Genomic DNA, 72,089 nt, shown 5'->3' with positions numbered 1-72,089 from the left:
TAACTGCTGACTGGAATGCCAGTTGAGAACATATAAGAACATAAGATGTAGGAGCAGGAGTAGGTCATTTGGCCCCTCGAGTCTGCTCCGCCATTCAATAAGATCATGGCTGATCTGATTTTGGTCTCAACTCCACTTCCCTGCCCCTTCCCTATAACCCTTTACTCCCTTACCATTCAAAAATCTGACTATCTCCACCTTAAATATATTCAATGACCCAGCTTCCACAGCTCTCTGGGGAAGAGAATTCCAAAGATTCACAACCCTCTGAGAGAAGAAATTCCTCATTTCCATTTTAAATGGGTGCCCCCTTATTCTGAAATGATGCCCCCTAGTTCTAGACTCCCCCACGAGGGGAACCATCCTCTCTGCATCTACCCTGTCAAGCCCCTTTAGAACCTTATATGTTTCAATAAGATCCCCTCTCATTCTTCTAAACTCCAATGAGTATAGGCCCAACCTGCTCAACCTTTCTTCATAAGACAACCCCTTCATCTTCGGAATCAACCTCCGGAGTCCTTCCTCAGCTGTCAAGCCAGAAGATTGGTACCTCACATCAGAATGTTGACATCAGAAGGCTGCTATCTGAGCACCAGTGCTTTATATAGTAAAGTTGAGAATATGCAAAGCACCCTGCAAGGTCTGACAGCAACTGCGGAGGAATCTCTGCAGGGCCACTTAGCAAGAACTGCAGTCCATCATAGAGTGCAGGCAATTCCAAATGCACCTGCAGGGGAGACCCATGACAGAAGAGCCTTACCCCAGTTATGGGTCCCAACTTGAATCCTCTGGCTTGAGACTCTGGCTCCCAATGTACAGAGGTCTCTCTTGTCCGAATGCAAATACTAGGAGACCAGCTTGAGAGAACCTTGATGCAAGGCTTCACATACCCAATTTCTGGCTAGCAGTGTGTTCCCGTGCAGATCATTGAACATGCTGAGGGAGTACCTGGCAGCAGGTGAATGGCAGGAGTATGCACAAAGGGGGCAGCTGTCTCTCGGTGATGCCACATCGCTACCACCCAGCCACGTCAAGCAAATGACAAAAGAAATGGTGGCGGAAAGCAGCCAGCAGCAGTGAGTCCACTTTTTGTCACTTTCTGTGGCATTGGACAACAGTTGCAGGACTAGTTCATGGCCTGGCAGAAGGAGGTACAGGGTCACCTCCATTCGAGAATCCACCCATTGACATTCAGCAGTCAGACATCTTACCCTTCCACTGGGGAAACACCTAGAAGGAGCAGTAGAATAGGTTCAAGAAGACATATACCATACACAAGGAGAAGCACTGGGGAAAATATTGTTAATGCCACAAACACTGCTCACTTGTAGGGAAAGAAAATGGTTATATTTTAATTCAACTTTGTTCAGAGAGTTAATTTCTAATGGGACAAAATAAGGTAACAGTAGCTGATAGGATGGGGATGCATGGTAGTTGAGATCTTCTTATCATGTCCACGGACAGTCTATACATAGCCCAGCCAGAACTGGACACATTTTTGCGCCTTGTTGTTGAATTCGGCAAGATCTGCAACAGTGCAGGGTTCCTCTAACGATGGGCATTGCAGGAGATGTTGCATAGTCTGTGCCTCAGTTCCACATTCACAAGTTGTTGGGCTGGTTGAATATCCCCATTTGCTTAGTGACACCTTTGAGCAACCTACACCGGTCCTAAGTCTGTTAAGGCACTTCCAGGTTGCCCAGTTGCAATTAGCTCCTGGGGGAAGGCTTTCATCAAGTTAAATTTCCATCGCTGGGGGTTGTTCAAGACTGGCGAGCCGGTCTTTCCACAAGGCGATGCGGGCTACAGATGAGGTTGATTGTAATGGAACAACACTTCATGAAGCTCTTTCTTGACTTTAGGCGGCTGGGTGTAGGTGTATGACAATGCAGAGGGTGTCTCTCATCTGATGTTTGACGGAGTCGCTCTTTCTTGCTGGCTACCGTTCTTCTTATATCAGGGGGAGCGATACCCGCCAGGATATATAGGTTGTTGGTGTTTGTTGGTTTTAAGCAACCTGTGATAAATCGGCAGCTTGCATTCAGAACGGCATCCATCTTCTTGGCATGAGTAGACCTTTCCCATGCAGGGCAGGCGTATTCGGCAGTGGAATAGCAAAGAGCAAGTGCACTGGTTTGCAATGTTTTCGGGCTTGCTCCCCATCTTGTGTTAGTGAGCTTATTCAGGATGTTGTTTCGTACGCTTACTTTTGCCTTTGTCTTCTCGATGTGGTTCTTGAAGGTGAGGCATCGGTCAAGGGTGACTCCTAAGTAGATAGGGTGCTCGCAATGCGTCAGTGTTGCTCCACACCAGGTTACTTTCAGCTGGCGTTTGGCTTCACGGTTTCTGAGGTGGAATGCACAAACTTGCGTCTTTGATGGGTTTGCGCGAAGGTGGTTTTCTTCATAGTAGAATTTTAGTCCCTCCAAGGCCTCAGAAAGTGTTTTCTCCATGGTGTTAAAATCAGTGCTTTGGGCAGTGACACATAAGTCATCAGCATATATAAAATGGCGTGTAACACCGCCTATAGGTAGTTGAGATAAGGTAGGGGATAGTGATGGGCTGGTGGCCATTTTGCCGCTGTTTTGTGCACATGTGGAAAGGATTGGTTAGGATTGGGCAGCTAAGCTAAAAGTGCTGACATTTAGAACCTGGAGCATTACATTTCCTGGTTGCAACTAGAGTTGACTAGTGATTTCTCCCACCTTGCTCTCTATGGCTGCTGCTGCTAATGATTGAGGCTGGGCTTCTTTGTCCACCTGCTGCATGTTAACTCCTTTCTGAATTGCAAAGCTGTGAAGCATACAAAAGACCACGCTGATCTTGGAGACCACATCAGAGCTGTACCGCAGAAAACCCCAGATCAGTTCGACCTTCTGAACCTCTAGTTTAACGTATCAGTAGTATATTCAACAAGGATCCTGGTGAAGACATGTGCTTCATTATATTGGCATTCTTCTCTTGTTCATGGTTGTCTCAAGCAGATCACTGGCCAGGACTGTCGAGAATATCCTTGGTTTCCAAGGGCTCATTGACATATTCTCCTTCCTCTTTCAAATAACAGTGGGTTAATAGATTGGTGTAAAATGAAAGCATTGTGATTACCACCAAGGTGGTGCGTATTTACATAGGAACAGGAGTAGGCCAATCAGCCCCTCAAGCCTGTTCCTCCATTCAATTAGATCCTGGGTGATCTGTACCTCAATTCCATTTACCTATCTTTGATCCTTATCCTTTGATACCCTTACCTAATAAAAAATCTGTCAATCTCAATCTTGAAAATTTCAATTAACCCTGCATCCACAACCTTTTAGGGGAGAGAATTCCAGATTTCCACTGCCCTTTGTGTGAAAAAGTGCTTCCTGATTACGCTCTTAAATGGCCTAGCTGTAATCTTAAGATTGTGCACCCGTGTTTTGGATTCCCCTACCAGCAGAAATAACTTGTCTGTATCTACTCTATCAAATCCTTTTAGCATTCTAAATATCTTCGTTAGATCAATCCTCAACCCTCTAAACTCAAAGGAATATAAGCCAAGTTTATGCAACCGGGTCTCATCATTTAACACTTTAAGCCCTGGTATCATTCTGGTGAATCTGCACTGAACCCATTCTTCCTGAGGTGCGGTTCCCAAAACTGAACATCACACCCCAGATGGGATCTGACCAAGGCTCTGTACAACAGAAGCATTACTTCCTCCATTTTGTATTCCAATCTTCTGGAGATAAAGGTTAAAATTCCATTTGCCTTTTTGATGACTTTTTGTACCTGTGCACTAGCTTTTAGTGATTTGTGTACCTGGACACCCAAATCCCTTTGCTCATTCACAGTTCCCAGTCTCTCGCCATTAAGAAAATATTCTGATTTGTCTTTCTTGGATTCCTCACACTTCCCCACATTAAACTCCAACTGCCACAATTTTGCCCACTCTCCTTTCTATTCTGTTGTTTCCCCACCTTGGACATCCTCCTGCTCTATGGTTCCTTGGTTAGCATTCTGGCCATCCTCTCCGCAGCCCAATGTTCCCTGTATGCAGCGCAGCTGTGCAGCGCTCTAGGGAACCTATGCGGCCGCCTTGCTGGCTTCTCAATACAAAGCCCACACAGCGCCTTAAAGGGGCTGCGCAGGGTCAAACAAAATTGGAGGGAACATTGCCGCAGCCGCCTTCTTTATCCCCAAAGGTAGCAAGTACGTCGTACCTGTTTGACAGGACCAGTTTCTGTGATTCCTCCTTCCCAGCCTCCACTAGGTTCCCCCTACCCTACTGACTGTCAGCCCCACACTCCTCTTCCTGTACCTGTATCTTTCTATGTGGTGTGACTGTGTTCTGGAGTAAACGATCGAGATATTTCTCCCCCTCCCTTAAATGTCGGAGTGTCTCTGACTCGAGCTCCAGCTAAATGACTCAAGAGGTAAACATTTCCCACAGGTGTGATCACCCAGGACAATCTCACTGTCCACAAATTCCCACATTCTGCAATCCAACACACTTCCAGTGCTGCCCTTATCTATTCCGTATTTATTTTACAGTAGTTTTTATTTATCGAGTGCTGATTGCCCTTTTGTGCTAAATTACGATTCAGCTGGATTTGGTTTGGTGTCTATTAGTTATTTCTACTTCTCAGTTTAGTATATTTGGCCTATTGCATCCATTTACTTAAAGTTTAAAGTTTGGTTTTTGCCCTTGCCCCTTCTGCATTCGTTTTTTAAAGTTAAGTTGTCCCTTAATCTACTATAGTTAAATATTAAAGTGTGAATAAAAAAATGGAACACTTTTATTCCTCAGGCTCTGCCACTCATCCCTCTGTGTTAGCTTTGACGTCACTTTTCAGATCCTTCACTGTTTGTTTCAGCATGTCTCTGCTCGGACTCACCCATTTTTAGTTGACTGGGTCACTTTCTTTGTTTTAGTGGTGTCCTCTGCCTGGGAGTAGTGCACTTAAAGTGATAGTTGTTCTGGTGGCATTGGGCTCATGCCCAATATAGGCCCAGGTAAAAGTGGTTACAAAGTTCACCCTTGCATCCCACCAGGATAACTGAAACAGACTTGCCCAACCTAGAGTTCCTTTTTACGTTGGAAAAAGCAGCAGCAGTAGTTTGTACTTTAACTATTTGACGAAACTGAAAACCTTAGCATTGCCCAACATGAAAAGGTTTCACACAAGTGACAAAAGGTTCTAGGGACGTTTTTAGTAAGGAAGAAGGATTTTGACATTTGCAGGTAGACTACTGCACCAAAAACTAATTTAAACAGGTCAAAAGTTCACTGCCTTTACCAAGTACCTCCCTTTAAATAATGGATGACTAAAATTTTAATTCAAATCACACAAGCAAGCCCCTCACTGCATCTTAAATGGTTCACAAGCAGAATTGTAGATGGAATGGAAGATAACTAATTTGTTCTTTTTGTGGCTCAAATGTTAGACACTTCAAAAATCTCCTATGACCTCAAGGACATTGTACTCAGGCACCTGTACACTTCTATGGGTGCAGATCAAATTTCAACTTCCACATACATAAATTTACAGCACAGAGACAACTCATTCACCCCAACCTATTCCGATGTTTACGTTCTGTAGTGTATGTAACCGTTCTACCTTTAAGAGAACTATTGTATGTAACCGTCCACCTTTAAGAGAACTATTTTAGGTGTTGCACTACTTTATCTTGGCTGCGGTATACTGTAATACCGGTTGTGACCACACCGGTATATAAGTGCTGTGTAATGAGTGATTGGGCAGATTCGCCCTGACCTTCGAATAGTAAAGTCCTGTTAAAGTTTACTCTTGTAGTCTGTGTAATAATTTGCAATATAACACACAGATTTTACAGTGGCGACGAGTTCGATCTTACCCTGCGGCAGCGATACATCCGAAGCAGTTAACGAGCGTCGAGAAGAGGCATCCGCCCTCGTCGTTCTGCTGAGAGAAGACTCGAGTCTGCAGAGCAAGGAAGAAGGAAGAATTCAGACACGAAGCCTTCCATCAGCAACAGGCAGTGATCGTCCCTTCTGTCACGGTGGTGAGTGAGCCGATCAGCCACGAGAAGCAAGTCGGCCACGTTGACTGTGAGTAGGGGGAAAATAAAAAGAAACGGAGGATAAGGGCGGTGAACTCGACCACGGTCGGGGGGAAAGGAGCCGGACAGAAGTCGGGGCCAGAGATGCTGAGACTGGGGCAGCGTAGGGCACGGAAGCCGCGGTACAAGCGGGAACGCAGCCGGTGTGAGAGACCGGGCTACAAGCGGGAATGCAGCCGGTGTGAGAGACCGGGCTACAAGCGGGCTGGGAGACGCAACAGCGTCGTGAGACAGCTCGACCGCGACCTGCGAAAAAGGCCGGGCAGCTACCGAGGCCGCGAGGCGCTGCGACCGGGATCGTAAGGCGTGGGAAGAAATAAAAAAAATTTAAAAAAAAATAAAACCGCGGAGAACTCAGCCGCAGCCGGGGGAGGAAAGGACCGGACTGCGAGAGGGCTGGGAGGCGTGATTGGAAGCCACTGAGGGAGAGACAGAGCCCGAGCGAGCGGGAGAGACAGAGCCCGAGCGAGGGGGAACGGGACCGAGCGAGGGAGACCGAGCGAGATTCCGCCCAGTGGCTGGAACTGTTCGCCGCCAACGGGTTGTCCCCAGCGCCGGTTGCCCTGCTGTGAAAAGGGAACAAGGAACGCACTGAAGCCGGCGTGCAGGCTGCGAACCCCGAAAGCCAGCGGTCGTCGCCCGAGAGCAAAGCTTACCCCTCCCGCCAGGGGAAGAAACGCGGGAAGCTGCCAGTAGGCGGGGAAGAAGACAGGAGCGGGAAACCGCCATTTTGAAAGTGGGCGGGGAAGAAGACAAGCGCGGGAAACCGCCATTTTTGGAAAAAAAAAAGTAACGAACAAATTCGTTGTTGTTCTCAGAAAGATAGTGAAGATGCCTAAGCATGGTAACATCAACGACTTCGATTCCGAGGTGGAAGATTGGGCCACGTATGTAGAACGCATCGAGATATATTGTGAGGCCAATAAAATAGCAGATGATGATAAAGCTCTAACCTTACTAAACTCAATGGGGGCGAAGACATACGGGCTATTGAAGCATCTTCTATCACCAGCTAAACCGGCGGATCAGACTTTCGCTAATATTGTTGCTGTCCTGAAGGATCATTTGAACCCCACACCGCTGATGTTGGCGGAACGATTCAAATTTTATGCGAGAACGCAACGGAAAGAGGAAAGCAACGCGGAATACTTGGTTGAACTGCGTAGATTAGCGAAATACTGTCAGTTTGGGGAAAATCTGACAGAGGCATTGAGAGACAAGTTCGTGTGCGGGTTGTCGAAGGAAGGAACACAAAAGCGACTGCTCGAAGAGAACGATCTTACACTTGATAAGGCTGTCCTTATTGCAGCATCGCACAAAGCCGCAGCGAGAGGCACTGCAGAAATGCAGCTGAAGGCAGCGGTACTCAGCGTGGATCAAATGACTTCGGGTACAACGAAATGTTATCATTGTGGGAAGACAACACACGACCAGAACCAATGCTGGTTTAAAAACCAGGAATGTAGAAAATGTGGCAAGCTTGGTCACATAGCTAAAGTATGCTGGTCAGGAAAGAAGACCAGCAACAAAAAAAAGTCACCGCAGGAAAAGTACAGCAAGGTACACAAGGTGGCTGAGAAGAGTTCGGATGAACAGAATTCGGATTCAGACCCAAACGGCCAGGAACTGGGTAGTCTGAGAATTCACAATGTGAGCAAGGAAGCTGACCTACAAACTATCTGGGTCATGCTAAAAATAGCCGGAGTCCAAGTGAAAATGGAATTGGACACAGGATCAGCCCTATCAGTCATAAATCGAAGGGATTACAACCAGCTATTCTCACATATACCCTTGAGAAATACCAAGATCGTATTGCAGACATACACGGGGCATAAAGTATACCCCATCGGAAAGATAAAAGTCAAGGTGAGAGACAAGGGCAAAGAACACCAAGGAATGGACTTATATGTACTACCTGAGGGAGGTCCACCACTTCTGGGACGGGAGTGGATCAGGGAAATAAACATGGAATGGCACTACCTAAAAGCAATAACGAGTGAGAACTCGGTGAAGACAATCAGCTCAGACTCTGAAACTGATGACGATAAGACCAGCTCAGGTGCAAAAGACAAGTCTAAAATGGACTTGCTGACTAAGGTTGGAAAAACGAAGGAGTGCATAAATGCTTATGCTTCAGAGGAGAACAAAGTTTCAGAACAGAATTCCACTGAACAACAACAACATAGTTTGACAGAGAATTCTGAGTCTGTCCAGTTTACAGACATGCACAATTCTGAGGAACACCGGGCTCGAACTCAACTCCATTTCAAATTACAACAGCAATTAGAACAATTGAGTTGCCGTCTTGAGCAAGAGATGAAGGCAATGAAAAAGTTCTTTGACACAGAGTGGGAGAATCTAGAAAGACAACAGAAGCAGCTGATGGAGAAAAGGGAGCAGGAGCACACAAACCGTCTGCGCGAGGAGGCCAAACGAATCAAAGCTGATTCGGTTTCTGAAGGTGCGTGCTCTAATCTGGTGGAGCAAGATGTTCAGCAACTGAAGGCGCCTGTTAGCAGGTTGCAGGCAGAAAAGGCTGATTTGGTCGCCATGAATTCCGAGCTCCTACTGAAGTTGGGTGCAGCATCACCGGACGATTCATTTGTGGAAATTCGAATGGTGGAGGCTGCGGATGATGGTGAAGTAGAAACAGCAAAGGAGCCCCAGGGCAAGGTTATAAACATCCCTGCAGCTACTGGGAAACGGATGATGTCAGAAGAGTTAACGGTCAGCCAACTCCTTCATATGCTGAGGGACAAGACTCTGAAATGGGAACAATTTGAACATGAGCTTAAATCTTCAAAGGAGAGGGGTTTGGAGCTCTCAAAAGTTATTGAAATAGCTGAGGTTGCAACACAGACTGAGAAGATGGCAGCAGAGCAACCCTTGGATGCCAAAAGTACGCTGACTCACGTCAATGTTGAACAACAGAATGCTGAAACAGCTGCTCCAGTAGAGGGATTGAATAATACGATCAATCAATCTCCGAATGAAGTTGAAGTATTGAAATCACGAATGAGGTCATTAGTAAAAGACTTGCAGGAAGCCCAGAAAAAGCTGGAGGAAGCTGAACACATGAAGAAGTCTCTTCAGGAGAGATGTCTGGATTTGGAACAAAAGCTGACTAACGTCCAGCTGGGCATGGAGGAAATAAAAGACCCTCTCGCTGGCCTAGCTCAGGACGACACCGATTATTACCATGTCCTGTTGAACGACACCGAATATAACGATGACCTGTTCTGCCCAGCTTGTGGGGAAATCTTCCGAAGTGCAAAAACCCTGAAGAATCACAAAAAGTCTAAGAAACACCGGGAGATGGTGGCGCTGCTAAGGCAACAGGAGAAAGAGGAGGAGGAACTGTGCATGCGGCTGGCAGCGGAGCACAGAGAGTCTCCAAGAAGCAGGAAAGGAAAAGACGAAACAGAAGAAGATGACCCATCTGAACCATTATCACCCCTACCAGATCGCGCACGTGGTCCCTCCGAACGGAGCCAAATCAGTTTGGAAGTAGAAAAACTTCCCAAGGTACTCAAGCTTTTAGAAGTCAGCAATGCTGGTTCAGAAGTGACGGAAGTTCAAGCTGTTAAGTCCAGTGAAGGACTATTGGATGAGTCACCCCAGCAACGTGAACCAACTACACCACAGGGAACTGCTACACCACCGAGGCGTTGTCCAGACCGAGTCAAGAAGCACAGGAGGCGCCTCCACAGAGACTGAATCTGTGAACTGTTTTCCGCAGAGACTGAATCTGTGAACTGTTTTCCGCAGAGACTACATCTGTGAACTGTTTTTACATGAAGTTGGATATATGTTATGATGTTATGTTTAATGGGGAATAAGTATGTTGTAAGCTAAAAAGGGAGGATTGTAGTGTATGTAACCGTTCTACCTTTAAGAGAACTATTGTATGTAACCGTCCACCTTTAAGAGAACTATTTTAGGTGTTGCACTACTTTATCTTGGCTGCGGTATACTGTAATACCGGTGGTGACCACACCGGTATATAAGTGCTGTGTAATGAGTGATTGGGCAGATTCGCCCTGACCTTCGAATAGTAAAGTCCTGTTAAAGTTTACTCTTGTAGTCTGTGTAATAATTTGCAATATAACACACAGATTTTACACGTTCCACATGAACCTCCTCCCATCTATTTACTTTCGTTCATCCTGTCAACATATTCTTCTATTCCCTTTTTCCTTATGTACTTATCAAGCTTCCATTTAAATGCATCTATGCTATTTGTCTCAATCACTCCATATGGTAGCGAGTTCTACATTCTCACCACTCGGAGTAAAGAAGTTGCTCCTGAATTTCTTACTGGATTTATTAGTGACCATCTTATATTTATGGCCCCTAGTTTTGGCCTCTCCCACAAGTGGAAACATTTTCTTTATGTCTACCCTATCGAACCCTTTCATAATTTTAAAGACCTCGATCAGGTCACCTCTCAGATTTCTCTTTTCTAGAGAAAATATCAATGGACTGGTCAGTTGGGTAGAAAAGTGGCAAATGGAATTCAATTCAGAGAAGTGTGAGGTAATGCATCTGGGGAGGGCTAAGAAGGCAAGGGAATACATAATAAATGGTAAGATACTGAGAAGTGTAGAGGAACAGAGGGACCTTGGAGTGCATGTCCACAGATCCCTGAAGGTAGCAGGGCAGGTAGATAAGGTGGTTAAGAAGGCATACGTGATATATTCTATGCCTTGGCTAACAAAAGAAAGTAAGAGCGAGCAGGAAGGTTATGCTTGAACTGTATAAAACAGTAGTTAGGCCACAGCTAGAGTACTGTGTGCAGTTCTGGTCACCACACTACAGGAAAGATGTGATTGCACTAGAGAGAGTACAGAGGAGCTTTATGAGGATGTTGCCAGGACTGAAGAATTTTAGCTATGAGGAAAGATTGGATAGGCTGGGGTTGTTTTCTTTGGAACAGAGGAGGCCGAGAGGAGACTTAATTGAGGTGTATAAAATGATGAGGGGCCTAGATAGAGTGGATAGGAAAGACCTATTTCCCTTAGCAGAGAAGTCAATAAACAGGGGGCATAGATTTAAAGTAATTGGTAGAAGGGAGTTGGAGAACTTTTTTCACCCAGAGGGTGGTGGGGGTCTGGAACTCACTGCCTGAAAGGGTGGTAGAGGCAGAAATCCTCATCACAAAGTACTTGGATATGTACTTGAAGTGCCGTAACCTACAGGGCAATGGACTAAGAGTTGGAAAGTGGGATTAGGCTGGATAGCTCTTTTTCGGCCAGCACAGACACGATGGGCCAAATGGCCTCCTTCTGTGCCGTAAATTTCTATGATTCTATGGAAACAGCCACAGTCTGTTCAGTCTTTCCTGGTTGTTGTACCCTCTCATTTCTGGTATCATCCTTGTAAATCTTTTTTGCACTTTCTCCAGTGCTTCTATATCATTTTTGTAATATGGAGACCAGAACTGTGCACAGTACTCTAAATGTGGTCTAACCAAGGTTCTATAGTTTAACATAACTTCTCTGCTGTTGAATTCTATTCCTCTAGAAATGAGCCCCAGTGCTTTGTTTGCACTTTTTATGGCTTTGTTAACCTGCATTGCTACTTTTAATGATTTGTGTATCTGTACCACTAGATGTTTGTGCCTCTACTCCATTTAGACTCTTGTTTTCCAAGGAGTAGGTAGCTGCCTTATTCCTCCTACCAAAATGCACCCCCTCACACTTACCTATATTGCAATTAATTTGCCATTTACACACCCATCCTGCAAGTTTGTTAACATCTTCTTGTATTTTGTTGCAGTCTTCTTCAGTATTAACTATACCCCCAATTTGGTGTCATCTGCAAATTCCTATCAATGGCAGAATTAGTTCAACCAAATGAATAATACCAGTTGACAGAAATCAACTAAGTTCGTTGCAATAATTCTTTTATGTTTCGTATAATTTTGGCTGTAAACTTTTGGCAATAACTTAGAATCTTTTTCAAGCATTGTTTAATAGAATTTATTCCCTGAAATGGGTTGGCTTCTGACAATTCACAGAAGTGAAAATGCTTAACTATAAAGGTTGTAACAACATTAATTATATAGAGGATGGTGGTAATGTTAAAAGGCCTTTGCAGCAATTGACATTTTGTCAATGTAAAATGTACTTTTCAAGGACTTCCATCAGACAGAAGCCATCGTACACAAGTGTACAAAAGAGCCAAAATGGCCACAGCAGAATAGCTATAATATTGATCGGTGCATTCCTTTCATTTGTCATTAAACCTTGCATTATTATTATAATAATATTAAATAGAGTGCTTGCACATAAAGCAACATTGATCATTATATTGATTGCTATAGTTTAAAAAGGTGAAATTAAAGTTTGGTCAACTCAAATAAATATAGGTCATCATGGGCACTCTCACATCTGAAAGATTTAATTTAATGTTGGACTAAAAGTGAACTTTCCAGCCCACCCCATCCTCTCAGTCCTTGCCATCCAGGCAATTTCTTTTTCTCTTTCATTTTCCACCATTCAGTTAAATTAACTACCCACTCTAACTGCACAAATGACAGAACATTGATTTTCATTATTGATGCTTTACAACATATGATTCTATTGTTTCGCCAGAACTCTTCATTTGATTCCCAATGGGCAATACTTATGTCTGAATCCTAGCGATCAAGTAGAAACTTTAACTCCAGTTATGCTACACATTTGCATTTCCAGCAAACATGGTCAATTAGCACCAAATATTTTTTGAGTATAAATTGTGCAAGTATTTGTTTTGGTTAAAAGAAAAATGGAGAATGCTGCAAATATGAAATAAAGACTGAGGATTCTGGTGCTGTAACTCAGGTCAGTTAGCATTGGGAAGAGAAAGATAGGTTAACGTTTCGACCAAGGCCTTTCACCAGAAGATCCGATGACAGTCCTACCCGAACAGATGCTGACTTATCTGTCCATTTCCAGCATTTTATGTTTATTCGCTGTGACGATAGGTTTTATTAAAACCCGCACCTCTTTATAATGAATGGAGTTGGCCTGGCTTGGATGCAGATTTGCATCAGGCTGCTCAAACTGAATGATGGTAATCTTCTTATGCTTTGTGCAATTGAAGAAAAAAAAACCCCGCTCACATTGGGCTGAGAATTTAATGCCATGTGGTGCATGAGCTAAACCAAGCCACGTAAAACCTTAGGAGAGCTTGGGCTCAGATCATTCAGATCCAAATCATAAATGTGATTGACGTACCCTTAGAGTATTTAAAAATAGCCCCTATAGAAGTTATCGTTGTTGCACTCATCATAAAATAAAGAAATTAAGAGATTTCAAACCTGAGCGTATTTACATTGATTGCGCAGGACTGTGATTTAAAGCTCTAGTATATTACAGGAAGCAATTTCAAATCTGGAACAAATAGTACCCTTTGTTTTATTTATACAATGTACAATTACTGACATAATAAATCCTCTAACAACAGATCCTAGTTTATAAAAATAATAATTTGAGGAGGAGGGAACTTAAATTGCATTGAACTGTGTTATTTACTGCCATTTTGATAAATGTTAATAGTCTTATTAAAAACTGCTTCATGTCCAGAAGTTTGAATGAATTATGTCCCTTAAAAAGATTTTTTTCGTTAAACAGTGAAGGGTTTCTAGAGGGCAACTGTTTTGGATCAATAATTTTCCTCTGCAGTCTTTTAAATATATCCTGTGGGTGACACTTGTTGTGCGATCCTTAAATGTTTGTATTTGTGACTCCGCAGTGAAATTCTTGCCACAGGTGCAGTACAGTCATTCTGGTGTACAGTATATAGGTTCACTGCTTTGGGGAGCAGAGAAAGTCTCAAGTCTGTAAATACTGTGGATCTAAGCTGCTGATTTAAACTAAAGCCCGCCTCCGACACCTTGCTTATTTGGATATTCTCCATGTATCGGCTTGCGTAATGTTTAGACTAAGCAACTGTGGTAGGCATCACAATCTGCCAAATCCTGCGGTCACCCATAATCCCAAAACCGCAAGTTTTCCAGAAGTGGTCACTGGATAGCAATAACCATGACTGTTTATTTCCCCCTCCCAAAGCTCTGGGGGCATTGCGGCCAATTGCACTGCCCTTACTGCTACCCCAGCTCAGAAGTTACAGGGTCCGAATGTCCAATGCCTCCGTTTACGCTAGAAAATGGGGCGGTAGGCAAATGATTTTTAAAAATTTTCTGACTCGATTGTCGAGGGAGCCTCGATCCAACGCTCCTGCTCGAAACAAGCATAATCCTTGTTTCAATATTTAAATTGGGTTCTTGGCCCGTTATCAGACCCCAAAGCGATTTACGTGGACCAATGGGTAGGCCGGCACCACGCATGTTCCGCTGGGTGCTCCTTGGCCAACCAGTGGTCCTTAAAAAGACCCACTCCAAAAATGGTCAAATTTTTATTCCTTTCATTTTTGTGGGGCCAGGAGGAACAGTCTTGCTCCTCCTGGCCCCACAAGACTACACTGGCCTGCTGCCAGTCCCTGCGCATGATCCCCCGGGATCGCCTCCCCTTCTCCAGCTCCATACTGTCTGCCAGCACGGCCCAGGAGCTGGCCCATTTCCCGCTCTCTCCAACCTGCAAGATGCCTTGGAGCTCGCAATCGGTGCTTGCAAGGCAGCTCGCTGCTGCGATCGGGCGGGTAGCGCGGTTGAAACACTGGCCGCTCACTTGATTACCGCAGCGAACCAAAACTGGCCCCACCGTCTGTCTAATCCTTTCAGAGTTGACCTGATTCTTCCTTTGCAGATGACCAAAACAGAACCTGCAACATTAGAGTCCTGAGAGGAATCAGAGGACGAGGGAACACAATCACACACTGACACTAACACATTAGAAACGTTTCAGTGTCCATTTATTGCTTTTATTTCCAAAATGAAATGAGCTAGGATTAACTTCCTGCCCTAAGAATCAACATTCTTCCATTTTTGTGACCGACATGGAACACTAACAGGTTTATAATATAAATAATTTAGTACAGCTGCACTCTTCTAAATTCAGGACTGACAAAGGGTGTAATGTGAGTCATTATGTTTCTTAGCCAAGTAGCTTGAGAACCTTTTGTTGGGATACATAAGACTAGAAAAGGCTTGTGTATCCCAATAAGCAGTCCTGAAAGATTATCAGCTCCTGCCTGTCGAAGGTGTTACACTAATAGTTACAATTTACAAATACAATAACATTCAATTAGCTGAGCAACTATAGCAAGATGTAATTGTATATCTGCTTTAACATAGAGGTTATAACATTCAAATTTACAAAGTCATAAGTATCTTTCCCATTCCCCCACAAAAACTTCTGTAAGTTGTATTTGAATTACTTTTTACTGGTAAACAGTAGTCAGGTGTATGTGACTTATGTAAACCACAGAAGCACAACAAACTTTCCACCTCATATTCGTATCTATAAAACGGAGTAGCTATCCTTAACTAATACCAGGAAAATATTCACAGCATTTAAAGACAGTATTCCAAACCAAAACTACAATCCACAATCATGAATCTCAGAAGGTAAAAGTCACGATCATAGCATTCAGTTGGGGACTGCATTTGGCTTAAATTGGTAATCCTGTATATTAGTACTGTAATAATAAGCTACCTTAGGTTGGCCAGATTGGGGATCAACTACAACTTTAGCAGAACAGGTTTATATAATATATATTATATACATATATCTATATCTCAAGGGCACATGTACACATTAGTATGAACACTACTCCATTTACTTTCTGGACGTGTACTAATCAGCATATGCCAGATCAAAACTGTTCAGTACAGTTATCAGAACAGAAAAATGTGAAATTGAAGAAATTATGAATCATATCTTACATGAAGTATGTGCAGAAAATAAAGAATTGAGGAAGCTGTGCGAGAAGCATTTAAATTCAACAAATTCTGTAAGGTTCGTTACGTAATGCAAAACACCAAAGGAATGAGGATACAGTGAGGTATTAGCATGGGTACCACAAAGCTCAGCCCCAATCACGAGGGGTATCTTGGTAGTTGTTGCTGGTGCAGTTCAGGTCGGTATCCAGTTATCTCATCCCAACCCTTCTGACAGGTCCTGACTATCCATTCATGCTCATCATCATCTGAAAATACAGACAGACATTTTCTTGTAATTTGTCAGATGAAAATGGAATTTTGCCAGTAAAGTTCAGGCTGCAGCAAGCTGCAATTAGATTTAAATTGACTCAATCCTTCAGACCCAAACATTTGTATTTTTTGCATGTGCAATCAGGGAAGGTTCCAATGATGCACTCTTTGTTATTTTATGACTTACGATGGGCATCATGTCAGACCACCACCTCCTTGTTACATCAATTACATCTGCTAACGTGCATTTTTTTGTTGCATATACCATTCTGCTCAGGGTGGCCATGGACTGTATTATAATAGTGGCTGATAAACATATTTCGGCTTCAGCAGAACCCTGTAAGATAATTGCAGTAGGTTTTATGCCTAATTTGAATCAGTGCAGCTGCAACCTCTTCAGTGGTAACCCATGAAACAAGATGAACTGGCCTATTGTCATGAACAAGGCTTAAATCCTTCCCTGATTGTTCATAATTGGTGACGATGGCCTTAACAGCCACTTGACTAGCCTTTTCACACTCTACCTGGCTGTGTGGCCACCAAATTAAATCCCAGATGCCCAGGCTGATTCCTGCCAGCTGCATGGAAGCTAACTACTTTCTCTTATTCTCTCTCGCCCTGTGACACTGGGTCAAACTCAAGAAACACATTTTATCACTTTTTAAAGCACAATTAATCCTTGTGGTTTCATTCGTACCAGCTACCAGCTAACTATAATTACCATTTAGCTTAGCTGCAATTGTTTGCATATGGTAATTAAAGCTTAAATACAATTGCTCTGCATATTCTCACCTTTTATATAATTTATTCTTTGAGGCAGCAGCTACATTTTCCCTTTTTAACATAACACAACTCTATAATCAACTGGAAATTGTTATTTGGCTGGGATTTGATCATTGGCACGATCTCAGTCTTACCATTTTAACTTTGCAAAGGAAGTCATTCAATATTTTAATATATTTTTCAAACATTTGGGTAAATAATGTTATCAGAGCATATATATCTGATACAAGACTTTGAATATAATCAGTGTGTATGATTTGCTCTTTTAATTATATCATAAAACACACTCTTTATAATGTATAGTTTTTCCAGAACAGTGTTAAAGGGCAGGACTAGTGTAAAAGCAAACTTTTACTTTTCCATGAAACATTCTGATTAAGTTCATTTTATGATTTAACAAGTGGCAGAGAACACTACTGTACTATATCCCAGTACTTAGGCCCTAAAGGTTCATTTTTTCAGTGCAGTAATTTTAGTGCTAAAGTAGATGTAAGTATAAAATGGTGCTCCCTTTTATGCTTGTGTCTACTTTTTCTCTAATATTAGCGATAGGATAAAATATGTCCCTTAGTACCTTCTGCAAAATATAATATGCATTTGCATTTTCAATGTCTAATGCTACATTTTGTATTACAGCACGGTTATTGCTAGCAGGCCTGAACTCCCACTCCTGCACCGTTACACCTGGAGACCCAAGGGTCTATCCTTAGCCCCCTCCTATTTCTCATCTACGTGCTTCCCCTTGGCAACATCATTCAAAAACACATCAGGCTCCACATGTACGCTGATGACACCCAGCTCTACCTCACCACCACCTCTCATGGCCCCTCCTCTGCTCTGATTTGTCACGCTGCTTTTCTGACATCCAGATGAGCAGAAATTTCCTCCAGCTAAATATTGGGAAGGCCGAAGCAATTATCTCGGCCGCCACCACAAACTGCGTTCCCTAGCCACCAACTCCATCCCGTTACCTGGTCACTGTCGGAGGCTGAAACCAGACCGTTCGCACCCTTGGCATCCTATTTGACCCTAAGGTGAGCTTCCGACCCAATATCTGCTCCATCACCAAGACTGCCTACTTGCACCTCCGTAACATCGCTCGTCTCTGCCCTGCCTCAGCTCATCTGATGCTGAAACCCTCATCCATGCCTTGGTTACCTCTAGACTTGACTATTCCAACGCTCTCCTAACTAACCTCCCATCTTCCACCCTCCATAAACTTGAGCTCCTCCAAAACTCTGCTGCCCATGTCCTAATTCACACCAAGTCCCGTTCACCCATCACCCCTGTGCTCGCTGACCTACATTGGCTCCCAGTCTGACAACACCTTGATTTTAAAAAGCTCATCCTTGTTTTCAAATCCCTCCCCATCTCTAATCTCCTCCAGCTCTACAACCCACCGAGATCTCTGCGCTCCTCCAAATCTGGCCCCTTGTGCATTCCCGATTTTAATCGCTCCATCATTGGCAACTGATCCTTATTCCCTCTCTGAACCGCTCCACCTCTCTTTCCTCCTTTAAGCCACTCATTTAAACCGACCTCTTTGACCAAGCTTTTGGTCACCTGTCCTAATATCATCACCTTATGTGGCTCGGTGTCAAATTTTGTTTGATAACGCTTCTGTGAAGCGCCTTGGGATGTTTTACTATGTTAAAAGCACTATATAAATGGAAGTAGTTGTTGTTGTGTGAGGGCAATGCTGCAGCACTACTGCTTATGATTTCATACAGTATCATCTGGAAATCCCTCCCCCTCACATTGCTGTGGCACAGTGCCCAAACCCAATGAAAATTCATTGTCAGTAATTGTGAACACTAAAAAAAAATTAAATACTGGTCTGATCTGGAGGAGGGTCTAAAACAAGAGACTGCAGATATTTTGGTTGGGAGCATTTTACGTAAATAAGCACCATGCTATCTACAACACAGTGTACTGTAGGTATCCTCTACTTGCCAACTAGGGTTTGTGGGATAACACATAAGACAGCAGCATAATATTGTGCTTATTGTGCAACATTGTGCTGTTAACTCTAGCCATGTTGTTCTGCTACCATGCTCACATTGATTCAAAAGTGGCAATATAACTCAGGAAACAAGATGTGTGCACAAATGCACAGTATTGCTTTATCACTGGGCAACTAGCAGTGTCTGCTGGCTGTGCATTACACTATACATGTTCTAGTCTCAGACATCTTAAAACAGCTAGGAGTGATCACTATTTCACATTCTGTTTTGCCCCATCTATCAATACCTTATGCCTTAAACAATAGTGGGAACTTTATCGATAGAGAATGACTGAACACAGAAGTTTTCAAGAAACAACATATCAACCTCTATTTGCTGCTATTCCAAGCGGAGATATTCGAGAAATGAAAACCAGCCCCTTGGTTACCAACATAGCTTATCTGGCTCTCAGATCCACTTCCAGTTATTGTGGGATTATAATTGTTGGAACCGATGCTAAGAAATACCCAAGTCATGCAGTACCAGATGTAAGTGAAGTCAACACTTGACTAATTTAGAGAAAAACTGGTATCCCTCTTAAATGGTGCAAAAAGGTAATCAGTTAAAGTACCTTACAGTAATAAAGATCAAAAACTAGTCCTTTAAAATGCGTATCTTTTCTGTAATAAAGATAAGGTAGGGAGTTCGGGAGGTCTGGTAATACAAGCAGTTTATTTCAGACTATAAGATGAAGTTCCATAGTTGAATGCTCTTTGTGTTTTCCCATTTTAGACCAGTGAGGTTTGTCAGCCCTTGGTGAGATAGGACACAGTTTGTACAGAGTGTTTCAGGGGAAGTAAGTGGAAAGCTGACATAATGCAATCCATCCCACCTGAATTGTGCCTCTTGTTGCTGTTGATGGGTGGCATTAACAGCAACCACAGATCATCTGCCCTCTGGGACGAAGATGCAGAATGTGCAACACCAATGTAGGGGGAAAAATCAAGTGGGAAAAACAGAGAATGGGCACAAATAACATTTAAGAATATATTACTTACTCCTAGAAATCTGGGACTCTTTGAAATATCTGGGCACACAAACTCTTGTAAATTATTTCAAACACTCAGAATGGCCCCTGAGTATTAGACAATTATCTTTGTGCATCTTTGTGCATCCTTTTAATTATTTGCCACATAAAACTTTTAGGAACTTTCAGTATTTTAATGAGAATTTACATCGACTGTGAGTTGCTTTGTGTGCAATGGCCCAGAATTTGCTGGAGTGGGGCTTCTCACGGCGTGCCCTGGCGGACTTGTTCCTGCACACTTCAGATTTCCCCACAAAGTTGCTGGAAGTGCAAGTTGATAACAGTGCAGCAAGGGCAACAGGTCCCTTAGTGAAGGGTGAAACCAACAGTGTATCTCCTTAACCAATGAGATTTAAGGATTGAGAAATAAAGAGGGAAGGTCTGAGAAGGAAGATGAATTAGAGTGGGTTAATTAATGTCAAATGAAGTACAGAAGAGAAATAAAGAGAGGGAAAGCAAGATTGGATTAAGGGAGAGAGAAAAAAGAGGCAAAAAGGAAAAATAGGGAAAAAAATTAAATCTCCCAACAACAATTCACTACCTGAAGGAATGAGACTCCACACTTTTAATTGTTCACTTTCTGGGCAAGTGAGGTTGATTGGCAGTCATTAATAATTATCACATCGTTAAAGGTACTTACACTGTTAATTATTAGGTTCAACTTTCTGTGGTGAGTTTAGAACACAAGAACATAAGGATTAGGTGCAGGATTAGGCCATACAACCCCTCGAGCCTGCTCTGTCATTCAATAAGAGGCAATGAATGTGCAAATGTAGCAATTTCATGAAATTCACGAGGACGTTAAGGGCGAGATGCCGTTTTCACGAAGCAAATGGCAGAGCTGCGCAAATCGGCCAGCAACTTGTGGCAAGTCATAATTCACGGGGTATCTCTTCCCACCACAAGTTACTGGTCGATTTGCATATTAATAATGGCATGCGTTGTTCACACGCCGTTATTATTTCAGCAAATTCTGGGCCAATGTGTTTATCTCAGTCCCTGTACTTGTTTTAATTGTCAAACTTGAGGTGGGAATATTCTTTAGATTTTCACTTGCATTTAAAAGTAGTCACATTCTTAAATTAGTATTCTACATTTTAAATAAACATGAAAAACAAAGAGAGTTCCATTTTTAATGGAGGTGCTACATATTAGTAAACTCTGCTCTTTCCTCATCAAGAACAAATTAAGCACAGGATTGCCAAAGGAGGGACTGTTTTACACCCTGTTTATCAGTGAAAAAAACACCATTCTCTACAGAGAACATTCAAGCACATGGGTTAAAGGCCGAGAAACCTGTGCATCCTTTAAAGCCACTCCCAGACCTAAGAGAGACACAGCAGCACTTTCTGCTAACCTGTCTGGTCTTTTGAGTTGAGTAAAGAGTTTCCTGAATGTTTCCTACCATCTGCTTTTGCTAGCTTCAAGCCCTGGCCAGAAGCCTTGGTGTTTCCTGTCCCTTCCTGCAATGTCTACACAGAAGTAGCTCTAGGTCTGTCCCTTTTATCCCAGCCTTCTTCCTCGGTTCCTCCTGCCTGCAGCTGTTCATTTACTCTTCCTCTACAGCCCTGGCCTTCTGGCCCATACTATCTCTCTCAAGGGAATCCAGTTCCTCTGCATATTGGATACCAAATGCCTCTCAATTGTTTTTTTTTCTTGAAGGAAGGTTGTTGGTAATATATCTTTTTTAAAAACGCCCCCGGTGATGGGTTTGACTTTTATAAACTGAGAATAAGCTCAAGAAAGTTTGACGTACAAAATCAAAGTAATCAATTTTTGTGCAGGCAAAAGTAGAGTTATACATGAAACACTGGCAGCTACTTTTGTACATGAACAAGACAGAAATGTCAGAGAGAAAAAACAAGCATCTTATTGGTCATAAAAAAGAATTAATATTTAAAGCACAAAGACTGTTAATTCTGTCTAAACATGCTGTAAGGAGTTGTTAAATTCTGCACATAAGCAGGATTCATTGGACTTATGACATTGCTTTCATTCAGAAATAATTAGATATACTTCAATATTATTCAATATACTTCAGTAATGTTTCAATGTAAAACAGTCAAAATGGCACCAAACTCAAAGTGTTGTGACATTTTGTGTAAAATTTACTATTAATCACAAAAACATGTGATATGTACAGATGTTTATGCATTGAATAGGTGACAAGAAACAAAGAAGCAAGCATGGGGAGTTATTAAGTGACTGATGCCAGTCAAACAATAGATTAAAGAAAAATGTTGAATGCCACAGAGTATTGGTAAAGAAAAGAAACAAATTAGCAGTTCATATTTCAAATCTGCAGATTAGGCTGGATGAGTTTTTAAGAAACTTACCAGTGTTACGAAGAAATGCATGGTTGTAATCAATGATTATTCTGGTTGAAGGGTTATAGAAGCCATCACCACAGTCATAACATCCATCTGGAATTGTTCTTGGAGGATCCAAGTTTGTGAGCTGGGAGCGACCTTAGGCAAGTGCAGAAATATCAACAAATTATAACAACATCCCATATATGTCTTACATATAGGATAATAGATGGATGGCAGTGAGTTCAGCACTAATGCAATCTAGTCTAATTATGTCACAAACCATGAGAGCAAAGCTTGCGTGGTTTATAAAATGTTTCCAAGTCTAATTTAATCCTTAAATACAACTGTTATTCTATATCTGGGTTAATAAATATCCTGAGCATGGTAGAGATGGTATGAGGTAACTGAAAGCGTAGAAGCTATATATCATAATATAGAATACCAGTAATTCCAGTCACATATCAAGAAATAAACTATCATATAGTAATATTTTAGTACATAAATATACTTATTTATCATTTGCTCTTTGCTTTGTGAAATATGATGTATCTTTTGATGCTCTTTTATAACATACCTGCTGGTTTCAATCCGTTACATATTTCAGTGTAAAAGCGCCTGTCATAACCATCACAGTACTCCCAGTCTTCTTCATATTCCAATCCATCTGCAAATATGTAGTTACCCTAAAAGACAAGTGTAGCTAATCAATAAGTGTCAACTACAGGCTGGAAACACTGCAGTGCTGTTAACATCAGAGAAAGATTGCCTGGAGGACGTTTTTGATCCGAAAGAATGAAAGCGTTTAAAATTACTTATCACACAAAGATGTTATTTTTACGACCAACAAACAGTAAAATGCGGGTGAACCAAGTTGAATGATTGTCACACCCAATGAATGACAATATTCTGGTACTGTCTAAAGATATTCAAATCAGACCTCTATTACGACTCCACTGTCCCAGGTGCCTACATATTTGCTTCCATTCGGCAAGTATAAGGTTCCTTTGCCATGAAACATGCCGTCTCTTATTCCTCCCTTGTATCTTGTTTCTGTTGGGAGGGTATACACCCCAAACCCTTCCATCCTGAGAGAAAACAAAAAAACAAGAAGGAGTAAACAAAGAAATAGAAAGCCAAACAAAGAAAAGTTGTATCATTATTGGCTGGCTATTCACAATAACGGGTGGCAGTGAATGTGACAGAATCATTTGTTCCAGTGCGATGTTGCTTGTCTCACATTCATTCAAACTAAACCATTTCTCAATAAAATCACTATAAAAAATAGGTTGGCCATGTTTTCAGTTACTGCTGTTGTGATCTTGTGCAGATTCTGAAGGAGCACTTGCATAGAACTGGCATTATGAATGGGGTCAATTTTAACCCTATCTGTCTGCCAGATACGGGTGGGTAGGCAGTTAAAATCCACCAGATGGCTTACCTGCCAATGTCCCACCTGGATCCCCCCTGCCTTCGATATTAACCGCAGGCGGCAAAGGCGTCTACCTCAGGCTGTTGGGCTCTTTCTTTAAATATACAGATCAGGGTCCGATGATGTTATTGGGCCTGGACCACTATTTTAACTCAGAACTGAGCAGGGCCATTGGTGCAGCTTCTCACCAGTTGAACTCTAGTCAGAAGAGGATCAGAAACAGAAGAGACCATTCAAGTTATGTTTTTTAATTTTCCTTTTGTGGAGCCAGGAGAAGCACGAGTGCTCCTCCAGGCCCCACAAGGAACGCTTAGGCCTCCCCTGCCCTGCACACCCTCCTTCCCTACTGTGAGACCCCACTCTGGAAACCAGGTCTCCACACTTACCGGAGTGCCATCAGGCGGCCAAAGGCTGCCCAAATTTACTCAGGCCAACAGCCGCTTGCAGGCAGATAGGTGGCCAGCATCATGTTAATAAGGCCCGTTCCTTAAAATCGCTGTAGCCTCATTCTGCCACGGGCAGGCAAGAGCATAACTGAAGCCAGCTGGTTCCTGCCAGAAATCTATTGCCAGTTCAATTCCTCTCCCCCCTCCTCTCACCACCCCCATCCCCGCCCCCCCCCCACAAATATGCACTCTCCTTTCACCTCTGTGTTTGAATCCATCCTAAACTAATGGATTGGAAATCTTTTCTCCAAAGCTGCAATGAATAGATGCAGTCGCAACCCTGTTTCTACTGGGTGTGGGCTCACAGTACAAACCTGCCCACAATTTGCTACAGGCTCTTTATATCAAGCTAGGGCTAAAGATTTGAGGTGTGATTTATGGAAAATGTGCACTGGTGAAGAAAGGGATGCTTTCTGAGGTTGGGGTCAAGGCACATTGGCTAGTATTTTCCAATTCTGCCCCAAACCCCAACAGACCTTGTGAGGTCAGGCTAATTCTAATAATTTAGGCCGGCTCCTGCTGGTACTTCTGTCCCCATCTGGTAAAATGGCTTCCCGCCATATTTCCTTCACTCACCCACCCTGAGGCTGACTGAAAAAGGGCAGAAAATGTTTGAAAATTCCAGGCCATTGTTAATTTCCATTAATGTTCATCTGGCATAGCTACGTCAGCACTAACATTCTGACATCCCTTTCTTCGATGGACACAAAAACTCATCAAAAAAGTTGTGTATCTAAAAAGTTCAATAAATGGAAAATTAATATAAACGCGATTATCAAAATGTCAGAAATGTTGGTCTGAATTATCTAACAGTGCTCACCGTTATTTCCATGGAATTCAGACACCAACTTCTGGCGACCGCACACGGAAATCAGGAAATTGTCCGCGATGCCCTGCTCCTCCAAAAACTGCACAAGAATGGTATCTCAGTGTCTGATTCACCTTTCAAATACACTGAACATTGTGAAGTTCCTGTACTTACCTCATAGATATTGACTAAACTCGCCAAAGTTAGGGCTTGTCCATTCCAGTGTAAGTACCCTTTCAATGGCTTAATTACTGCCAAACAACCTCTCTAACACTGAAAATGAACTTTTACAAGTGTGGAGTTTCATTCCTTCAGATTTTAATTGTTGGAGAGTAAAAAAAATCTTTTTTTTAACTTTTTCTTTGTCTCTTTTATCTCTCTTTCTTAATCTAATCTTTCTTTCCCTCTCTTTATTTTGCTTTCTGTACCTGATTTGGCATTGAATTCGATATTCTAACTGATACTTCCTGGTCCAGACTCTGCGCTGCTAATTAATGATTCTCCAATCTGACTGGTTAATGAGATACACAGTTGCTTGCCCTGTTCACACAGGTCCCAGATGCCCTGTAGAGGGTGCTGCATTTTTTGGACAGGCACTTCCAATACAAAGTCCATAGAAAGTCTATGGGCTGGTGCCATTCATTGGCCGCTGACCGCAAAATCCGGCCCAATAAGTAGGAGCTGACAATAAATTGTTGGCACTGGATTTTTACTCACTACCGGAAACATTAAAAAGATGTGATATTCCCCCGATAGGTGCACTCCTTTCAGTGGATTCTTTCCAATACCAATTCTTATTGCCAGATAAATAGAGTCATAAAGTCATAGAGTTATACAGCACAGAAAGAGGCCCTTTGGCCCATCGTGTCCGCGTCGGCCATCAAGCCCTGTCTATTCTAATCCCATTTTCCAGCACTTGGTCCATAGCCTTGTATGCTATGGCGTTTCAAGTGCTCATCTAAATGTTGAGTTTTTTAATTATGTTGATTCCATATCATACACAACACATCCTAGTACAATAGCAAAATACTGCGGATGCTGGAAATCTGAAATAACAACAGCAAATGCTGGAAACATGCAGCAGGTCAGGCAGCATCCGTGGAGACTGAAACTGAGTTAACGGGCTCGACTTTAATAGCCCTGAGGAGGCGGGTTTGGAGGTGGGTTGGCAGTGAAAATCGGAAAAAATGGGTCGGGCTGCAAACCTGCCTCGATCCCGCCCCCACGCGATTTTCGTGAGTGTCGGGTCAGCCGCACCCGAACTGACCCAACTGGAAACAGTGGGACACGTAGTTAAGGCAGTTAACAGCCTGTTAACTGCCTTGCTAATCCTATTTTTATAGTAGTTTCTAATTTTCGTGCTTCTGGCTCCTGTTTCCCGTCTTGTCAGAAACATGCCAGCTGCAAGGAGATGGGTTTCTCGAGGACATGAATTGTAGTCATTGATGCAGAACTTTAAAAGCGCTCCTGAAACATGGCTGACATTCAAATGCAACAACTTTATTGTTGGAGGTTTGGGATAAGATTTTGCAAATCTACTGACCTTGTGACTGTTCAAGCTGTCACCCGTCTGCAGTGTGACCTGATTGGAATAATTTCAGGCCACTTTGAGTGTGCGCTTGCAAGCTTCTTGCCTCAACTGAAGTCTATAGCAACGGGATGGGAACCATTTACATCCTCTCATCCTGGTCATCAGATTCGGAGGAAGAGCAGCCGCGGCAGCTCCACAACCAGCCACAACAACAGCACCAGGAGCGCCAACCTCCTCCACACCCACCTGATGATGCACAGGGCGGAGGGCCTCAGCGCAGGGCTGCACCACGCCGCAGGAGATACCCCCAACACAGGGTTTACAGGCAGAGGATCAGCTTCCTCAGCAGGACTGAGCAGCAGTGCCAAAGGAGGCTGAGACTTTCGAGAGAGGTAGTCGTTGACATCTGCGCAATGCTGCACCAACACCTGGAGCCCAGAGGATCGTGTGGACACTCCTTACTAGTGGCTGTCAAAGCCACCACCGCACTTAACTTCTTTGCTTCGGGCTCCTTCCAGGGATCAGCTGCAGACATCAGTGGCATCTCCCAGTCGGCCACACACACCAGCATCACACAGGTCACCGATGCCCTTTTTGCAAAGGCCCACAATTACATCTACTTCTCTACGGATGGCCCAAGTGTGCGGCCAATATGGCAGGCTTGCCAATGGTGCAGGGTGTCATAGACTGCGCACATGTAGCCATGAGAGCCCCCTATCACCTATCACAACCCAGCTGTATTTGTCAACCACAAGGGATTCCACTCCCTGAACGTCCAGCTGGTGTGTAACCACAGGAAGATCATCATGCATGTTTGCACAAAGTAGCCTGGCAGTTGCCATGACTGCTTCATCCTGCGCCAGTCTACTGTGCCTCAGTTCTTCCATCCGCCAACCCAACTTTCCGGATGGCTTCTTGGCGACAAGGGCTATCCCCTGAAAAAGTGGCTTATGGCACCGATGAGGAGGCCATCAAACGAAGCTGAGGAGCGCTACAATGTGAGCCACATTTCCACCAGAAGCATAATAGAGCAAACCATTGGCTTGCTCAAAATGCACTTCCGATGTCTGGACACATCTGGTGGAGCCTTGCAGTATGCACCAGCCAGGGTGTCCAGAATCGTCATGGTCTGCTGTGCCCTGGACAACATCGCACAGCAGCACGGCTTAGTGCTGCCGGACGAACAAGTGGCTCAGCACAGAGCCTCCTCGGAGGAAGAGGAAGAGGAGGAGAACGAGGAGGAGGACGGGGAACGACGCCTTGCGGGGCCGGATGTGGCCAATCCAGCAGCACGCGACCACATTGCTGGCCGTCAGGCAAGGGCTGCACTCATCCATGCCAGATTCGAGTAAGCTTACACTTCAACCACAGGTGGCTTGCACATGGAGATGAATATAAGTCCAACATTCTCAAATCCCCAGGCATCATCTGTCCAACAAACGGTGGTTTGCGCTCAGTGTCACCACCAACAGTCTACATGGAATTCTCCCTGAGCCCTCACTCTTGAACTTCCATTTCCCAGACACAGAGGCCACACTTTAGGTGATCTCAGCAGATCATTAAACCTTTTTTGCCACTGAACCCAAGTGCGTCTGCACACAGACCTCGAACTCACCTCCTCAGCAATTTGCAGCCAAGTTGCCTTGCTTTGCTGAGGAGGCCTCCTCCTTCCATTTCCAGGGAAGAGGACCTCCTGCTGTCCTGTCACTGTTGCCTCACAGTGCCAGGGACCCGGGTTCGAATCCGGCCTCGGGTGACTGTCTGTGTGGAGTTTGCACATTCTCCCCGTGTTTGCGTGGGTTTTCTCCGGGTGCTCCGGTTTCCTCCCACAGTCCAAAGATGTGCGGGTTAGGTTGATTGGCTATGATAAATTGACCCTTAGTGTTAGGGGGACTAAATACGTGGGGTTACGGAGATAGGGTGGGATATGTGTTGGTGTAGGGGTTACGGGGATCGGGTGGGATATGTGTCGGTGCAGGCTCGATGGGCCGAAATGGCCTCTATCTGCACTGTGGGGTGTCTGTGATATCTGTGAACTCCCTCCACAAGATCATGGAGGGAGCCTTCATTGAACCTGGGTGCAGCCTTAGATTTTGGCGCTGCCATTCCTGCAGCAGCCTGCACTTTTAACAGAAAAAAGCTATTGCTTCTGCAAAGGGGACATGGCCCCTTTAAACCTTTACTGAAACAATGCGTCACCAGAGGCGAGAACCTGACACTCTGCAAGCAATTGCCTGGAGGGACCCGCACATCGGCCGTAACGAGGCCAATCAAGCTAAAATCTCATCTGCAGGGCGGCAGCAACTGGGAGCAGGTCTAGAAGATGGCGAGCAGCGGGCCCACCATCAACCCGCCTGCTTCATTAAAATCGAGCCCAACGTTTCAGATCTGTGACCCTTCATCCTAGTACATTAGGTTTCACTTATCACATGTATAAAGAGGATGATAGTGTGGCGGAGCCACCAAGGGTCTCAGAATAATTAGTAATAATCCCTTTAACTACAGTGTAGTGCAGCCGCGGACTGCACCTTTAAACTGCCTGTTAACTGTACTGTACTGTATTTTCCTGCACTACACGTGATGACGTCATGACGCCGATCACGTGACCGCCAGTGACGCGAAGAACGCGATGACGTCATGACGTCAGCTTCCAGAATGTTCCAGCAATCGTCGAGTGCCCAGCAAGCTGTTTAGACCTGTGTACTGTTTCTCCTGTAGTTTCCCTGTTAACTTCGTTGTTCATTAAAACCTGTTGATTTGATTCATCGAGTCGAATACCTTTATTCAGATAGGAACCGCCGTTCCTACAATAGAGTATTTGAACATTGCTCTCGCTAGAAAGGAGAATGATTTGTTGTGATCTAATAGTCTTCAAAATGATGCAGTTGATCATGGCAAATTATTCACATTGACAAAAGGTAACACAAGCTAGGTGATGCACTTCAAAAATCAAGAGAAAATAGGGAATGCAGACAGAACTATTCTACACAAAGGCCAAGATATATTTGGGATCAGTTGCCAGGAAGGTCTTTGAAGAAAAAGTGTAAGTGGATTCAAGAGACAACTGGATATGTTTCTAGGGAAAGAGAGGATTGAGGGATATCGTGAAAAGGTCAACCAGAAAAAGTCAGCCCCAAGTTCAAATAGTCTTTTCATATTACCAAAATTTGCCACATTCATAAACTTAGATTGAACATAGAAAGAACAAGATTGTAAGCAAGATTTAAATCTAACACATCACTAGGTTTTGTAATGCTCTTTATTTTATACACTAGTGAAAGAGGTTGATGCAGACATAATTTTCATCAGTAGATGTCTCTGGTGCAATTGAGAAATAGTAATTTACTGTACAGCATTTTTAAATAGTGCTAATGACATCTAGAGGGTGAAATTCCTCTTTTACCAGAAAACAAAAACACATCTGTTTTTCTTGGTAATTAACAACCTGCCAACAAAATTGAACTCTGAGAAATCACGCTTCAAAGCTCCACGCACTGCAACTTCGCGAGTGATTAACCATGGCCAAAAACAGGCATTCTCCTGGCTTTCATTAAAAGAACAATCTCAGGCCCCCAGTGGCAGCAAGTTGGTACTGCACCAATATTTTTTATTTAGCATGACCGATATTGTTGAACGGTGTTAGTGTCAGCACACAAGAACGTCAACAGTAAAAATGAATGAGAAAGTGTGAAGAAATGAGCAGGCTATTTAAAAAAAGGGCGGAGACTTGTGCAAACTGCCTGGGTTCATGTGACTGTATAAATCACTCGATTTTATTTTTTTGTGATTTATGATTCCACCTGAACCTCCTAAAATGCTACAGGCTTGAACTCACTCTCAGCTATGTGTTGTCTATATAATCAAGATGGTTTCTTATTTGGTGCAGTGGGATTGAGCAACAGTTCAGTAATGTTGTGAAAACTGTGGTTTAAGTCAACTCATTCTAATTCTCTTTAACTTGTATTTTCAAGAGTTTGCATTCATATATATTTTGTGAAGCAATTCTATATTTAAGTACAATTAAGCTTTGCAGAGCACTGATTTGGGACCAACATTTTAACAACAGCATGAGTGCATAATGCATTTATTCTACAAGTTTAGAAAATGTTAGCCAAGAGATTACTGTTGCTGGTATTTGTGTATCAACAATTAACACATTTGCATGACATTTAGCGTTTCACTACTGTGACAGAGGCATTAGCCTGTTTAAAAAATGCTTTAGCCCATTTATTTTAAACTAGTGGATGAAGGAGTGCCGTATAAATATGTTAAGCATGTGCACTCTATTTAACATTTTAATCACATAAAATGGAATTTGGTGCAGTAGGACTAGCCTTTTGCTGTGCACTGAGGTGAATGTGCAGAGGCCTGAACGGTCATACATGCATGGAATCCAGATCAATATCATCACACAGCAAGCTGTTTGAAAGGAATAAAACTTGAGCTCCAGCCTCAGGAGAGGGTAGCCCTGAGGGTAAAACCTATTGGGTGGATTTCCAACAAGGCATGGATGATTTAATGAGCAGGCTTAAAGATGTTTTAGTGAATTAAGTTTTATGATAGAAAACTTATTTTTAGTACTGTATTCGCAGGCACTGACAAAGCCAGATGGCAGCTGAAAGCAGTTTCAAAAAAATATTTTGAGTGATTTAATTTCTTCCCTTTCTCCTTCTTGCAAATTATTTATTGGTAGATTTCTACAGATTTTTCATTGGTAATTTTCCTACTTGCTTTTATAGCAGCATCATTCATTAAACAGTTGCTTTTTTATGAATGTTGGCCTTCGTAGCGAGAGGATTCGAGTACAGGAACAAGGATGTCTTGCTGCAGTTGTACAGGGCCTTGGTGAGACCACACCTTGAGTATTGTGTGCAGTTTTGGTCGCCTTATCTGAGGAAGGATGTTATTGCCATGGAGGGGGGGCAGCGAAGATTCACCAGACTGATACCTGGGATGGCAGGAATGACGTATGAGGAGAGATTGGGTCAATTGGGCTTATACTCGCTGGAGTTTAGAAGAATGAGAGGGGATCTCATTGAAACTTATAAAATTCAAACAGGACGAGACAGACTAGATGCAGGAAGGATGTTCCCGATGGTGGGGGAGTCCAGAACCAGGGGTCACAGTCTAAAGATAAGGGGTAAGCCATTTAGGACAGAGATGAGGAGGAATTTCTTCACCCAGAGAGTGGTGAACCTGTGAAATTCTCTACCATAGAAGGCAGTTGAGGCCAATTCATTAAATATATTCAAGAAGGAGTTAGATATATTTCTTAAGGCTAAAGGGATCAAGGGGTATGGGGAGAAAGCAGGGACAGGGTACTGAATTTGGATGATCAGCCATGATCTCATTGAATGGCGGAGCAGGCTCGAGGGGCTGAATGGCCTACTCCTGCTCCTATCTTCTATGTTTCTATGAATGACACTTGATCCAATCAAAAAAAGTATGCTGGGCTGTATGACATGCACTTTGCACGTGTGAATTGGGGAACATATTAATGAGGAACAGGAGGGAGCAAGGATGGAGTGCTGGGACCACAAGCACAGTCATTAACTCCTTAAATGCTTGAACATTCATTTGTTATGCCAAGGGAATGTAAACTAATTATTTTCCTTCTCCGATGGGCAGAAAATTAGTGGGCTGCAAGCCTGCAACTTGTCAAGGACTTAAGCTCTTAATGTCTGAATAATGTGAGGCGGCAATAAACTGAGCAAATATGATGCTGGGTAATATTGCCAAATCAATTAGTTAAAATTCCAGGAGTTATGCTGGAGCTATATAGTGCTCTGGCAAGGCTGCATCTGGAATATTGAATACAGTTCTGGTCGCTGCAACATAAGGTGGGGATCCAGTCCCTAGAGGCAGTGTAGAGCGGAGCAAGGGAAGGGCTAATAAAACAATTTCATAAACGAAGACTCTACAACCTTGAAAAGGGACATCTCACAGGATATCTTATAGAAGCGAGCAAGACCAGAAGCGAGCGAGACCAGAACTAGAGGCCATAAATATAAGATAGTCACTAATAAATCCAATAGGGAATTCAGGAGAAACGTCTTTACCCAGAGAGTGGTTAGAACGTGGAACTCGCTGCCACAGGGAGTAGTTGAGTGCATCTATGCTATTCGCCTCAAGGGGAAACACATGAAGGAGAAAGGAATGGAAGGCTATATCGATGGGGTTAGATACAGAGGGGTGGGAGGAGGCTCATCTGGAGCATAAACACCAGCATGGATCTGTTGGGTTGAATGGCATGTTTCTGTGCTGTCAATTCTTTGTAATAGAAGTGTATACGATAATTAACAGCATGGAGAAAGTAAATCGCAAACAATACTGTCAGAAATATCAGGGCAGCAGGACAAGATGCAACAGCCACAGAGTCTGAGTTATGAATGGCTAATTTAGGACAGACATTAGAAAGAGGATGAGCAACAGCTGGAACAGCTTCCTGGAAAGGGCGTTGAGGCCAACACACTGGCATCATTTAAGAAACAGCTCGATGCGGGTATCAGAAAACAGTAGAGTTGGTAATTTGGATGGATGAGATCAGATAGCCCAAAGGGCTTTCTTCATCTGAACCCAAGTTGTATAAATTTCCCTTTCTTTCCCTTTATTTTAGTGATTGAGGGCGAATAAAAAAATCATGATTTACTCTAAGAGTTCAAATACCTGTACCATCAAGATCAAATTATAGATTCACTCTGCGCCTTCCATTGTTTTTTAAGTATTTACTAGAATCCCAATAATGAAAACAATGCTTACAGATAAAAATAGTTTTCAAATTATGTTGATTAATTGAAGATGGTAGGAGGGTATTGAAATATCTGTCATCGTTGCGGAATAACACAGTCACACAAGAGTGGAGTAAGGGAATTATGTTGTGGTTGTAAAGAATGTTAAGAATATCAAGAGCCTAATAGATAGACGATAGAATTAAACAGAAAAAAATGCAAATGTTGCGAAGCAGAAAACTCTGGAAATACACAGCAATTCAGTCAGCATCTGAAAGGGCAACAGGTGAAAGGTTTTTTTTCCAGCTGAGTGTCAGCCGCTGGCTCAGTTGGTTACACCCTCGCCTCTGAGTCAGAAGGTTCTGAGTGCAATGTCCCACTCCAGAGACTTGAGCACAAAAATCTAGGCTGTCACTCAAGTGCAGTACTGAGGGAGTGCTGCATTGTCGGAGGTGCCATCTTTCAGATGAGATGTTAAACCGAGGCACCATTTGCCCATCAAGTGGACGTAAAAGATCTCCTGCTCTATTTCGAAGAAGAGCAGGGGCCTATCCTTGGTGTCCTGGACAATATTTATCCTTTAAAAAAAAATTCATTCATGGGATGTGGGCATCGCTGGCAAGGCCAGCATTTATTACCCATCCCTAGTTGCCCTTGAGAAGGTGGTGGTGAGCCGCCTTCTTGAAGTGAATGTTTAAGGTGGTGGATGGGGTGCCAATCAAGCGGGCTGCTTTGTCCTGAATGGTGTCGAGCTTCTTGAGTGTTGTTGGAGCTGCACTCATCCAGGCAAGTGCAGAGTATTCCATCACACTCCTGACTTGTGCCTTGTAGATGGTGGAAAGGCTTTGGGAAGTCAGGAGGTGAGACACTCGCTGCAGAATACCTAGCCTCTGACCTGCTCCTGTTGCCACAGCATTTATGTGTCTGGTCCAGTTAAGTTTCTGGTCAATGGTGACCCCCAGGATGTTGATGGTGGGGGATTTGGCAATGGTAATGCCGTTGAATGTCAAGGGGCAGTGGTTAGACTATCGTTTGTTGGAGATAGTCATTGCCTGGCACTTGTGTGGCGCAAATGTTACCTGCCACTTATCAGCCCAAGCCTGAACGTCGTCCAGGTCTTGTTGCATGCAGGCATGGACTGCTTCATTATCTGAGGAGTTGCTAATGGCACTGTGCAGTCATCAGTGAACATCCCCATTTCTGACCTTATGTTGCAGGGAAGGTCATTGATGAAGCAGTCATCCCTCTATTAATATCACTTAAAACAGATTATCTGGTCATTTATCACATTGCTGTTTGTGGGACCTTGCTGAGCGCTAATTGACTGTCACATTTCCGACATTAAAACAGTGGCTACAATTCATAGAAGTACTTCATTAGCTGTAAAGCACTTTGGGACGTCCGGTGGTCGCGAAAGGCGCTGTATAAATGCAAGGTTTTTTTCTGAAACGTTGATCTGTGTTCAGATGTTGCGGAGTCGTGGCAGGACTTTCTGTTTAAAGAGCAGCCTCCCTCTCCACTTGTGGCTGTCGATGATGTCTCCCTCCCTGGTGAAGGCCAGTGGGGAGGCCCAGGCCCTTTGCATCCCCTTCCCCTTCTCCCAGCGCGTTTCCTTGGTTAAAAATAAGCGGACATTTCAGGCCGGGGATCATTCTTTCCATACCTGCCATTGTGGTAGTCCCCGATGTAGCTGCTGCCGGTGTACTCCATGGTGGCGGCCGCTCTCACACAGGGAGCCGCTGCCCTGGGCCGGCTTCAGCGACAACAATGTCACCCTGGCAACGCCCTTTGACCCCCCCTCCATCCCATCCACCTCCCCTCGTAATGAGAAACAAAAATCTCTCAAAAATATTTACACACAATTAATATTTTAAATGTGTGTGTATATATATATATATATATATATATATATATATAAATAAAATGAAAGCTGAAGGTGGAATTTAAAACAAATTTGTCATTTGGCTCTGATTCAACCAAACTTGCTGGCCGCCAATGATTGACAGTCAGCGTATCCAATCAACTACAGGATGGCGGGACTATGTTAAGTTATCAAGTTAGGATGTGGGTGCGGCGCATGCGTGTTGTTGTGACCTTCTGCCGGCTGTTTGGGCCACGGGCTCTGTGGCTTCGTCCCCGCTGGACGCGAGCGGGAAAGACCTCGGGAGCGGGGAAATGGCGGCGGCCGCCTCCGTCGCGGAGCTGCCGTCGCTGCAGCAGCTGAACGTGCAAGAGGTGAACGTGTCGTCGGCGGTGCTGAAGGCGGCTGCTCACCACTACGGCTCGCAGTGCGACAAGCCCAACAAAGAGTTCATGCTGTGCCGCTGGGAGGAGAAGGACCCGCGGAAATGCCTGCAGGAGGGCAGAAAGGTCAACGAGTGCGCGCTGGATTTCTTCAGGTACCCCCCCTCTTTCCCAAGGCCCGAGCTCGGCGGCTGCTAAGTTAACCATTTCAGTCCGCACGTTGTGGTAAAGGCCGCAAGCTTCCGACTGGATTTTAGGAAATGCAACTTTTACCTCCTCCCTTCCCACCGTCCTAAACACCCCTTCCAGGTGAAACAGCGATTTACTTGTACTTGCAATTTAGCCCGGCCCTGCACATCAAAGTGGCAGGACAAGAGTGGTTAGTAAAGCATATGGGATCTTGGGTTTCATAAATAGAGGCATTGAGTGCAAAGGTAAAGAAGTTATGCTGAACCTTTATACAGTGCTGGTTAGGCCACAACGTTCAGTTCTGGTCACCACACTTTAGGAAGGATGTGCAGGCCCTTGAGAGGGTGCAGAGGAGATTTACCAGAATGATTCGGGGGTGGGGGATCTTAGGTTGGAGAAGCTGGATTTGTTTTCATTAGAGCAAAGGAGGTTGAGGGGTGATTTGATAAGAGGTGTACAAGATTATGACGGGTTTGGATAGGCTAGACGGGGAAAGGCTGTTCCCATTAGTTGATGGTACAAGGACTAGAGGACACAGATTTAAGGTTTTGGGCAAGAGATACAGGGGGGAATTGAGGAAAAACTTTTTTATGCAGCGAGTGGTGATGACCTGGAATTTGCTGCCGACGGAAGCGGCGACACTCGATGTTTTCAAGGGCAGACTGGATAGGCACTTGAGGGGAAATAAACTTGCAGGGCTACAGGGATAGAGCGGGGGAATGGGACTGACTGGATTGCTCTACAGAGAGCTGGCACAGACTCAATAGGCCGAATGGCTTCCTTCTGTGCTGTTATGACTCTATGACCAGGGCTAAACCGTTCGTTCCCCTCAGCAGAGCCAAACTATCCTACCACCAGTGGATAGTGTTAAACTGTCAATTTTAGGTGTTGCCACTCAAAAGTTGGCTTTCAATAGTAAATATGAATAAATGATGAGATGAAAATGTAAATGAAATATTCCATGTTAAGGGATTAAATTCCAACACTAATTAAATGCAGATTATGCATGTATTTTTCCATGAATTTCAAAACTGATCTATCATTTTTGGAGTAACAGAAAATGCTGGAAACACTCAGCAGGCCAGGCAGCATCCGTGGAGAGAGAAACAGAGTTAACGTTTCAGGTCTGGGACCTTTCTTCAGAACTGGAAAAAGTTGGAGCTGGAACAGGATTTAAGCAGGTGCAGGGGCGGGACAAGGGGGAGGAAGGAACTAAAGGCCCAGTCTGTGCTAGGATTGAACTCCGGAGATGTTGCAAATGGGGATGGCAGAATCATCAACAGCTGCCGCCTGAAAAAATGGGGGCAGGGGTTATAGTCTGAAATTGTTGAACTCAATGTTGAGTCCAGAAGGCTGTAAAGTGCCTAATCGAAAGATGAGGTGCTGTTCCTCGAGCTTACGTTGAGCTTCATTGGAACAGTGAAAGAGGCCGAGGACAGAGTGGGAGTGGAGGGGAGAATTAAAGTGACAAGCGGCCGGAAGCTCGGGGTCACCCTTACGGACTGAAAGGAGGTGTTCCGCAAAGCGGTCACCCAATCTGCGTTTGGTCTCCCCAATGTAGAGACCGCATCGTGAGCAGCGACTATACAGGAAACTCTCGTTTAAACAGCAATTAAATATCCGGAATTCTCTATTAACTGGCAAAATTCGCACTCCGAAGACACCTCAAAACTGGAAATGTTGCCGAGTCAGAGTCTCCTGCGGTGGCCGAGTTAGTCAGTGTGGGTAGTTCTCCAAACTGCCACTACTCGGCTTCTTGGTGCTGTCGGAAGTCCGAACACCTCAATAACAGGAGTCTGACTCCTTGTTTGTTAAAAATAGCCTCGGTAGATAACCCTCTCCGTCATCCGGAATTTTTAATCAACTGGTCCCGTTGGTGCCGGATACCAGAGTTTCCTGTAGTATACTAAATTGCAAGAAGTAAAAGTAAATTGCTGTTTCACCTGGAAGGGGTGTTTGTGACCCTGGACAGTGGGAAGGGAGGAGGTAAAAGGGCAGGTGTTGCATTTCCTGCGCTTGTATGGGAAGGGGCTGTTGGGGGTGATTGAGGAGTGGACCAGGGTGTTGTGGAGGGAGCGGTCCCTTCAGAATGCTGACGGGATGTGAGGGGAAGATGTGTTCACAGAACAGAACCTACAGTGCAGATAGAGGCCATTTCGGCCCATCGAGCCTGCACCGACACATATCCCACCCTATCCCCGTAACTCCACGTATTTAATCCCCTAACACTAAGGGTCAATTTATCAGAGCCAAATCAACCTAACCTGCACATCTTTGGACTGTGGGAGGAAACCGGAGCACCCGGAGGAAACCCACGCAGACACAGGGAGAATGTGCAAACTCCACACAGACAGTCGCCCGAGGCCAGATTTGAACCCGGGTCCCTGGCGCTGTGAGGCAACAGTGCTAACCACTATGCCACCGTGGGATCATGTTGAAGGTGGTGGAAATGGCGGAGGATGATCCATTTGAATGTGGAGGCTGGTGGGGTGAAAGGTGAGGATAAGGGGAACCCTATCGTGGTTCTGGGAGGGAGGGGAAGGGGTGAGAGCAGAAGTGTGGGAAATGGAATGGACACGGTCGAGGGCCAAGCCAACCACGGTAGAGGGGAATCCTCAGTTGAGGAAAAAGAAAGACATCAGAAGCACTGGTATGGAAGGTGGCATCGTCCAAAACAGATGCAGCGGAGACAGAAACTGGGAGAATGGAATAGAGTCCTTACAGGAAACAGGGTGGGAGGAAGTGTAGTCCAGGTAGCTATTTGCAACATTTTATCACTTCTGAGTTCAATCCTAGCACAGACTGTGCCTTCAGTTCCTTCCTCCCCTCCCTCCCTCCCCCCCCCCCCTGTCGATGCACCTGCTTAAAACCTGTTCCATCTCCAACTTTTTCCAGTTCTGACGAAGGGTCATCGACCTGAAACGTTAACTCTGTTTCTCACTCCACGGATGCTGCCTGGCCTGCTGAGTGTTTCCAGCATTTTCTGTTTTTTCAGATTTCCAGCATCCGCAGTAGTTTGCTATTGTGTCTATCATTTTTGGTTTTCGTTTAAAATCTGAATTTCATCGATGGGCGTTAAATCTGTTTCCAGTGGCATACCTTGTGTCAAAGCACTTACGGCAGTTACATGCAACATCTTCATTGCCACAATGATGCAAAGGTTCCTGCGTGAAAATCCAGTTTGCCAAATGTTTTGATGAAGATCATGTCATTAGTTAATTATTTTCAAATTTTTGTCCAGATTTCTTATGTTCCATATCCACAGTCCCTCCTCTCCCTCATCTACATGCTGCCCCTCAGCAACATCAGCCAAAGACATGGTGTCGGGGTCTGCAAGTACCCTGATGACACCCAGCTTCACCCCTCAACTCCTCTGCTTCCTGTTTTGTCAGCCTGTTTGCCTGCCATCCAGTCCTGCATGAGCTTCAATGTCTTACCAGTTAAACATTGGGAAGACTGAAGCAATTGTTTTCTGGCCCTCCACAAACTCTCTTCCTGCACCACTGATTCCATTCCCTGTCTTGGGCTGAATCAGACTGTTCACCTCAACATCCTTTGACCCCCCCCTGGGTTAAACTTCCTACCTCATCGTCTCCATCGCAAAGACCGTATACTTCCACCTTCATAAATCAAATCCACTCAACCTTGGTTGTGGCTTAGCAAGTAGCACGAGCAGTGCCATCATTGTGCATTCGGTTATGTGGAGAGATTCGAGAAGCTGGGATTGTTCTCCTATCTGTTGCTCCACCTTCCATAAACTTGAGCTCATCCAAGACTTTTCTGCCTGTATCTTAACCTGCACTTAGTCCTGCTCACTCATCACCCCTGTGTTCACTGACCTACATTGGCTCTTGGTTCACCAAGGCCTCAGATCTAAAATTCTTGTCCTTTTGTGTTTAAATTATTCCATGGCCTCGCTCCTCCCTGTCTCTGCAATTTCCTCCAACCCTACAACCCTCAGAGAACTGTTCCTCCCAACTCTGGCCTCTTGTCCATTCCCCATTTCCTTCACCCCACCATTCCCTCCCTAAACCCCTCTGCTTCTCCAGCTGGCAACAGATTGCAGTATGTAGAAGATTGAAAAGTTGGGTTGTGTAAGGGTTGGGGCTTCTTTAGACTGGTTTAAAGTCATTTTCCTGGTCATGCAGCCTTTGCCTGCACTCAGACCAATTCCAATAAAACCAATTTTAAAACCGCGGTTTCGAATCGCTACCCCACCTTCCAGTTCTGACTGCAGGGCTTATAATTATTGATATTAAAACAGACACGTGGTTTGGGTGAGAGAAAAAAATCAAGTTTTATTAACTAAAAGAAACTATAATCAAAATATCAAACTATCCCACACGAACACAGTAATTACAGTAAAATTGCTTAAAATGGGGTAAGGCAGATGGCAAAAACGAGGGGTAAGTGACTACAATGTTGGTTAAACAATCTTAGCAATATCCCCTTAAATTACCATCCCCCAAACTCCTTAACTAGGTTGCTTTGCTGAGGAGCCAGAAACTCTGCTCACCTGTGGTCCAGCGAAGTGAGAGAGAGCTCACCTATGGTCCCAGGAAGTAAAGAGAGAGATAGCTTCTCAGCAGCTATCTTGTATATGGTGAGCCCCCCTCCCCCTGCTGTTCTGCCCTGCAAGGGCTGTGTGTAAAATTCCCCACCCAAAGGGTCCAATACACAAGAGAAAGCTGTGATTGGCTAACTCAGTGGTTAGACTGGGTTAATGTGTCTTCCGGAGATCCCTGGGCTGAAACAAAAGAATGCAACAGCCCTATTGTCCAGTGCTGGGTGATTTAAAACCCATTCAATTCTTAAACGTTTCCCATTCAAGGTACAAAAGTCTCTTCTGCAGTTTAGATGTATCCGCTCGATATACAAACAAATGCTAATGGCATTCAATTGCTTTGTAAACAAAGCATTGTCCTTTGTCTTCGGCCATGTGGTGACAGCCATTTTTATCCCTGGAAATTTAAAAGCACAACGCCCAGGGATTCTTTAATCGAAAAAATTGATCTTCAGAACTGTAAATTATTGCAAATTCTTACAGTTGTTACTAATGGGAGGACTGGTTAGTGGAAATCCATTTAATGGAAGTTTTCAAGGCAATGTTTGAATCAAATATTCAACAAAAAAAACTACAACTTTAGTGAAAAAGTTTTGGCAAAGGCTTGGAGTGAGAGAACTGCTGCAGTGTTAAAATTAAATCCACTCAATCTTGGTTGTGGCTTAGAAAGTAGCACGAGGAATGCCCGCATTGTGCATTCAGTTATGTGGAGAGATTGGAGAAGCTGGGATTGTTCTCCTTAGAGCAGGGAAGATTAAGGGGAGACCTAATAGAGGTCTTCAAAATTATGAGGGGATTTGATAGAGCAAGTTAGGGATAAACTGTTCCCTCTTGCAAGTGGGTCAGTAACCAGAGGATATCGATTTTAAAATAATTGGCAAAAGAACTACTGTAGTGGGGAAATGAGAATTTTTTTCTCATGGAATGTTAAGATGATCAGGAACGCACTACCTGAAAGGGTGGTGGAATCCGATTCCGTAGGACCTTTCCAAAAGCAATAGGACATGTACTGGGAGGGGACAAATTTGAAGGGTTCTGGGGGGAAAAGCTGGGGTGTGGGACTAAATTGTACAGCTCTTTCAAAGAGCAGGCACGACAGACTGAATGGCTACCTTCTGTGCTGGAAGATTCCAAGATTCTATAAATCTATGAAGTATAGTTGCTACTTTGTGAAGTTGTGATTAGGACCATGAATGTTTTAAAGGAATTCATTAATGTGGAATGCACTACTGGAGATTGTGATTTGAAACAAAGACCTATCAATTTATAAAAAAAAAAAAAAAAGATTAGATGGGGTGATTGAAGGAAAGGGGGATAAAAGGGTACGGGATTAGGATTACTACATGTGTGGACAAGCAACACGGACCGGTTGGGTTGGGCGGCCTGTTTCCATCTTGTAATTTCTGCATAAAGGAATTTACATTCAGTTTTACTTTTACCTACCTTGTTCACTTATAGTTTTATAAATTAAGGAACAGGAGGAATCAAATAATGTGCAAAAGTTTTATTTTAGAAATGAGGGGGAAATAGCTTTGCCGTTTAAACTTTAAGGGTATTTTTTTTAAAGGGTAGAGTAATTGAAATATGCCTATCTGCTTCGTGTCGGAAAACCCTCCTGTTATGTGATATTACTCGGAGGCAATGTAATCAAAAATGGCTAACTTTGACTCCGAGTCTTCACAAACTAAGCATCATCTTATTCAGATTTGAGTTTTTTGGCAACTAAAGGAGTAGCCAAATTGAATTGCTGCTTGCTAGCTTGCCATGTATTTGGTTTTCCGAAATTAAGTGGGCTGAATTCGCACCAGTACACCCCAAATTTCAGGAGCAGATCTGTAGACCAGGAGCCGTTGTGCTGAATGGGAAAGTTGCTGCTTCTCTTGCCAGTTGCTGCTCAGTTAATTTCTGTTTCAGCAAACACTTGACTCTTAGATGCAACTTCAGAAGCCAAATAAATTGGTTTGTGCCAGATTGCATGGAAAGTTACAGATTGCAAGCAGTGAAGGAGCTGCTGCTGATGCTTAGCTATGAACAATGTACTGTAATTGAGGGGTGCATTGTTAAAGTCCTGAGTATTTTTCAGCATGTACAGTGTCAGAATTCCTAGCTGACTTGATGGGTTACACAAAACAAACCACTGGTGTTTTTTGTCAAACTGGCCTTGATGCTTTTGCCAGATATATTGGTACACTTGTTACCTGCCATGTGATGTTTAAGGTTTGATAAATAACAATTGCATTAGAAATTTAAGAGTTTTGGTAGCTGACTGCAATAGAAACATAGAAACATAGAAGATAGGAGCAGGAGTAGGCCATTCGGCCCTTCGAGCCTGCTCCGCCATTCAACGAGATCATGGCTGATCATCCAAACCCTAGCACCCGGTCCCTACACCGACAACCATCCCACCCAAGCCCTATCCCCGTAACCCCACGTATTTAATCCCCCCTAACACTCAGGGTCAATTTTTTATCATGGCCAATCAACCTAACCCGCACATCTTTGGACTGTGGGAGGAAACCGGAGCACCCGGAGGAAACCCACGCAAACACGGGGAGAATGTGCAAACTCCACACAGACAGTCACCCGAGGCCGGATTTGAACCCGGATCCCTGGCGCTGTGAGGCAACAGTGCTAACCACTATGCCACCGTGCTGCCAATGTAAGGCATTTTCTCAAATTAGTAGAAATCTTGTTTTCATTGTTGACAGCATGAAGGAATTGACTTGCATAGGTCTTATTAAATCAAGCCATGATTTGTGAATTTTCTCATGTCAAGGTGATGAAATTTGCTGCTGAGCAATAAAAGACTTTCCATTTTGGGCATATGGTATCCAGCTCAAGCACTCTCTTGCTAGGCAGCTTTGCAGCAGTTCAATGCAGAACAAAGCTCCCTCAGCTGTGCCCCAACAATGTGTCTCGGGAGAGCAGCCCTTGCTGCAGCAGTGATATTTTTCTCTTTCCCACACCAGCCATCCTGTGGCCTCTGAGTGAGATTGCCAATTGCTGCCAGATTGGTGGCAGTTTTGTGCTCTGGGCCCGTGCATACCAGCGTGGATTGAAACTGGCCAAACTCAATTCATGTACGGTCCTTGTAGCTAAATGTCAGAGGAGACTTTCATTTAAACACCCAGGACTGGATTTGGACCAGGTCCCAGAGATGAAAGGGCAGTAAATAACTTCACTCGGTTCCCCACAGTGAATATTTCATTTTTTTCCTGAGACTGTCCTTGTTTTTAGTACTGTAGTTAGGAAGATCTCTGCTAGAAAGAGGGTTATCTTTAACTTAATCATCTTTTGTAATCGTTTTTTAATCATTTAAACCAGCTTATTATAGGAAGTTTGGCAACACACACTGTAGAACTTTTCCTGATGTAATATTGGCTCTGAATTCGCAGTCGGCGGCGTAGCTAAGGAGTATGTCGCCGACATCCGAACGAAATCCGCACTTACCCCCGTGCGAACCCCCTTCGAAAAGTTGCTTTCAAACGCTGCAGAGTTGTGGACAGTGTAGCGGCCCATGGATCCCAGGGGCACACCGTTATGCGAACCTGGGATCACGTGGGGCAGTGTTCCTTTCACTTCCTGACTGTTAGCCAAGAGGAGATTACTGCTTTGCCCACAACTCATTTAAAATAATTTAGCAGCCAGAAATGCTTTTTTATTAATAAATTAATTGCAATTGTATTTAATACATTTAATAATTAGTGTCTTTTAGTCCTATTGAATTTGATTCTCCTCTATTAGACTGACTGACTTTTTTGATTAATTTAAATAATCTAAAATCGAGAGTTTAAATGTCTGATAACCTGAGGAAATCACAAGTGAATTAAATCCTATCTAAATAGAAGTTGGGAATTAAACCAAAACTACAAAAGGCTTAGGGCAGCAAAGACAATGACACAAAAACGCCCTGTTTTCAAACGCTAACAAATGAAAGTTTCTTTCAAGTTTGTAACCACTCAGACATGAACCAGTGCCTTATTGTTATGGTCTGCAGCATAAACTAATCTCCTCTCCCTCACCCCCCCCCCCACCCCTTACCCTGTGCAACAGGCTCCTGCACCTGTTGGCACCAGACGTAACATCTTTCAGGGTGATTAATGTGCAGTAGCTGGGCAATTAGCCCAACTTTCCGCCAGCACGTTGATTTGAATGGGTAGATGAAACACGCAGCTTGGAACTTGACAGATCGCAAGTTTGGGATTTTGCGCGTACAGAAATCCCGAACTTGCGGTCAATTTCAATGCTGTGAGTACACCGTCATACCGCCCGTGAATTCAGGGCCATTAGTTCTCTTTCAATAGGATGGCAATGGTGGCATTTATCAATCATGACATTGAAGAGGTATTCTGTACAGGATGACTTTTTCCAGACTTGCTATGTTGCAAAACATAAAACAGGTGTGCACTTATCTCCCAAATGTACTATTTTGAGATTTTGGTAATTCAGTGGCATTTGCTTCATCTTTCAGCTTTTTTTGCTGTTAATTTATTTATATCAAACTATATTTAGTTTAAAAAAACTAACAATGGGCAAAAAGTGAAGATCAATACCATCACACACTACAAAAATATCTAAGTGGCAGGCTTTTTAATGCTATACAGGGCACGTAAGAATTATTTGGATCTTTATGATGAAGTATAGATACTGTCAGCTTCAGTGTATTCTCGTGCTGTCCATTGCATCCTGTGTTTACTGCTATTTCCTTATTCACAGAATCACAGAAACCCCACAGTGCAGATAGAGGCCATTTCGGCCCATCGAGCCTGCACCGACACATATCCCACCCGATCCCCGTCACCAACACATATCCCACCCTATCCCCGTAACCCCACGTATTTAATCCCCCTATCACTAAGGGTCAATTTTTATCATAGCCAATCAACCTAACCTGCACATCTTTGGACTGTGGGAGGAAACCGGAGCACCCGGAGAAAACCCACGCAAACATGGGGAGAATGTGCAAACTCCACACAGACAGTCGCCCGAGGCCGGATTCGAACCCGGGTCCCTGGCGCTGTGGAGTATTGTTGAAGTATTTTGTAGAACCCTCTTAATTTTGGCTTATTTTCATAGGAAACAGAGTTGCTAATGTTTGTATATGTTTTCTTGTCATGTAGGAAGATAAAGTCTCACTGCACTGAGCCCTTCACAGAGTACTGGACGTGCATTGATTACAGCAACCTGCAAGAGTTTCGCCGATGCCGCAAGCAACAAGATGCTTTTGATAACTGTGTGCTCGACAAACTGGGCTGGGTTCGACCGGACCTAGGAGAACTGTCTAAGGTAGAGTAGATTATTTCAAATTCCTCAAATACTCTCAGAATTTCAGACGGTTGGGCTATTTCTCTTTTTTATTTAGAAGAAAATGGCAGAAAGAAGAACTTGCATTTATAAAGCACCTTTCGTGACCTCTGGATGTCCCAAAGTGCTTTACAGCCAATAAAATTACCCTTTGAAGTGTAGCTGCTGTTATGTAGACAAGTGCAGCCGCAAGATCCCACATTTGGTGAGAGAAATGACCAGTTAAACTGCTTTTGATGGTGTTCTTGAAACAAATGTTGGCCAGGGTGCTGGGAGACCTGCCCTGCTCTTATTCAACTAGTGCCATGGGATCTTTAACATTCACCTAAGCAGCTCTTGGTTTAACCTCTTGCCTGGAAGATGACAATGCAGCATTCTCTCAGTCAAGTACAACACTGAAGTGCTGGCCTTGACTATGTCCAAGTCCTTGAAGTGGGGCTTGAATCTACAATCTTCTGGCTCAGAAGCAAGAGTGCTACCACTGAGCCTAGGTGACACTGGACGGCACAAAAGGGGGTTTTATTACTAATGACCATAGCAGAATTTTCAGAGAGTCTTCCTCACTACTAACTGATCTCCTGTGGCATTGCATTAGCCCATTCTCACTACAGCATTGTACCCCTCTCAGTCTCTGATAGGAATTGATTCTGTTGCTTATGTTTCCTTCATTTAAAAAAAATTGAGGGCAAGAAGAGTCATTTCCGTCCAGTGAATCCTATCCGTCTAGTATTCTCCCAGTCTAGCATTCCAACTGTTTTGAGTGCCCCTAATATCTGCCCGTCTCTTGGCTTGGCAGGTTATTCCACACATTCCTTCTTTACGTGAAGGAGTTTCCTCTGGTATCTATTCTATTTATTTTTCACAAGTTTATATTTACAGTCTCCCAATTTATTTAATTTTCAAGATTTACCACATCTAAGCCATTTATTATTTTATATACTTCAATGTTTTCCCTTAAAGCATCTTTTTATGCTGTAGCGATTGAGTTACAACTTTACTAAAAGTTCCTCTTTCTTGCACTTGGAATCATTCACATTCTACTTTTCTACACCCTCTCCAACGTAGCGAGAGGATTCGAGTACAGGAACAAGGATGTCTTGCTGCAGTTATACAGGGCCTTGGTGAGACCACACCTTGAGTATTGTGTGCAGTTTTGGTCGCCTTATCTGAGGAAGGATGTTCTTGCCATGGAGGGAGTCCAGCGAAGATTCACCAGACTGATACCTGGGATGGCAGGAATGACATATGAGGAGAGATTGGGTCGATTGGGCTTGTACTCGCTGGAGTTTAGAAGAATGAGAGGGGATCTCATTGAAACTTATAAAATTCTAACAGGACTAGACAGATTAGATGCAGGAAGGATGTTCCCGATGGCCGGGGAGTCCAGAACCAGGGGTCACAGTCTAAGGATAAGGGGTAAGCCATTTAGGACAGAGATGAGGAGGAATTTCTTCACCCAGAGTGGTGAACCTGTGGAATTCTCTACCACAGAAGGCAGTGGAGGCCAATTCATTAAATATATTCAAGAAGGAGTTAGATATATTTCTTAAGGCTAAAGGGATCAAGGGATATGGGGAGAAAGCAGGGACAGGGTACTGAATTTGGATGATCAGCCATGATCTCATTGAATGGCAGAGCAGGCTTGAGGGGCCGAATGGCCTACTCCTGCTCCTATCTTCTATGTTTTCATATTCTTGTGACAAATTCCTGATGTATCATGGTGACCAGAACTGTACACAATACTGCAAGTGTAGTCTAATTGGTGCATTGCAGAGCCTCGCATAACCTCCTTTGACATGTTTCTCATTGTTCTGACTATATATCCCAGCATTTTGTTTGCTTTTTAAAATTTTCTCACTACTAATTCTGTTCTATTCATTTTGTACTTAGTCATTTATTTTGTCCACTGCATCACATTTTCAGTATCAAGATCTGTCTCCCATGTTATTATTGCAAACTTCACAATCTTGCATTTGGTTCTAAATTCCAGTCACTTGTAGAAGTAGGAAGCACTGGCAGGTGCAGAACACCACTCAACACCCCCTTTGGTCTGTCAAAATGCCTCTCGGCATCCTGTTTCCTATCCTATACCAAGTTTGTATCTAGGTTTCCAGCTTAATTAGAAGTCTTCTGCAGAACCTTACCAAAAGCATTCTGAAAGTCCAAGTAAATTTTGTTGGAAGGAATTCCATTGTATACTTTATCTGTAACATCCTCTCAAAAAAAAAAAAAAAGTCTAGATTTCTCAAGGATGGTCTTCCCACAAGTCCATGTTAACTATTTGATCGAGTCATTTATATTCACGCTCTCCTCCAGCTTATCCTTTAGAATGGCTTTCATTACTTTACCTTGTGCAAAGTTTAAAAACCACTTACTATAGCATGTTTGGTGTGTAGCTCTCAGCAATATCATTGCAACACAGTGAAGTGTATGTGTTACATATTTAAAGAGTTTGTAGCTAATGGCTTAGTTGGTACAGTCACTATGTAGCCACGGCATACAGACCAGAAAGCCCCAGCTTTAATTCCTGATCTTTGAGTTATTTCACCCGCGTGGCAGTAGGAGCTGCATTGAATCTTACTAAGGGAAATGATCAGCCAGGGTTCTGTCTTTTGGTTGCTACCAAGTGAAGGGATGTGTGCAGGTGCCGTGTGAGGCCCACACGGTCTAAAATCCTAACTCGCTTTCTAGGTTTGTACACTAAGCCATGATACCAGAGGACACCAGCACCTATGGAGCGTGAGTAGAAGTCAACACTTCTTGAGGAGAGAAATTTGGCAAAAACAATATATTTCAATTTTCTTAAGGTATAAATAAAGGGGAGTAAAATAAACTAGATCTGAAATAAAGCTGGAAATGCACCACCGGTCTTGTCTACATCTGTAAACCGGGGAAGACTGGTGGGATTAACGTTATGACCGAGGTTCTTACCCCTGAAATGCCGACCCGTGTGGATGAGGGGATTGTCCTATGAGGAGAGATTGAGTAGATTGGGCCTATATTCTCTGGAGTTTAGAAGAATGCGAGGTGATCTCATTGAAACATCTAAGATTCTGAGAGGTTTTGATGGGGTAGGTGCTGAGAGGCTGGTTCCCCTGGCTGGAGTGTCTAGAACTAGGGGGCATAGTCTCAGGATAACGGCTCGGCCATTTAGGACTGATGACAAGAAATTTCTTCACTTTGAGGGGTGTGAATACTCAGTCGTTGAGTATCGTTGGGCAGCACGGTGGCATAGTGGTTAGCACTGTTGCCTCACAGCGCCAGGGACCCGGGTTCACATCCGGCCTCGGGTGACTGTCTGTGTGGAGTTTGCACATTCTCCCCGTGTTTGCGTGGGTTTGCTCCGGTTTCCTCCCACAGTCCAAAGATGTGCAGGTTAGGTTGATTGGCCATGATAAAAATTGGCCCTTAGTGTTAGGGGGGATTAAATACGTGGGGTTACGGGGATAGGGCTTGGGTGGGATGGCTGTCGGTGTAGGGATCGGGTGCTAGGGTTTGGATGATCAGCCATGATCTCGTTGAATGGCGGAGCAGGCTCGAAGGGCCGAATGGCCTACTCCTGCTCCTATCTTCTATGTTTCTATATTCAAGGCTGAGATTGATAGATTTTTGGACACTAAGGGAATCAAGGGATACGGGGACAGGGCGGGGAAAGTGGAGTTGAAGTCAAAGATCAGCCATGATCTTATTGAATGGCGGAGCAGGCTCGAAGGGCTGAATGACCTACTCCTGCTCGTATTTATGTTCTTGAATTGGCTATTTGTGGTTTTATAAATTTATTCAATTCAATGTTTTCAAGTTTGTAAATATCTATCTGAATTTGCAAATAACACTCATTACTCAAAGGTTAGGATGAACTAATTAGAAACTAATAATGTCCTTGTTTAGCAGATTCTTTCCTGATTAGTCGATTTGCAGATATCAGTTTGGTGCTCACATACATTGCCGTATATTTATGTATTGGAACTAAATGCTTGAAAGGCTGCAGCTGTTCACTATTGATGTACTGTAAGTATTTAAATCCCTAGATTTTCAATTCTAATTGCACTCAGATTTCAAGTTCGGGACCGTATTGAACAAAGTTTAGTTGCTGGAAAGTGAATTCTGCTGTGTACTTGCTAAAATATTTTTCAGTGGATGCTGATATGATCTAGGAACCAGCTTGGAGAAGTTTGCTGAGCTTTGAAAGAACTTCACTAACATATGTAGATAAATTGTCATTAACCCAGGATATATGATTGATATATTCGACGCATGATAATTTAGCTCCCTTAACCATCGGGTCAATACTTTCTTGTTTTCCCACAGTGATGATAAAGCACTCAAATCATATTTTTTTTAAAATGATTAAACACATTAAAACAAAGAATTACCAGTGATTCAACTTGCTTTTTAAGCATGTGAGTGTTGACAGTTGCAGTATTTATTGTACTGACGGGGATTTGTTCACTCAGTTATGGTTAAATCAAATATATGTAAAACCCATCTCGTATCATTTTAAGGTGATGTGGAAGACATTTTTGCAAACTTATGGGTTACAAGAAAATAAAGAATTGTACATTGTGCTTAATGGTACAGCTAATGAGGCCTGTCATTGGGTCAGTGCAAAGTTTAATCTCTGATCTGACATATCTACCACCAAGCAGTGATTTGTGGTGATTATTGACCTGTCTAGGTGAGTGGATTCCTGTTGGGGCAATTTTTTTTTAGCTAAAATGAGAAGTTGATAAAAGTTTGGTTTCAGGTCCGCATCCTTATTTACCCTTTGTACGGAGTCTACTGCCCCCCCCAAAAATATGAAAGATGATGTGGAATAGCTTAAGATTTTCAGTTCTTTTGAGGTGTATATTAGGAATTTTTGCTGCTTTCGATCATTCTCTGTTAAATTAGTTGGCATCATGCCAGCAGACACTCGATACATCCTACTCCAGGGTTCCTCAGCTGGCTTGTCTGTCATCAAGCTGTACATATTTTACAGCACTTTCAGGAACCATTTGCCAATACACTCCTCCTTAGAGAACTGAACCCAATGTTAATGGTTGTGAGAAAAACAGTTCTGTACTAACAGTGGGCATCAAGCCAAGGCTTTGCTTCATTTCATGTCACTAGGCTTTACTATTTATATGTTGCATATTCTATTTAGTGAGACTGTGGTTATTTTCTGTTATTTTTAACCCTCAGTAGACTACAGTAGCACATAAGTGTGATTGTGAATTCTAAAACACAACGAGGTTCAACTTTTTGTAATTGAAACTGTTTTTGTTTTAATTAGCAATGCTTTCATTCCTATTGTTTTGTGCATATCAAATGACTGTCCTTGATCTATCTTCCCCTCCAAAAAATTAATTGTACACTAGTAAATTGCCAGTGCCATTGCCCACGATCAGTTGATAAATTTATACGGTTTTTATTTAGATAAAAGATGGCGACTGAGTTGGGAGAGATATTTCCTATGTTTGTTGCACAGAACCATTGAGGAACCAGTGCCCTGTTGCATCATCATAATTGACAGCAAAATTGAATGGGAAATAGTTGCATAGCAAATTTATACCTACCCAGAAAGGATGAACAGGCTGGGTCTCTTTTTTTCTCTCCAAGGGGTGACCTAATAGAGGTCTTTAAAATTATGAAAGGTTTCGATGGAGTAGATACAGAGAGTGTTTCCACTTGTGGGTGAGAGCAAAACTAGAGGCCACCAACACAAGATAGTAAATCAAATAGCAAGTTCAGGAGAAACTTCTTTACCCAGCGAGTGTTGGGAATGTGGAACTCGCTACCACATGGAATAGTTGAGGCGAATAGTATAGATGCATTTAAGGGGAAGCTAGATAAGCATACGAGGGAGAAGGGAATAGAGGGTTATGCTGATAGTTATGTGAGGAGGTTGGAGTGGAGCATAAACGCCGGCATGGACTGGTTGGGCCGAATGGCCTGTTTCTGTGATATATATTCTATGTAAAAATTTACAGTGGAAATGCTGACAAAGGCATGACCAAAAATCATGACAGCAGGAGGTAAAGTGTGTTGACAGGAAGTGCATGACCTACGCAAGATGGAAGTAACTAGACTGCTGCGGGTTAATGTTCTGTGAAGCTCTGGAGCTCTACATTAGAACTGTACAGAAAATGCATGATAGATCGTCAGATGAAATGTATATTTTGGAAGCTGTAACAAACCTTCAGTCCTCTGAAAGTTATTGCTCTGGTAATGAACCGTTTTCAGAGGTTTTGTAATTTGAATTTTTTAAAGCTGTTCCTTTCTGCTATTTTAGTGAAATCTAGCCAATAATCCATGTTTGTAAATTTTAATAATTAATGAAGAAAAATGCCATGGCCAGAATGTAATCGAGAAGTTAACTGGATGGACAGATTTAGATCCATCAGGCTGTTGTGGCAGTAACCAATGGTTGTGTTTAGAGTTGTGATTTTTTTTCAATGAGTACACAGGCAAAACGGAAGTAGTTCTAAAATATACATCCTTCACGTACACAAAAATATAGTTCAGGGGTTCCGCTTGTTCACGGCAGTTTTAGGTTAGAACTGAAACAACAGAAAATGCTGGAAAAACTGAGCAGGCCAGGAACATCTGTGGAGAGAGAGAGTCAACGTTTCAGGTCGAAACCCTTTAGGTTTCAGGTTTCGACCTGAAACATTGACTCTCTTTCTCTCTCCACGGATGTTGCCTGGCCTGCTGAGTTTTTCCAGCATTTTCTGTTTCGGATTTCCAGCATCTGCAGTATTTTGCTATCGTGTTAGGTTAGAACTGTCAAGTTTCCCATGAGTCCTGCCCAGTAGACACAAGACTGAGGGCAGTTCCACTGCCACTTTTGCATTGCTGCAAATCCATTTAATACCAGACCTGATCCATATCCAGAATGGTGGCGAGAGCTCCTTGAAGATTAATAGGTGGTGTAGGATGGAAGTCCCGGACCGAATAGTCCTACACCGATTCTAGATCGAGCGGTCTAGATAAGCTGAATGGGCATTTCTCATTCTGGATTTTGTTATGGTCTTGTGTCTTGCACCACCTGGGTTTGAAGCTCTGTGGACTATAATTCTGCAAAGGTAACAAATGAGGTTAAAACTTAGCAGGTGGTTGGTTGGGAGTCTGGCACACTGAGACACTGGAGCCGCATTGGCCGTGGCTCAGTGGGTAGCTCTCTTGTCTCCGAGTCCGAAGGTTGTGGGTTAAAAGTCCCACCCCAGGGACTTGAGCACAAAAATCTAGGCTGACACTCCAGTGCAGCACTCCCTCAGTACTGCACTGGTCAGAGGTGCCGTCTTTCAGATGAGACGTTAAAACTGAGGCCTCGTCTGCTCTCGGGTGGACATAAAAGTTCCATGGCACTATTTCAAAGAAGGGCAGGGAGTTATCCTCAGTGTCCTGGCCAATATTTATCCCTCAATCAGCATCGTTAAAAACAGATTATCTGATCATTATCACATTGCTATTTGTGGGAGCTTGTGTGCAAATTGTCTGCCACGTTTCCTACATTACAACAGTGACTACACTTCAAAAAGTAATTCATTGACTGTAAAGCGCTTTGGGATGTCCTGTGGTCGTGAAAGGCGCTATATAAATGCAAGTCTTTCTTTTCTTTATAAACTTGGCTTTCTTGTGAGTGAACTGATGCCACCTGCACTCTCGATACATTTTTAAAAAGGTACCAACTGGGAATGGAGCTCTGCCTATAAGTATTGAAAGTGGATAGCGCTCTCCTGGCAGCTAGAGTATAATTCGCAGCCAGCAATAGAACAGGCCTTGCCGGTTGTAAATCGCATTCTGTACCTACTGGTCTCCAATTGGTAGCATTATAACCGCAGCTTGAGATTCAAGCTGAGGGAAATCTTTCTCATTTTTGACCAAGATTAATAAATATTGAGCTACAGAAATGGTGAAATCAACTAAAAGAATCAAAATTATGTGGAAAATAATGCAATATTAACAGACATAAAATTGAATTCAAGATTGCAATATCTGTAGCCAGTGGGTTTTTGTTATTTGTTCCTGGGATGGGGGCATTGCTGGCAAGGCTAGCATTTATTGCCCTTGAGAAGGTGGTGGTGAGCTGCCGCCTTGAACCGCTGCCATCTTTGTGGTGAAGGTACTCCCATAGTGCTGTTGGGGAGGGAGTTCCAGGATTTTGACCTAGATTGATTTTTTTTTTCAACTCCTGAGTATTTGCATGCAGTAAGTAGCACAATGGGACAAACTAGGTGTGTGAAGGGCATGTTTCTTGCATTGGTCCAAAGGAAGATATCCTGCATATGCACTGGAAGTTGTAGAACAACTTGAGGAAAATAACAGCCAATAATGGTGGCATGAAACCAGTGATCTCTAATTTCACTGGAATTGGACAAAGTAGCTTTTTGATTAACATTTGTAAGAGTGGTTCAAAGACCAAATCATTATCAGGTATTGGTCACTGAGTAAAATGAATGTTAAAAGAAACTTGTTTTGGAAGAAGAAAATTCTGGTGGTAAAATTGTGGTAAAAATAACAGACTCCGCGCTCACCGTTATTAAAGTGTAAATTGGACGGCAAGTTACAGCGACTGCACATGCGCAGTTAAATGCAGAAATCAGGGAGTTGCTGTCAGAGTTGCCCTGCTCCTCCAGAAGCTGCACTATACCAGTATCTCGATACACTCCATTGAAACACACAGAAACAACGTGCTGCATACCCACCAAACTCACCAGAAAAAGTTATGGTTTGTCCATCCCAGTGTAAGTAACTTAATGGTGTGATAAATCTTAATTACTGACAAACAACCTCTCTGGCACTGAAAATTAACTTTTATAAGTGTGGAATCTCATTCCTTCAGATTTTAATTATTGGAGATTTAAACAAATGTCATTTTTAAAAAACATTTTCTTTGTTATCTTTCTCTCCTAATCCCATCTTTCTTTCCCTTTTTTCTTTATTTTGCTTTCTGTACATAATTTGGCATTAAATTAACTATTCTAACTTGCCCTTCCTGGTTCAGACTCTACGCGCTGCATTAAGGATTCTTCAGTCGGATTGGTTAAGGAGGTTACACAGTTGCTTTCCCTGTTCACACAGGTCCCAGATCCCCTGTAGAGGGTGTTAAGCCAAAATGGCTTTCTAATCCCAGCAAGTTCCAGTGCAAAAGCCCATAGAAAGTCTGTGGGTAAGTGTAACGAATGGCTGACGCCGTTCGTTCACCACTGAGCAAAATCCGGCCCATGATAAGAATAGAACTAACAAAAATGAAACTCTTTAGATCCCTCAAAGTTCTCTGTTTCTAATTCTTCCTAAAATAGATTGTTTTGCATTTAATATCAATACTGAAATTGTAATGCAAATACATTTTTTTGTATCGATTTATGCAGTAAGCCATAAAATTGGAGTCGAGCTTCTTTGGTGCCTGCTAAAATACAGTAAGTTTTCACTAGTTCTGACCATACATATGAGACATGCAATTCAACAGGTTGTGATTTGATTTGACACGACCGAGGAATATGTTTTAAATAAGTTTGGAAATGGAAGATTCAATGAAAATCCTAAAGAATCAGAACCTTGGAACAAGCTGTGATAAATTGTATAATTCCACACTTTGTGTTTTGGTAATACACATCAGCAGTGTCCTCAACCATAACCCAGAATTGACTTAATGGTTTCCCTAATATCTACATATCTTGGTGAATTGCTGAATTTTCCAAAGCCGCTGTTATAAATGCACAAAATCTCTGGGGACATCCTATATAGTGCATTAAATTTGTTATTCATCTCTGAAATGGGAAGAGGGCGGTGGTTGTTTGAGGTTTTTGCTATACTTTGGCATAGGTCCATGACAGCACTTTATAAAGCTATGCAAGAGTTCTCATAAAAGACTTTTTACAATTGAATGAATAGTATTGATGTAAATTGGGTCTATTATATAAAAGATATGATGACCTCTGTTGTACATTTGGTTGTAAATCAATCAGTTCATGCCCCACAGAAAAATGGTAATGTGCCAGATGACTAAGTTTAACTAAGACTGGGTCAGTTTTCTAAGCAAACAACTTTCACATTGATATTGTGGAGTATTTTCAGTTTGCTATAGTACAATGCAAGTTATTGAGCATTACAGCCTCAAATTGCTGTGTGGGTACGGTATTAATTATTAAAGGGTTCAAATGTTGTAGTTTGTGTTTTCTGCTAGGAACTGGCAGATCTGAATGGCAATAATTAAATTGGAAACTGACTATTATTGCTGGGAATATGGTATACTCTTTCAATCTTTGTTATAAAAACCCTTTGTCAGCACTGAAGACAGGAGGGCTGGACTTTAGTATTCAGCAGTCTCGTCTCATCCAAAAAATGAGTGCAGGTAGTCCTGTAGAGTTTCAAAAATAACTTGTGCAGGTAAACTTCAACTATAGGAAGCACCCCATGAGTGAACATTCCCTGGATGCTTTTTTAAATGTCAATCAAGCATCACCAAATAACAGATAATTTTGCTTTTGCGAATGTTATTTTTTCAGTAGTGACTAACAAGTTAGTGTGATTGGGAATAAGCACAGAATATGTGACTGTCGCTAATCTTAATTCGAATTTGATCTGATGGGATTAACTGTGGTGTTTGTGAAGTGTTGTAGTGAAGGAGGTTCTTTTTATGACTTCCTACTTTCCATTACGTTAAGGAAAAGGACCGTCTACGTTCCACTAAACTATATATAATGTGTATAGGTTTGTGAAATTATTTCTCTATTGGTTTAATTCATGCTTTGTATTTCATAGGTTACCAAGGTGCAGACAGATCGGCCAATTCCTGAGAATGTCTATCGATCCAGGCCGCGACCAGAGCCTAACCCAGTCAGTGAAGGAGAGTTACAGCCCTCCAAGTATGGCAGCAGGCTCTTCTTCTGGAGCTGGTGAAGGATGAAGCAATGCCACACTCAGAGACTGAAGAATTTAAATAATTTGTTTGTCTGCACCAAGCCAAGTGGGTGTTTAAAAATATTTGGCGCCAGTTGTACCACAGACACCTTTATCATTGATGTATACAAGTAATAGAGAAATAAAAATATAATTTAACTGTGCCCTTGAAGTTGCTATGATTTTTGTTCTTTTTCCACCTCCCCAACATGAACAGCATCAACAACAACAACTTGCATTTATATAGCATGTTTAACGTAGTAAAATGTCCCAAGACGCTTCATAGGAGCATTATCAAACAAAATTTGACATCAATCCACATAAGGAGATATTGAGGCAGAAGACCAAAAGCTTGGTTTTAGGAGGAGAGAGAGGTGGGGAGGTTTAGGGAGGGCATTCCAGAGCTTAGGGCCTTGGCAGCTGAAGGCAAGACCACCAACGGTGGAGCGATTAAAATCGGGGATGCGCAAGAGGCCAGAATTGGAGGCGTGCAGATATAAGGGTAGTAGGGCTAGAGAAGGTTAGAGATAGGGAGGGGTGAGGCTGTGGAGGGATTTGAAAACAAGGATACTCTGTGTAGCCACTGAAGTTGTAAAAGCACTGATCTGTACCTTGTATGTACAGACTGGATAAGCGCAACACTAAATATAGTTTTAGGGTTTAGATATGCCTGAAATATGTATAAGCATTTTAGATTGAGACAATATAGAACAAGCATTTGTGAATTTAAAAAGGTTTGCAGCCAAGTGTTCAATATTTTTATTAAAACTGTTCACAATCATTTACGGAACAAATTGAAATAATTCCGTGTGAAATGTTTTTTTTTTAAATGGGGATTTTATTGAATGGTGCATGTATAGAAATGCATACAAACTTTTAAGCCACAAGGACTATTCCATGTTATACAATTTTGTTTTTTTATAGAATTGTTTTTGATAGCCATCTCCTAAACAGAACTTGCATACTCTTATCCAGAAACTGCCTTTTTGGTAATCTACCCTTACGGAGTTGTATCACCTGAGGATTAGCCATTACTCTTGCCATACTCTGCTTAGTTACTGGATTAAATGTTACCAAGCTCATTTCAGAATGGCAGATATTAAACACAGATGGGTTTTACAGACTACAAATGCAAAACATTACAATCCAAGATGAAGTATAAAAGTTTGGACTTGGATTGGAGAAACATCTGCAATAATTGGCCTTCATAAGATCTTCAGGAATATAAAAAGTGCAGAAGTTGTGAACACAATACTGTTTTCAGACCTGCTGTTTAAACCCTTCATTTTGTTTACTCCGCTTTTCAGATGAGCTAAATCCTGAAATACAATCGGCAGTACCACATAAAGCCTGAATAAATATACTAAAATGAGAGAAATTGGATTCCCAGGATTTAATTGGCAGAAGAAGGCTTTTGTATCTACAAAAGGTCCAAACACCATTGCTGGGTTTCCAAACAAATGTTAACCAAAGTGTAACCAGTCACAATGCACATTCAATTAATTTGATGTAAATTGCAGATGTTTCTTGTTTTCTGAACAATGTAACTATTAGCAATTTAGAACCATGCAAGCTTACAGCACAGAATGAGCATTCGGCCCACTGTATCTGTGCCAGCTCTTTGTTAGAGCAATCCAAAACTAATCATTTTTTCCCACTTTCATCCAATAGTGCTCTAACTTTATCTGCTTCTAGTATTTAGCCACTATTCCCTTAAAAGATACAATGGTCTCTACCTCACCCATTCCCTGTAGCAAAGCAACTGTACCCTCTTACTAGCAATTTTCAATTGCCCATCATCAATGATTCCCAACCAGGTGGAATAGTCTTTACCTATTAACTCTTATCAAACCTCTTCCCAAAACACTTCCTAATTTAAAAAAATCTCTGCTGCATTGGAACTAATCACATAAGAGCATAATTAGAGGCCATCAATATAAGGTAGTCACCAAGAAATCAAAGGAAATTCAGAAGAAACTTCTTTACCCAGAGAGTGGTGAGAATGTGGAACTCGCTACCACAGGGAGTGGTTGAGGCGAATAGTATAGATGCATTCAAGGGGCAGTTAGATAAGCATATGAGTGAGAAGGGAGTAGAGGGTTATGCTGTTAGATCAGGAAAACTGGAGGAGGCTTGAGTGGAGCATAAACACCGGCATAGACTGGTTGGGCCGAATGGCCTGTTTCTGTGCTTTATATCCTATGTAATTTAATGTCCTTTTTATAAATGGGACACTACTCCAACTGGTGATTGTAATCATTGTCTTGGACAAATGTATCATTACTCATATGCTATACCCCTATTTATAAAACCCAAAATGCTATTATACTAACCTGATCTAGGATAAAACAACATAGCAAATTTGTGACCTCATAAAAATATGTGCATCTTTCAGAAAAAGATACGCAAAGTTTAATGTTCCTGAATATATGGTATCCTTTGAGCGATGACCCAAAACTCTGAGCAGCTCAATGTAGCTGACATTCGGTATTTTCTAGTTGATTGGATTGGCCCAGCCACCACACCGGCACTCTACTACCTTCTCCATTGTACTGCTAAGGAATTTGGATTGTGTACAAAAAGTGAATGTTTATGTTCAGGTGTGTTTTGTCTTTATCCCCAAGATATTTACTACCTTGGCTAATTGTATTCTAAATTTACTTCTAACCCTTGAAAGGAAAGGCAGATATTCTGCAGTTCTGTTGTCTTCAACCCATTATTTTTCATGATGGGCTATTGTGACAATATAAAGGATTAAACTTTAAAGTACATTAAACCAAGTTACTTTTAATATTTTGTTAAATGCATTTACCATCCTGTACAGTGCACATCAAAGCCCTTCTGAGTAAGCCCAGCTTTGCTCATACTACATCTTTACGCTGTTCTGTGTAATAGGTAGATGAAACATTTGAACATTCACTCCCTCCACCACTAGCGTACCGTGGCTGCGGTATGTACCATCTATCTACAAGATGCACTGCAGCAACTCACTAAGGCTTCTTCGGCAGCACCTCCCAAACCCGTGACCTCTTCCACCTAGAAGGACAAGGGCAGCAGGTGCATGTGAACCATCCTGACTTAGAAGTATATCTCCATTCCCTCATCGTCACTAGGTCAAAAACCTGGAACACCCTACCTTCACCACACGGACTGCAGTGGTTCAAGAAGGCGACTCGCCACCACCTTATCAAGGGCAATTAGGGATGGGAAATAAATGCTGGCCTTGCCAGCAATGCCCACATCCCATAAACGAATTTAAAAAAAAGTACCATGGTACCTACTAGCTTGGCTTTTGATAGTTTTGCATTGATCAGAAATGTTGAATGTTATTTGACAAATTGATGCATCATTTATTTGTTTTACATAAAACATTTTACTCTGCCAAACTTGTAGAGACTGGGTGGCATAGTGAATTTGAGCAATTTTTTCCTCTGATGGGATACTAAATGAAATAAGTTGATTCAGTTCCTAGTGGGCCCAGCACAAAGCTGTCCTTAACTTAATTTTTTTTCATGCAGGAAATGGAGAAGTCACGGTGGTGCTCTTAGATGAAGGCACCTAGACAATTTAATGGGGTCTTTACCCTAATCTACAGTCTGCATTACCTAGATACTCAATGCTGTCATTGGGAGTTTTTCCTAACACTGACATCACTCACTAAAGTTCACCGAAAAGTAAAAACTTAAATTTAAATGTGAAAGTTGCATATATAAGCACTAGTAAATCGACCTCAGTATTTAAAGTTCAGCAGAATCCCTCAATTATACATTGCTGAGCAGGTAATTAAAATAGGAAATTACATCGCTTATGTCTACGTGTTCTAATTTAAACCTGAATTACAGTTCACTAGATTTCCAAACACAACCCTGTATCTGTACATTTAGAATGTTAGGCCCCAGTTATATTACACTCAGCTTGATCATTTGAGTCATCTCAAAGCCAAATGGACAGCTTAAGTTCAATCTTTCTGCCACTCATGGTTTGGTGGCCGGAGCGAGACCACGTGGTAGAGATGGTCTCCCACTACCAGGGCGGCACATTAACCTCAAATGAAGCACAGTTGGCTTTTAAAATGCGGCACAATATTAAAAAGTGCCTAGCATCCAATATCCCATTGTTAGAAAAGAACGGACTATGCCGGCGACCCTTTTCTCATGAGTTCACTGGTAGTTAGGCACTGGTGAGTAGAATGGGGTGCATATATCTTTGCACCGTGAGAGTGGGAGTTGGCCAGCAATATAACGGAGCTGGCTTACCTACCTCGAGATTTGTCCACTCGCACGGCTCTACCCTCCTCCTTTTACACCTCAGTCCACAGAAAGGTTGGCAGTGAATTGTTCAGTGCATTTCTGCTAAACGATAAAACAATTACCTGGACAGGCTCAAAAAAAGGATCTTAAAAACAAAAAGGATAAAATGAACGTTATGCAGGAAGCAGATTAAAGAGAAAATGCTTCGAAATATGTCTGTGAAAATGTCCAAATGGTAAACAGAGACAATAACCTGGACACGATCAAGACACCAAACATTACCCATGAAACTGATGAAAGAGCTGTATGTTGTACAGGAAAGACAGAAAGACTTGCATTTATATAACGCCTTTCACAACCACCGGATGTCCCAAAGCGCTTTACAGCCAATGAAATACTTTTGGAGTGTAGTCACTGTTGTAATGTAGGAAACCACAGCAATCAATTTGCGCACAGCAAGCTCCCAGAAACAACAATGTGATAATGACCAGATAATCTGTTTTAGTGATGTTGATTGAAGGATAAATATTGGCCAGGACACCAGGATAACTCCACTGCTCTTCTTCCAAACAGTGTCATAGGGATCTTTTACATCCACCTGAGAGAGCAGACGAGGCCTCAGTTTAAAGTTTCATCTGAAAGACAGCTCCTCTGACAGTGCAGCACTCCCTCAGTACTACACCGGAGTGTCAGCCTAAATTTTTGTGCTCAAGTCTCTGGAGTGGGACTATGAACCCACGACCTTCTGACACAGAGGCGAGGATGCTACCCACTGAGACCACAGCTGACAATGTTGTACAAGATGTGCGGTGGATATGATCAAAGTTGCTGGTTTGGAGTGAATGGTCTTGATTGGAAGTGCTCTGTTGTGTTATGATGCCTTCTATACTGCTGATTAAATGAGTGGAGATACGCTGACGTTATAGACTCGTTTGACAGGGCAGCCTGAGGTCAGTGTGCACGGTGGCCCACCTGTTTTCCAATGACCAGAAAAGTGCATTGTAAGTGTATCCTGCGGTTTCTCGGTAGACAATAGAAACAAACAGCTGGTTTGGATTTCCTGTGAATATTTTAACAGCTTTAATAAAATGCACTTACCATGCAACATTACAGTTTGCCTGGAGGGCTGGCAGTCTAACAGAAATATCTTTACACTTGCTGTAAATGATTTTGACACTTCCACTATCACAAGGGTACAAACACTGGATGCCAATCGTGTCTCTGAAGTATGTTTATTAATATGATTAAAACCATGTATCGCATAGCTTTCAGAGGTAGGTCACGTATGATGTCCCATTTAATATTGCTGATGCTTGTTGCAAAGAATAATACCATTATTATACAACGCAATATTTTGGCTTTAAAGCTCTTTAACAATCTAGTTGTCTTTAGAATTTCGAAATATAGCAAATTTATAGATGCATTTGTTCAGAAATGTGGGCAGGGTAGAATATGCCAGGTGCCAAGTATATATGCTAAAAGACACATTTCAATGCTCCGTTTCCCAGAGTTATTCAAAGATGTGTTGCTGATGTCCCACCTCGTTGGATAGCCTACGCGGGGTTTTCTGTGAAAATGACTTGGACATCGTTCATGCAGAGTTTTAGAGCTTTTTAAAAAAAATTTACGCGAGACTGGGTCCAGCGGCTGTTAATCACAACTTATGTTACAAATGCTTCAAAAATCATTTCCCGCTTTACATGGGATTATTTGAGGCGTTGTAGATACGTAAAGGGCGGCGGTGTTATGTACATTTCACTAAAGAAGCAGACAAATTCCCAGCCCCAAAATTCATTCGCAAACTGGCCGAGGGAAGCGGCACAACTGGTGTAACAAAAGTTAATTTCACAACTATCGCTGCGCCCCGTGTTTTCTTCCATTTGTGTATCAGACTGCTGTCAGTCTGAGCTACCTGCCATTGAACAGATCCCAGGTGGCATCTTTATCGCAACTGGGCAAAATGGCAACAAGTTGTGCCATGACAGCACCTACGAAAAGGGTTCAATGGAAGAAAACACGGGGCTCAGCGATACTTGTGAAATTAACCTTTGTTACATCAGTGTGCGGCTTCCCTTGGCCAGTTTGCGAATGAATTTTGGGGCAGTGCCATGCTATCTCATTGGCTGTTATTTTTATAGACAGGGAGGACCCGTTTTTTGAGCTCATCCAAAACTCCGCTACTCTTATCCTAACTCGTACCGTCCAGTTCACGCACCGCCTCTGTGCTGGTGACCTACATTGGCTTCCCATCCAGCACTATCTCGATTTTTAAACTCTCATCCTTGTTTTCAAATCCCTCCATGGCCTCGCCACTCCCTATCTCTGTAATCTCCACCAGATCCAGAACCCTCCAGATATCTGTGCTCCTCCAATTCTGGCCTCTTGCGCATCCCTGATTTTAATCACTCCAACACTGGCGGCCATGCCTTCAGCTGCCTTGGCCCTAAGCTCGAGAATTCCCCCCCTAAACCTCTCCGCCTTTCTCGCTCCTCTTTTAAGACACGCCTTAAAACCTACCTCTTTGACCAAGCTGTTGAACATTTGTCCCAATAGCTCATGTGCCTACTGGAGTGTTAAATGTTGTTTGATTACGCTCCTGTGTAGCGCCCGGAGACATTTTACTATGTTAAAGGCACTATATAAATTCAAGATGTTGTTTCTAATTGTTCACTTGTAAGAAATGCAGCAAAAGGATGAAAAGGTTTTAAATTTTATGCCTGCGTTAAGTTGTTTGGCACAAAAGCAAATCACGAAGGTGAAGGAGTTCGGCAGTACACATGGACTGTTGATTTTTATTCATTCCTGGGATGTGGGCGTCGCTGGCAAGGCCAGCATTTATTGTCCATCCCTAATTGCCCTGGAGAAGGTGGTGGTGAGGCGCCTTCCTGAACCGCTGCAGTCCGTGTGGTGAAGGTACTCCCACAGTGCTGCTATGGAGGGAGTTCCAGGATTTTGACCCAGCGACGATGAAGGATCGGTGAGATACGTCCAAGTTAGGATGGTGTGTGACTTGGAGGGGAACTTGGAGGTGATGGGTGAAGAGACAGTGCGAGTTAGGATATGGGTAGCAGAGCATTGGATGAGCTCAAAAAATGGGTCCTCTGTCTATAAAAATAACAGCCAGTGAGATAGCATAGCACTGCCGTAAAATTCCTGGGTAGCTCTGCAGTACCCATGCGCTGTTGGGGAGATCTGCACTACCCGTGGACTGTTGGGGAGATCTGCACTACCCGTGGACTGTTGGGGAGATCTGCAGTACCCATGGACTGTTGGGGAGATCTGCACTACCCGTGGACTGTTGGGGAGATCTGCAGTACCCATGGACTGTTGGGGAGATCTGCACTACCCGTGGACTGTTGGGGAGATCTGCAGTACCCGTGGACTGTTGGGGAGATCTGCAGTACCCATGGACTGTTGGGGAGATCTGCACTACCCGTGGACTGTTGGGGAGATCTGCACTACCCGTGGACTGTTGGGGAGATCTGCACTACCCGTGGACTGTTGGGGAGATCTGCAGTACCCGTGGACTGTTGGGGAGATCTGCACTACCCGTAGACTGTTGGGGAGATCTGCAGTACCCGTGGACTGTTGAGCAGGTAACATTTGCGCAACAGAAGTGCCAGGCAATGAGAGTCTAACCACCTCCCCATGACATTCAATGGCATTACCATCACCGAATCCCCCACCGTCAACATCCTGGGGGGTCACCATTGACCAGAAACTTAACTGGACCAGCCACATAAATAGTGTGGTAATAAGAGCAGGTCAGAGGCTAGGTATTCTGCGGCGGGTGTCTCACCTCCTGACTCCCCAAAGCCTTTCCACCATCTACAAGTAAGGAGTGTGATGGAATACTCACCACTTGCCTGGATGAGTGCAGCTGCAACAACACTCAAGAAGCTCAACACCATCCAGGACAAAGCAGCCTGTTTGATTGGCACCCCATCCACCATCTTAAACATTCACTCCCTCCACCATCGGCGTACCCTGGCTACAGTGTGTACCATCTGCAAGATGCACTGCAGCAACTCGCCAAGGCTTCTTCGGCAGCACCTCCCAAACCCACAACCTCTTCCACCTAGAAGGACAAGGGCAGCAGGCACATGGGAACACCACCACCTCCAAGTTCCCCTCGAAGTCACACACCATCCTGACTTAGAAGCATATCACCGATCCTTCATCGTCGCTGGGTCAAAATCCTGGAACTTCCTACCTAACAGCACTGTGGGAGTACCTTCACCACACGGACTGCAGTGGTTCAAGAAGGTGGCTCACCACCACCTTCTCAAGGACAATTAGGGATGGGCAATAAATTCTGATCTTGCCAGCGACGCCCAGATCCCATGAACCAATAAAAAAAAAATCTGCAGTACCCGTGGACTGTTAGGGAGATCTGCAGTACCCGTGGACTGTTGGGGAGATCTGCAACACCCATGGACTGTTGGGGAGATCTGCAGTACCTGTGGACTGTTGGGGAGATCTGCAGTACCTGTGGACTGTTGGGGAGATCTGCAGTACCTGTGGACTGTTGGGGAGATCTGCACTACCCGTGGACTGTTGGGGAGATCTGCACTACCCATGGACTGTTGGGGAGATCTGCAGTACCCATGGACTGTTGGGGAGATCTGCACTACCCGTGGACTGTTGGGGAGATCTGCACTACCCGTGGACTGTTGGGGAGATCTGCAGTACCCATGGACTGTTGGGGAGATCTACACTACCCGTGGACTGTTGGGGAGATCTGCACTACCCGTGGACTGTTGGGGAGATCTGCAGTACCCATGGACTGTTGGGGAGATCTGCACTACCCGTGGACTGTTAGGGAGATCTGCACTACCCGTGGACTGTTGGGGAGATCTGCAGTACCCATGGACTGTTGGGGAGATCTGCACTACCCGTGGACTGTTAGGGAGATCTGCACTACCCGTGGACTGTTGGGGAGATCTGCAGTACCCGTGGACTGTTGGGGAGATCTGCAGTACCCATGGACTGTTGGGGAGATCTGCACTACCCGTGGACTGTTAGGGAGATCTGCACTACCCGTGGACTGTTGGGGAGATCTGCACTACCCGTGGACTGTTGGGGAGATCTGCAGTACCCATGGACTGTTGGGGAGATCTACACTACCCGTGGACTGTTGGGGAGACCTGCACTACCCGTGGACTGTTGGGGAGATCTGCACTACCCATGGACTGTTGGGGAGATCTGCACTACCCGTGGACTGTTGGGGAGATCTGCACTACCCGTGGACTGTTGGGGAGATCTGCACTGCCCGTGGACTGTTGGGGAGATCTGCAGTACCCGTGGACTGTTGGGGAGATCTGCACTACCCGTGGACTGTTGGGGAGATCTGCAGTACCCATGGACTGTTGGGGAGATCTGCACTACCCGTGGACTGTTAGGGAGATCTGCACTGCCCGTGGACTGTTGGGGAGATCTGCACTACCCATGGACTGTTGGGGAGATCTGCACTACCCATGGACTGTTGGGGAGATCTGCACTACCCGTGGACTGTTGGGGAGATCTGCAGTACCCATGCACTGTTGGGGAGATCTGCACTACCCGTGGACTGTTAGGGAGATCTGCACTACCCGTGGACTGTTAGGGAGATCTGCAGTACCCATGGACTGTTGGGGAGATCTGCAGTACCCATGGACTGTTGGGGAGATCTGCACTACCCGTGGACTGTTAGGGAGATCTGCACTACCCGTGGACTGTTGGGGAGATCTGCAGTACCCGTGGACTGTTAGGGAGATCTGCACTACCCGTGGACTGTTGGGGAGATCTGCAGTACCCGTGGACTGTTGGGGAGATCTGCAGTACCCATGGACTGTTGGGGAGATCTGCACTACCCGTGGACTGTTAGGGAGATCTGCACTACCCGTGGACTGTTGGGGAGATCTGCACTACCCATGGACTGTTGGGGAGATCTGCACTACCCGTGGACTGTTGGGGAGATAATAATAATAATAATAATCAACTTTATTGTCATTGTTAGTGCACAAGTGCAGTACAACGAAATGTAGGCTTGCGGCTCCCGGGAGTGTACATTTTGATTAAGACATTTAACATTCAACATTCATTTGGCTTGTAATACATAAACATAAACATAATAAAGTGCATTGGCAGATGTGCAGGCTTTAGAGTTTATTTGTAGAGTTCAGTCGGATGACAGACCTGGGAAAGAAGCTGTTCCTAAATCTGGTCGTTCGGGTGCGAATGCATCTATAGCGTCTCCCAGATGGCAGGGGGGCAAACAAACTGTGGCTGGGGTGGGTAGGGTCTTTGATGATGGTCAGTGACCTCCGTAAACAGCGTTTCTGGTAGATGTTCTCTATGGTCGGTAGCCGGGTGCCGGTAATGCGTTGGGCAGTTTTGACTACTCGCTGCAGGGCTTTCCGGTCATAGGAGCATAGGAGTACCCATGGACTGTCGGGGAGATCTGCAGTACCCATGCACTGTTGGGGAGATCTGCACTACCCGTGGACTGTTGGGGAGATCTGCAGTACCCATGCACTGTTGGGGAGATCTGCACTACCCGTGGACTGTTGGGGAGATCTGCAGTACCCATGCACTATTGGGGAGATCTGCAATACCCATGCACTGTTGGGGAGATCTGCAGTACCCGTGGACTGTTGGGGAGATCTGCAGTACCCGTGGACTGTTGGGGAGATCTGCAGTACCCATGCACTGTTGGGGAGATCTGCAGTACCCGTGGACTGTTGGGGAGATCTGCAGTACCCGTGGACTGTTGGGGAGATCTGCAGTACCCGTGGACTGTTGGGGAGATCTGCAGTACCCGTGGACTGTTAAGGTCGCCACTTCAGGAGGGAATCGCCGATCTTGGTCCAGTGACTTGCACGAGTTGTTTTCTCAGTGGCTGCTCAGCCAGTCTGCACACATTTTCCAACACACTTTCGTTCCTGCCATGCTTGAGTTCACCACGTAGTCAATACGTTGTTTCATTTTACACTTGTCAATAATTATTGGCCAGTAATTAAACCCAAAATGATTATCCGATTGCAAACCGTTTCAGCCAATACATTTGTGTGCGTGAAAATCGCCCCTTGGGCAACGTGTCTTACAAATTAAAATCATGAAAACGCTAATGTAAACAGATACCTCGTAGTAGCTAAATTCGGCTCTAGTGAAGAACATACTGCCTAGAGGGGGCTGACTAAGTGGCGAAAACTCTGTCCGAGAGAAATAAATGATCGTGACTTGCAGTACACGCATTAGGAGATTTACCTACACCTGGATTTTGAAAACAGGCGCGTTTCACTACGAATAACAACAAATATTGTCACGTTTGATTCCTACTGAATTAAGCTCATAATTGTTAATTGCAAGTGAGAGGAGAGAGGAAGTACTGGAAATTGCTACATGTCAAAAGTTGGGGTGAGGGAAACCGTGGAATCGAGAGTATTCTGCACATTTTAAAGTTTAATATTGAAAAAAGAGATGCCATTAAAACGGGAGGTTGTTCAGATATGTTGTATTTTACCAATACTTTCAAGATTTCATGACAGTATCATCCCCTGTTTATTATTCGTACACTTTGCTGCTAAATCACACCTTCAGCGATTAAAAAAAACTTCAGTAGTTTAACCAGAAACCAGCTTCTTTGCCAAGTGTTCTGAACTAATGCTCCTTGAAAAGAGAAATCTCCCTTGAACACTGCATGGATTCCCATTGCTGGCCAATGTCCTTATTGCTTCGCACAGCGTGTTCTGGGTAGGATGACAGTGTTGGCTACCTCTTGCTTTGTAACTGTTCCATCTATAACTTTACAAGAGTTCTGCCTTACGAACAAAACACCTTAAAATGAAGGTCTTAATTCTTTGACAACTTAACAGCACAGGCCAAATTCCTGGTACGCGAAATATGATGGTCAAGGCCACTGATTTGCGGCCTTCATGGAAACATGCGCGGAATTGCAGATTAGCACTCTCCAACTCCCCGACTCCCATTTTAAAAAAAACACATTGGACTTATCCAGTTACCATAAACCCGCGGGCCTAATTATTAATGCATGGATTTGTGGAATGTGATTCCGAAAGCGCCAGTAAAAATGTAATTAAAATGTAATTTCAATTCACTGCTCCATTCCCACTCGGACCTCACCGTCCTTGGCCTCTTGCATTGTTCCACAGAAGCTCGTAAACTCGAGGAACAGCACCTCATCTTCCGATTAGGCACTTTGCAGCCTTCCGGACTCAATATGGAAGTTCAACAATTTCAGATCATTACCTCGGCCCCTATTACATTTTTACTTATATTTTTTTCCACCCCTTTGTTTTGGGTCTTCCCTTCCCCCCCTTCCTTTTTTTCTCTCTCCCACATGGCAGCTGTCTCTCATCCTGCCAGTACACTTCACACCTAATCTGAGCTGTCTTTTGTCTCCACTGTCCTATTACCATCTCGTCTGGTTTTGAATACCTCTTAATACCTCTTTACTTCTTTTGTTCTATTGCAGCCCTGCCTTTGATCTATTTTATTTCCTTTCCAGTTTTGAAAAAGGGTTTCGACCTGAAACATTGACTTTAATTTCTCTCCACAGATGTTGCCTGACCTGCTGAGTTTTTCCAGCATTTTCTGTTGTTATTTCGGATTTCCAGCATCTGCAGTATTTTGCTATCATAATTAAAATGCAATTTGACTTCATCACTTCCTATGAAACTTCGTACCGGCGAGCTTGCCCTTTTTGGCGAGCCCTTATAGACACTGTTACACACAACTTCCTTTATCTTTCACACATTTTACTCATACACCAAAAATAATGCATGTTTAAAGAACTGTTCTACACACACCTGAGCTTTGTATCACTTGTTTGTAGAGCTCTGTGTCTTCTTAACTGACTACATAAACTGTTGCTCTGACGTAAATCTATTATGTGGGACAGGATACCTCGGTTGTTTTATAATCGAATTCCAAGTAATTAAAAGTGGCTAGTTTCTTGGAGTTAGATTACAACTTGGCTGTTTCAGTAGATTTCAAACACTTGGTGTGACTTAATTTCTTAGCTAATCTGCATTGGTACATTACATCACCATAGGAGACATACTATAATAAACTGAATTCAATACGTTGAGCCTTTATTTGTACAGTAGCTTATAGCCAGGGATGCCAAATTATCCTGGAAAGCTGGCTTGGAACTTAGGGCACTAATTTTGGCCTACATATGTGTATCACATATTTAATTGTGCCTCACAGAACACAGGAAGTGTTTCCAAGCTGATATTATCTGATTTTTAAAAATTTAGTATTAGTTTGCAACTGATTGGTGAGGCAGATTTCAGTCAGCTGAATCAGCTGTTCCAAGCAGATACCCTTAGTTTGTGCTGTAGAAGTGACTGGGAACAGAATGCATATTCACCAGCAACAAACTCGTGTCTCAAGATTATAAATGATTCCTGTATGCCTTAGATTTCCTCCACCCTGTATTTTTTTCTTGAAACTCTTTGATTATTTCCCCATAAACAGCAATCAACATACTAAAACCACCAAGCTGCTCTGATCATTTTGTTAATTAGCAATAACGTGCAATGTTAAGTGAGGGGGTTTGAAAGGCTTCTTCACCTCGTGACTGCTGTGTGCAGCTCTCTACGCCATTTTACATTTTGGAAATACAAGACAGTCATTTGTGGCTCAGGCAGAAAATAATAGAAGCCCCAAATCCTGCTCAATTAGCTTTTTTCCTATTTTCAATTCTGGCAGGGTTTCCTGTCAGACACGGGAATGATTCATCGCAAACCAGTGTACTGGAGAAAATTCAATTGTTTTACCCTTACGTTTCAAGAGTTTTCTTGATGTGTATTATCTTAAGAATATTTGAAATTGAAAATAGCCAATTTTTGTTGTGATTTTTTTTTTTAAAACCTCTGGCTGGCAAATGAATAAACTTTGGGATAATTTACTTTTTCAGGACATGCCATACAGTTCAAATTCACATTTTGTTGAGGTTGCAGTACATCAGGATGTCAAACAATGAAACCCATAACATGAGATTCAAAACTGTTTTGGAGCCCAACAATCCTTCTACAGTAAAATGATAGGGCAAAAAAGGTTCACAGATTAGTCAATTCTGCCTCCCTCTACCCTTAAAACTCAGTATCTGACAATGTATCAATTAGGCAACCAATTCATCTATACTGCACTCGTCAGAAGACTGCACGATGAAGTATGTAAGCAAAGGATGAGCTGACATATATAAAGTACTCTTAAAAATCACTAACTTGGATTGTGCCTAAAACAAGTTCAAATCTTATTGATTTTATTGAATGGCAGAGCAGGCTCGAAGGGCCAAATGGCTTACTCCTGCTTCTACTTCTTATGTTCTTATGTTTATATGGGCCCATAATTTGCTGTCAAAATAATGGTGAGGCTAATAGCACTCGCTATTTATGTGCAAATGCAACTTCAGACGAGGACAGATGCGAGGTTAAATGCAGAAATCCAAAAGTTGCTGTCCGAGGTGCACCACTCTGCCATTAGCTTCGCAAAAACGGAATTTCACTGTCTGGTTCACCATTGAACAGCGTGAAGTTGCTGTATTTGCCCAGTAGATATGAACTAAACATGTCCACAGAAAGTTAAGACTTGTCCATTTCAGTCTAAGTACCCTTATAACAATATGATAAGTGTTAATTACTGCCAGTCAACTTCTCTGGCACTGAAAATTAACTATTATAAGTGTGGAGTCTCATTCCTTCAGGTTTTAATTGTTGTTAGAGATTGTAAAAATGTAAAATTGAAAATTAATTATTTTTTAAAAACTTTTCCTTTCTGTCTCTTTTTTCTCTCTTAATCCAATCTTTATTTCCCTCACTTTATTTCTCCTTACCTGATTAGCATTGAATTCACCCAGTCTAACTTACACTTCCTTCTCAGTCCTTGCGCTAAGTTCATAATCCTTCAACCTGATTGGTTAAGGAGATACACAGTTGCTTGCCCTGTTCACTCAGGTCCCACGCAAAATATGTAAAAGCTAAACGTACAAGGGCAAGTCTAACAAATAGATTCATTCCTGCAGCACATTATAGCCCATTATGTTGGAAGTGGTTGGATGAAAAAGAGAGAAAGGGGGATAGTAAAAGTAAAAACAAAATCACAATAAGGTAATAAAAAAGACCCACATGCAGTAAAATAAACAATAATAAGATGGAAAAGCTGAAACCTCAGCCTAGCTTTTGGGTGATTGGAGATCTTGCAGAAAATTAGATGAAACAAATGAGATGCAGGGGAGAAACATTAGATATGTATAATAATTTCAACTTTGAGGAAGAATAGAAATTGGTACTAGACTAATAATAAGTAACTTTGAGACATCCTGCAATTCTCGACATAAGGGCCCGTAATTTACAGTCCGCGGCGAAGCAAAGGGTTTTGGCGCTGACCCCAAAGTAAGCTTCCC

General features: G+C 43.2%; 2 protein-coding genes across 2 annotated transcripts; one reads left to right on the top strand and one right to left on the bottom strand.

Moving 5' to 3' along the window:
- Nucleotides 1-14,917: 14,917 nt before the first annotated feature.
- Nucleotides 14,918-35,015, bottom strand: morn5 (MORN repeat containing 5). Its single transcript, XM_085965716.1, has 5 exons — nt 34,905-35,015; nt 23,237-23,384; nt 22,874-22,982; nt 22,324-22,455; nt 14,918-16,170 (listed from the first exon to the last, which is right to left on the bottom strand). Exons 1-5 carry the CDS (start codon nt 34,949-34,951, stop codon nt 16,061-16,063), a joined length of 546 nt encoding a protein of 181 aa, XP_085821842.1. The 5' UTR covers nt 34,952-35,015; the 3' UTR covers nt 14,918-16,060.
- Nucleotides 35,016-35,314: 299 nt separating this feature from the next.
- On the top strand, nt 35,315-56,590 carry ndufa8 (NADH:ubiquinone oxidoreductase subunit A8). Its single transcript, XM_085965715.1, has 3 exons — nt 35,315-35,640; nt 45,359-45,524; nt 56,289-56,590. Exons 1-3 carry the CDS (start codon nt 35,417-35,419, stop codon nt 56,424-56,426), a joined length of 528 nt encoding a protein of 175 aa, XP_085821841.1. The 5' UTR covers nt 35,315-35,416; the 3' UTR covers nt 56,427-56,590.
- The last annotated feature ends 15,499 nt before the right edge of the window (nt 56,591-72,089 follow it).

Source organism: Somniosus microcephalus, chromosome 23 (assembly GCF_052327205.1).
Source record: "Somniosus microcephalus isolate GS21.2 chromosome 23, FLI_Smic_1.0, whole genome shotgun sequence".
NCBI classification, from domain to species: Eukaryota; Metazoa; Chordata; class Chondrichthyes; order Squaliformes; family Somniosidae; genus Somniosus; species Somniosus microcephalus.
Note: the sequence above shows the minus strand (reverse complement) of the source record. Positions and strands in the feature narration are given on the sequence as shown.

Coding starts and splice junctions, on each gene's coding strand:
- ndufa8 (XM_085965715.1), top strand. CDS start 35,417: ATGGCGGCGGCCGCCTCCGTCGCGGAGCTGCCGTCGCTGCAGCAGCTG. Junction 35,641..45,358: donor TGCGCGCTGGATTTCTTCAG/GTACCCCCCCTC, acceptor CTTGTCATGTAG/GAAGATAAAGTCTCACTGCA. Junction 45,525..56,288: donor ACCTAGGAGAACTGTCTAAG/GTAGAGTAGATT, acceptor TGTATTTCATAG/GTTACCAAGGTGCAGACAGA.
- morn5 (XM_085965716.1), bottom strand. CDS start 34,951: ATGGAGTACACCGGCAGCAGCTACATCGGGGACTACCACAATGGCAG. Junction 22,456..22,873: donor TAACGGATTGAAACCAGCAG/GTATGTTATAAA, acceptor CACTTGCCTAAG/GTCGCTCCCAGCTCACAAAC. Junction 16,171..22,323: donor TGCATTTCTTCGTAACACTG/GTAAGTTTCTTA, acceptor CTGTATTTTCAG/ATGATGATGAGCATGAATGG.